Below are 70,584 nucleotides of genomic sequence, written 5' to 3' on the forward strand. Positions count from 1 at the left end.
AGCTTGCGAAGAAGATGCCGGATACGAAGAAGCACGGCGGGCCAACCCAACTAAACGGCCTCCTTTCCTTTTAGGAACCGCCTACAAAAATATTTAAAGTAAGTAAATAGGGACAAGTAAGTAATCGACATTATAAAAAAAATATATTAATAAAAAAAATTACCTTTTCAACCATCTCATTTATTTGCAATAGAGACAGGTTGGTTGAAGCTCCCATAGAGTCGCCGTCATCAGAGAGAGGCTGAGATTGAGATACTATTTCAGCTTCCACCAAATCAACTACACCTTTGATCACGGGGTCCTGAATTTGACCCGTCGTCTTGTTAGTGTGAGCCACCTTAATGAGTTGGAGACGATCAACGGGATTACCGTCATTTGCTTCGATCTAAAAAAACCGCCATTATTAGCCAAGGAATATATAAAATATTTATTTAAAAAATATAAAGATAAATAATAATAAAAAACTTACAAGTTCATCCTCCTTAGTAGACATAGAGCAAGCGCCGAGGTTGTGCACATACATACCTTTCCCGCCACGATCGCTCTTCCGGTTCCTGGAGTTCCTAGAAGACGTCTCTGCAGTTTCTTCCTTCTCCCAATGAGCTATCAACTGCTCCCACACCGTCCCGTTGATGAACCGTGGCTTCTTGTTCTTCTGCCAAACTGTCTTCCACGCGTTTATCTGCTTTGTATAAGAGTCCATGGCGTTTTCGTTGAATTTCTTACGGACTGTTTCCGTAAGATCGGAGTGCCAGTTGAACTCTTGCTACAAAACAAACACAATTTAATAAGTAAATATATTAAAAAAATGTAAAAACTTTAAAAAAATGAAGAGTTACTATATCGCAAACTGACGAAACCACAACTCTCGTTCGTCGGAAGGGATCACACTCCACTTTGAATATCCAAAACGGAGCATGGAGTACATCATCTGGTTGATGCTCATGCTAATGCCATTTTTCGACTTGGTGAACCTTTAAAAAAAATACAAGTTAGCAAGTTAATTAAAGGAAAAAAATATAATGGTACAAATAAAAAAAATACTAACCAAGTGCTATGGCCTCGTCGTGGGTTGGGTTGGAGAAACGGGAGATGCTCTCGACCTGGTTGTTGAACCAATAGATGAACCGGCATGACCCCCGGATCCTGTTGAGCAGCAGCGTGAGGGGCATCGGGAGCTGGAGCGGGAATATATGCGGGAACCGAGTCATGAGACGATCCCGATGCACGGGAACTGCTCACCGAACTACGTCGAAGACGGGCTGCGGGGTGGGGTTCATCCTCGGCCCTAAAAAAAAAAATTTAATACATCAAACATATTTTCAAATCATTTCTATTTTTAATGTTTTCATTTATATATTTACAAAAGGTTTTATAAACGTTTTAAAAAAACTATTAAACCTTTTATTATACATAGTTTATTACTAGAAACTTTAAAAAATAATAAAAAATTTAAATTTTTTATTATACATGATTTATATATATATATATATGTATACAAAATTATAAAAAATTTATAAATTTAGAAAAATGTTGTTAAAATTTATAAATGAAGAAAAATGTTGTTAAATATTTATATATATTTTTTTAAAAAACATTTTATTATACATAGTTTATTAGTGGAAACTTATAAAAAATTATAAAAAATTTTAAAATTTTTATTATACATGATTTATATATATATATATATATATGTATACAAAATTATAAAAAATTTATAAATATAGAAAAATGTTGTTAAATATTTTTAAAAAATTTTAAAAACGTTTTATTATATATATTTCATTACTGGAAACTTGAAAAACGTTTTTAAAAATAAAAAAAAAACGTTTTAAAAAATCAAAAAACTTTTTTAAAAATCAAAAAACGTTTTTAAAAATAAAAAAATGTTCCAAAAAAAACTAAAACAACAATCCAAACAACAATCCTAACTTATATATCCTAAACTATCCATTCAATCCTAAAATTTTCAATCAAACAACCTAAAATCCGAGATCTAACTTCCAAAACCCTAAACAATTGATATAAAAGAAGGTTTGGGATGATTCTTACATGATTTGGGGCTTGGGGAAGAGATATGAGGGTGAGGAGAGGATTCGCCGGGGAAGAGAGGTGGAGAAGGGCCGGAATCGCCGGAGAGATGGAGAAATCGCCGGAGAGTGTGCGTTTAGAGAGAGAGACGCCGCGGAGATAACGAAGAAGAAGGAAGAAGGAGGGTTATTATATCCGAGGATTCCGACAGACACGGGTTCGTCGGTATTCCGTCGGTATAATTAAAATATACCAAAAGCTGATTCGCGAAAATTTTCAAGCGGTTTGGTTCTCCCGGGCAAATTGAAATTCCGACGGAATGTGTCCGTCAGTATATTCCGACGGACACAGTCCGTCGGTATATACCGACGGAATTCCGACGACTTAGTGTTTAGGGTGTTGATTTCAAGTTTCTAAATGCAAAATCCAAATCTTTGATAATATATATAGTATTTGCATAAAGATTTAATAATAAAAATGTTTTATAACACGATTTTACACAACAACATTTTTTGTAGTGTAACCTTATATAAATATGATTGTATAAGTATATAATGTTAAGATGAGATGTTATGAAAACAATGATATGCATACATAAATATTTTAATGATTTGTTATATTTGAACGGTTGCGATCTAATACTGTACTAAACACTTATTTATGTGTTATTTTCATAGTTTTGGCATCTAAATTTATAGATTTTTATGATCGAAATTTTATAGAAACACATGTCGTCGGTATATTCCGACGAATTACCGACGACGTTTCCAAATTTCAATGAAACCCAGTGTCGTCGCTATGTCGTCGGTATATTGCGAGGGATTTCCGACGGACAAATAAAAAAAAAAAAAAAAAAAACTAATCAGAATCTTCTGAATCTTCATCAAACTCCCCAACCTCGGCTTCTGGCTCTGAATGTACGACAGCATCATGTCCAAACACAGTCAAATTCTCAACGAGTTGAACATTTTCCAAATCTTCAACTGTCTGGGCGTTGCTGGTAGACTCTGGTTGCAATGGTTCATCATCATCAGAAGTTCCATCCACTCGTCCTCTTGGGTTGATTTGCGTTACAGTAACCCATGGATCGTCTCTGTACGTCACCCGAGGGTAACTGATGTAGCACACCTATACATATCAATTATACAAGTATTAGTAAAATATATAACATTAATTAATTATATTGGTAAAAAATTATGAATAGATTGACATACCTGATCAGCTTGCGAACCAAGAATGAAGGGATCATAATATTGAAGTTTCCGCCGCGAATGAACTGATGTAACACCAAACGCATCAATCTTCACTCCTCTATCTGGGGTGGTGTCATACCAATCACAATAGAATACTACACAACGCAATCCAACCATTCCAGGAAATTGGATTTCCAATATTTCTTTTATGTTGCCGTAGTAGACATCGTCACCAGAAGAAGATGAAACACCAGCATCATATGTTGTCTTAGAATGACCTTTCCTTGTGAATGCATATCCTCGCGTACAAAATTTAGGATATGATTTGACCACATAGTTTGGTCCCTGCACAAATTCGCGTATCCAATCATCGAACACAAGACCTCTGGCCAAACCATCATTCACCTATAAATTAAAAACATATATGATTGAAAAGTTAATTAGTTTATATATATTAAATTTAAACTAATCATTTGCATAGGGTAATATGATATATGACTCACATAACTACGAAGCCACGCAGCAAATCCGTTATCTCTAAGTTGTCGAAGCTCATCTTCTGTTGCATGCCTGTGAGTCATACGCAACTCCGCCATATATACACTATATACAAAAATATTATCAATATGAAATAAATTTATTGAATATTAATCTAACAATAAATGAATAAATATTTTTACCTCTCATATTGTAGAACATCTTCACAGTTGGTGAGCAAATATGTTTGCAAATGAGCGTGCTCAGTGTCCGTAAGTCTCCGCTTCGTGAATTTTCCACTAAGTCGTCCTATTTCCTTGAACATGCTTGGGACAGTAACATGATATGTTGCTCTCTCCCCTCTATCATCATGCCGAGCAGGTCTTCGGTGTTTTGTATGCACTTCTGGTGGAAAATAATTTTCAGCAAAGATTGCAGTTTCTTCATTGATCACCTGTGCCACTATAGATCCTTCCACCCTGCTTTGATTTTTGACCATCTTCTTCAGATGATGCATATAACGCTCAAAAATATACATCCATCTGTACTGCACAGGACCACCAAGTTCCAATTCTCTTGCGAGATGAATAGCAAGATGTTCCATTACATCAAAGAATGATGGAGGAAATATCTTCTCAAGGTTGCACATGCTGACTGGTGCGTTTGTCTTCAAATTATTAATACCCTCTTCAGTCACTACTCTGCTGCATAAGTCGCGGAAGAAAACACTAATCCCTACATAGATAAAAGACATAATTTTCGTAAGTATTAAGTTTTTATAAGCATAATTGTTAAATATAAAAATAAATTAAATTGTAAAAATATAATATACCTGCAATTGCTTCATGAACATTACGTGGCAATAATGCTGAAAAAGCAAACGGAAGGAGGCGCTGCATAATTACATGACAATCATGACTCTTCAAGCCAGTAAACTTTCCTTCGCTTCTATCAACGCAGTTCCCCAAATTTGATGCATATCCGTCAGGAAATTTCACTTTATCTGTAATCCAATCAAAGAACTCTTCTTTTCTAGCACCATCCAGCCGATAAATGGGAAAAGGGGCCGTACCGTTCTCATCAACGTGAAGTTCAGAACGATCACAAATATCGACTAAATCCAACCTTGACTTCAAATTATCCTTCGTTTTACCTTGGATGTTAAGGACTGTGTTCATCAGATTATCGAAGAAGTTCTTCTCAATATGCATGACATCTAAATTATGCCGCAATAGATGACTCTCCCAATATGGCAGATCCCAGAAAATACTCTTTTTGTGCCAGTTATGTAGCTCTCCAACCGCATTGACTCGAATGTTTTCATGTCCACCTACATCTGGCGTCCTTTCTGCATCAAAATACCTAAACTGCTTCAACAAATCTTTCCCACTAACTTCCTCAGGTGGACCATCAAACACCTGCTTGTTCTTCGTAAACGAAGTCTTACTCCTGCGGTATGGATGATCAGGTGGTAGAAATCGTCTGTGACAGTCAAACCAACACGTTTTCCTTCCGTTCTTTAGTTGGAAAGCATCTGTGTCATCTTGACAATATGGACATGATAGCTTCCCATGTGTTGTCCATCCAGATAACATACCATATGCTGGAAAGTCACTTATTGTCCACATAAGTACTGCCCGCATCTGAAAGTTTTCTTTGCGCGAAACATCGTATGTCTCAAAACCATGCGCCCATAGTTGTTGCAACTCATATATTAGTGGTTGAAGAAACACATCTAGTGATCTTTTAGGATGATCTGGCCCGGGGACGAGAATTGAGAGAAACAAAAACTCTCGTCGCATGCACAAGCTCGGCCGTAAGTTGTACGGTGTCACAATAACTGGCCATAGAGAATACTGTCTTCCATGCTTTCCAAATGGGCTGAAACCATCAGTAGATAATCCAAGATAAACATTTCTTCTCTCTTCCGCAAATTCTGGATATGTTGACTGGAAATGTTTCCAAGCCTTTGCATCTGAAGGATGTCTAATCTCACCATTTGTGGAATGCTCTGCATGCCATCTCATTGCTTTTGCTGTGCGCTCACACTGATACAACCTCTTCAATCTTTCCGTCAAAGGCAAATACCACATTCTTTTGAATGGGATCGGAACTCTTCCCCTCGTCTCCTGATAACGAGGTTTCCCACAAAATTTGCATACATTTCGTGTCTCATCCGCTCTCCAGTAGATCATGCAGTTGTCAATACATACATCTATCACTTCATACGGTAGTTGAAGACCTGCAACAAGTTTCTGAACCTCGTAGTATGAACCCGGTGCAAGGTTATCCTCAGGTAGAATACCTTTGACAAAATCAGTAATCGCATCCATACATTCTTCAGCCAAATTATAGTCTGTCTTAATACCCATTAATCTAGTTGCAGATGATAAGACTGAATGACCATCTCTACAATTTTGATACAAAGGTTGTTTTCCTGCATCCAACATGTCAAAAAATCTCCTAGATTCGGGGTTTGGTTCTTCCCCTCTATAATGATCATGTACCATCTGCTCAGTACCTACACCATAATCTATATCCGTTCTAGATTCTTCTAACCTAATATCAGGCTGAAGTTCACTAACAGGCTGAGGTTCGCTAGTACTACCATATTCATAACCAGTTTCCCCATGAAGGTACCAAACTTTATAATTACGTGAAAACCCTTTCATATACAAATGAGTCCAAACATCAAATTCTTTTATAACCTTATTATTATTGCAAGAAGAGCAGAGACATCTTAACATACCACTTTTTGCATCCCGTTGCTGTTGAACAAGCCTCATGAATTCTCCAATCCCTTGAACGTATTCTTCCGTAAGCAAATTGGTGTTCGGATCCAAATGAGGTTTATCCATCCACGAACGATAATAAACTTCTGAAGACATGATTTTCACGGAATTGTTATGACTAAAGAGAATGAAGAGAGAATGAAGTGTGAATGAGTTGAATGAGGAGGGGTTGTATTTATAGGAAATTGCTTACGGACCTCCGACGACTTTCCGACGAAATTCCGACGGATGTAAAGCAGTCCGTCGGAATTCCGTCGGTATTGTCCAATCTCAAACGGCTATACAACGGTCATATATATTTGTCGGCAACAGTCACACGGTTCGTCGGAAATTCGTCGGAAAATACCGACGGAATTCCGACGACTTTACTGTTAATCGGAATGTCGTCGGAAATTCGTCGGAATATACCGACGAACTTCCGACGACTACAACGGTTACATTTTTAATCGGAATGTCGTCGAAAAGTCATCGGCATTTTCCGACGAACCTTGTTTCGTCGGAATTCCGTCGGAAATGGCCGACGGAATTCCGACGACTTCATTTTTTTGGATTTGGTCGGAAATTTGTCAGTAATCCGTCACAAATGTCCGACGACATTGGTGTCCGTCGGAACCTCCGTCGGAATTCGGCTTGTTTTCTTGTAGTGAAATGCTTCATAAAATTAATATAAATTCATATAAAGTCAGTGAAAGTTTGTTCCTATGGAATCGTTTGTCAATGATCCCAGCTATACCAAGTAGCAATATTTGACGACTCAAAAAAAAAAAAAAATATTTCACGACTCTTGGATGGAAGATTAATGAGAAGAAAGCTGATCGCTGCTGGATGAGAAAGTAAAAATATCACTTAAGCGTTTCGATAATAAAAGGAAGCGTTATATTCGCAACATGCTCCTCGTCAAACCGGCTAAGAGGTGTCACATAAATAGCTTGAACAAACGATGCAAACGTAGCTTTCTCTGCAAGCAAGTTATGAAGTTTGTTGACTACATTTGAACGTGGATTTTATAATACAAAGCCATGCAAAACTATCATTTCTGATTTTCCTTCCAAGTTCTCATGTTCCCATTCAACTTATGTTTTGTTTTAAGTTATGATTTCCTATTGCAAGTTTTTCCACATTATTTATGATTTATAATAACAAATACCTTCGTTCCAAAAATATTATTGTATGATGCTAACTTCTGATATCATCAATATGGATAATACTTTGATAGTCAATCTCATAATAAAAAAAAAGAAAAAAAAAAACATAGTACTCGCACCTTATCTATCTAATCTATTAAAACAGAAGTACAAATATCAATTATCCCTTAGTTTTTCAAATTATTTACAACCATATGCCTTTGAAGTAATAAATTTACCTGTCTTTTAGTATTCTTGTCTTTTACAATTTAATTAATGCATTTTCCTAAAATGAAGTACATCAAATTATGTATTACTTATTTAAAAAATATTTTCTATAATCTAGCAAACAATAAATTATACTTAATCAATGTCAAAAATGTAACAAGATTTTATTATTACGGGTTGGTTATCTTTTTTATTTTGGTATATTAACTATGTCTAAAACAACATAAAAGTGTTATAAAAATACATAATATAAAACAAAAAATTGTAAATAATATATTGAATTATTTGATTGTATAAACCAAATATAACAACAGATAACAATTTTGTTATACATAATTTTTGATCCATAAAAATATATTTGCACGAACACATGGGTTACATTTTTAAAATATAGTTTTTACGGTTGACCGATCAAAAAATAAAAAGAAAACTATTCATTATAAATTGTAAGAATATTGTGTTTAAAAATATATATTAAATAATTATTTAATATATATAAAATTTAAAAATATATATTACCATTTATATAAGATAAATATTTTTTTTTTCAAAACAAAAACGAATATCCGCGCGGATGCGCGGATCAAGCTATAGTTATAGTTAAAAAGACAAACGTTGTACATAAAAACATATAGTCCAAAACAAATAAATGTATGTCCTGAATAGGGAATTTGTGTGTTTGTATAATTTTTTTCTAAAACTAATTAAAGACACGAGAATAAAATTTTAAAATACATGAATTCTCATTAAAACGACCTTCAGCTATAGCACACATGAAACAATTTTAAAGTATTTAAAATAACTAAATTCAACTAATCTACAATTAACTAAATCAAATTTTTTTAAAAAACCAACGCATTAACATGGACTATGCATCACATGTTATATAATATTAAATTTACAAACCATAATACCATATAAATAAATAGCCAAATATTAAAAATCTCAGGAATAATAAAAACATATTACAATTTACAAATAAACATAGGGCCTTTTGCAAAATTAACTCAAAATTCAAAGTCAAATCTAAAACTAACCCATGTTTTTTTTTGATTTTTTTTTTGTCATATTCACCCCACAAGTTCATATAATTCACGAAAATGCCATCAAATTTTATTATTTTTTTCCGAAAATGACATTTTTACTCTCTCACCCTCATCATCTTCAAGTAATTACAAGATTGCCATTGTCATCAATACCCCAACCACCATGAACAACCAATTTGAAGCTCTTAATGCACCTAAAATCGATTTACACTCTCTCTTTCTCACTTGTTATGAACTAAAAACAACATATCTTTCACGTTGCCTCCATATTCATCCAAAAAACTCAAGCTTTTGATTCAATTTTTTTTAATGGTTGATAGAGCCATTCAAGCATACTATTCTTGGTGGATTACTTTCGTTTGAGATTCTGGGTGGTTGAAGAAGACTCTGTGTGCTAAGGAAGTCATCTCACTAGTTTAAGGTATGAAATTGGAATTTTTTTCCAGATCAGTTCGTGTAGAAAACTTACCCGTAAGTAGTCTGGCTGTAGAAGACATACGGGTAAGTCTTCTGGTCAAACGGACGACTTACTTGTAAGTCGTCATCTTTGTTTGTTAAAAAAAATCTAGAGAATACCCTAGACGACTTACTGATAAGGCGTCTAGGATAAACGGGTTAGTTTTGCATTTGACCAAATTGTGTCAGATATTTGACTTTTCCTGGATGACTTACCAGTAAGTCGTCTCCGGAAAAACAAAAATTTCAATATTTTATTAAAGTTGGACGACTTATCTGTAAGTCATCCAGTTAGTCGTCCAGTGTTTAGTTTATGTATTAAAAATTTGTGTTATGAACTTATCTGTGTCAACTTCTTTGTCAAATTGCACTACCAAACAAATTTCAGATGGTCTTGCCCTTTATATTATCTGAAATATAGTTACAAAAGGTCACTGCTCAGAAGACTTTCCAGACTACTTATAGTTAAGTCGTCCAACATTCTAGACGACTTAACTGTAAGTCTTCTGCGCATAATATAGTTACAAAATAGGGATCAAGTTCAAATATAAAATAGGGATCAAGTTCAAATACACACATCAGCCTAATCTATCGTACAAAATAATCTAACGAAGCCTATTTATCACCCCTCATACGCACCCAGGTTGGCATCATTGTCCTTGTTTTCGAACTCATGCGCGTCAGGAAGCTCTTGAAATATATCCACCGCCATCTTATCCCTCATAGTCTTCCCGTTGGCCGTAGCAAAGTCTTTTTTACTAAACTTTATCCCAAGAGCATAACATTCAATGTACTTTAGAGTGTACACGCCACAGTCACCAGCTCGGGCCGGAGGTATATTGGTCGGTCTCTCATATGTGAATGGCTTCAGGCTGTATTGGGCACGTTGTTCATCTGAGGAAGCGCACTCAACAAGCAGATAAGGGACCATGTAGAGAAAATGCTTCATTACCACATCGAGTTCTTCTGGGGAGATACTGGAACAAATGCTGTCCCAGACGACTATGTGCCTCTTAGAGATCGATATCCACATAGCAATCCAATGAGTGTCGTTGTAGTTCACTGGCGCATAGACATCATCAATATTTGTCCCCCAAACCTTTTTTGATTGGCAAAATGATGGTATAGTGCCTGCATAATAATTCAATAATGATACCACCAAGTTCTACTTGTCCGTGGTTTTTTATAGAGAGGTGTTCTATAATGACTGCAAACACAAAATGTTGAAAAGCAATCAGTTTTTGTAGACTAAAGCAAGTTATTATGGGAAAAGAAAATACTTACGGACAAGTTTTCAACCAATCAGCGAGCTCCTTCAACTTCTTCTTGTCAATTGGTGCAAAAGGATTATAGCCTGGATAAAGCTTTTTGTTTAAAATGATCACTTTGGCCGTGTTGTTTGCCGTATAAGGAGATTGCTGTGAGGCAACAAGTTTCCTTGTTCGATCACTCTTTGCACGGCAAAGTGCCAAAGCAGCATCCCTCTTTTCCATATATCTAGCATCCTCCTTCTGTAAATCCAAAACAGTGGATTGATTTTTGTCCAATAGAACAAGGCTCGGTTCTGGAGCTTTATCTTTCAAGGAACTAGCATCTGCGGGCACATCTGGACCTTTATCCTCCGGCAAGCTCTTCCTTCCCGCGTTCGTCCCATTAACACTTTCACTCTGCAATATACAAGATGGGTTTATACAATAATAACCAAAGATCCATTTCAAACAATAATAACCAATGACTTTGTCCAAAGATCCATTTCATACACAATAAACAAAGCACACATGTTCTGACATACAAGAAACAAAGCAAATACAACTTTTCAGTTTTTATTCTTAAGACTTTGTCTAGTCAATCTCTTGTTGGGAGAGGATTCGTTACTAACCCCGGGTTCGAGCGTCGGTTTAGGTGGAGGGGTAGTGTTTTGAGATGATGTCCCTTTCCGTTTTGTGGTGATACCAACCTTCTTCTCCACATCTTCCACCCTTTCCGACAGATACTTGATCTCCTTAAGGCACATCCCAAACCTTTCCCTCATGGCATCAACTATGTCCTTGAACATGGTTTTAATATCCTATTTGGTCAACCCACCAACAGTCGTATGAACCTCTTCACTAGCCTCTGCAGTTGCCTCTTCACTAGCCACTGCAGCTGCCTCTTCACTAGCCTCTTCACTAGCCTCTTTACGAGCTTTCTTCCGAGGTCTTGGACTGTCTTCCTTCACTACCTTTTTCTTCGCTGGACTCACAACCGCCGGCTTTGTATTGACCCAAGTACCGGTGACTTCCCAGCAATCCATGGTCCACTTCCACGGTTTCTTCACAAACATGAGTTTAATTATGTTCTCCGCGGGCGTGTCCTCAACATCAAACTCCCATTTTGAAAACATTTCACCAATGTCCTTCTGAATAAAGTTGATCACCCTAGTCTGCGGTAAATAGAAGATATGAACTTAGATATTTACGGATTAAGAAAGATGGAAAGAAAAGACTTCGCAGACGACTTATAATTAAGTCGGCTGGAAAGTCTTCCAGCTGGACGACTTAGTAGACGACTTATAATTAAGTCGTCTGGAAAGTCTTCCAGCTGGAAGACTTAGTACAAGTCTTATAATTAAGTAGTCTGGATAGTTTTCCCAGACGACTTAATTATAAGTCTTCAACTAAGTCATCCAGCTGGAAGACTTTCCAGACGACTTAATTATAAGTCTTCTACTAAGTCGTCTAGTTGGAAGACTTATCAGACGACTTAATTATAAGTTTTCTGCGAAGTCGTCCAGATTGCAGTAAATACCTGACTGATGATAGCCTCTTTAAATTGTATGCGTCCTTTGCGACCTCCAGTATCGGTGGAGACGGATTATTTGGGAGAGGATTACCATAATTAGCACCCAATTCCGGCAGAGCTGTGTACACCCAGACCTGGAGAGCTTGCGCAAACCCATTAATAGTGTAACAACCCGAAATATCTCTGCCCTTCACAGAGTTCATCAGCACCTTAAACGCGACTCTCCCCCATGGATAATTCTCAAACCGTTCTAGCTTCATCACTAGCCTTGCCAGACTAACCCGTGTAGGGGTTGAATATTTTCTCCCTTTAATGTATCCAGTGAAGATGGCAAGGTACGCGAGCCGCTTGCGATCATCCCGAGACCACCCTTCGCATCTCTCAAATGATGCTATTATCTCCTGAGTATATGGCCCAGCTTCGACATGAACTCCCAACATCTCCCAGAAAGAAGTAAACTCCTTTGTAATAACACAGTGAGGTCTCTCAAGGTCCTCGATGTACTCGCAGTTTAGACCAGTGAGGTTTTCAAACTCTAACAGTGAAAACCTCACAGGTTCTGGACCAACGAGACTCCACAGCTCATATTTCTTCTTTATGTCCAGCTGGAAACCGAGCATGTAGTGAACCAGCCTTGAAGCCCAATCAAATCCCAGCTCTTGGAACTTGATGAAAACTCTCAACTTCGACTCATTCAGCTCTTCATATTCGTCATCATGAAGAGCTTTCTTTAAAGCAGTATGCAACGTCCAACAAGTATGATACGAAATGCTATGCACTGGGGGGGGTTCTTCCCCTAATGTATGTATCCTACGGAGGAGTTCTGGTATATCCATTTTTTTTCCTGCAAAACAATCAAAGACAACCATCTCAAAACAATCAAAGACTTATAATTAAGTCAACCATCTCAAAACAATCAAAGACTTATAATTAAGTCGTCTGGCAAGTTTTCCAGCTGAAAGACTTATAATTAAGTCGTCTGGAATCCAGATGGAAGACTTTGCAGACGACTTAATTATAAGTCTTCCAAGACTTCCAGTAGAACATTTTAAAGCAGACCTGAAAATTCGGAGAAGATATAGTCGCCTTCGACATAGCGGTTATATATCTGCAAAAATAGACGTGAAAAAAAAAGAACGAGTGTATAAATTGATAGAGACAACGTTTTATGTTCATCTTTTCCTTAATCAATCACTCGATAGTAAGAGATATAACTTACCGGCGGCGGAGTTCAACAAGACGCCTCTGAGAGAATGCGCGCTAGGGTTTCCTCTCAGATCTTATATAGAGGAAGCGGCTGTGAGAACGACGGTGATAACGGCGGAGAGATAACCGGCGGTGAGAACGATGAATTAGAGAGAATCGGCGGAAATCGCCTTTGAAATCGCTTTTGAGAGAAACATCGTTAGGGTTTTCTGAATTTCGCCAAACAGTGAATAAAAAAAATACCTTATATATGTCCGGTAAATAATTCGGTTAGGTTTAAAAGTACATTGAAAAATAAAAGGTTCGGTCCGGTTTGGACGACTTACTCTTCCCAGACCCTAAATTTAACCCCTAAACTAAATTGACTAAATTAACTAACTAACCACGTTATAAAGCCGTAGTTATACTTAAATAGTGTTTACTATACACAGAAATAAACACACTTAGGTAACTTTTAAAGTTTTCAAAAAAACATTTATGCATTCCAAAATCTAACCCTAAGAACACATACAATACTACAACATATGTTGGCAAAACCTAAACCAAAGAATATCATGGCTCACTACTTTCACTCATCTATGTTGAAAACAATTAACTTTTGTTATATCTTAATTTATATCTCTTAAAACATATGTTAGTTAATTACATGATTTCAATTTTTTACTTATCAAAATAATTTTTACAAATTTTTTAAATTACTTCTAAGTAGAACTACTCCAGGCGACTTTCCAGTAAGAAACGTTAAAAAAATTCGGTTTTTTTGTTTGTTCACAAGGAGCTGGTTGTAATTTCAATAGCCTTTTATGTTACTTTTGCATTTGATTCAAGTTTGGGTTTACTTTTTCATTTGAGTATATTTGACAATTTTCCCATAAACATAACACAAATATACGGACATTAAGCGCGTAGCGCGGACCGAGCCTAGTTTAAATATATACAGACGTTTCGATATTTTACATTCACACGGTGTTGCTTGACCGTTGTTTCAAGCGGATTTATGAAAGCGCGTATTGGTCACGATCATGTGTTGAGGAAGGCCTGTCGCGATCAGGAAGTCATGTTTAGACTTTTTCTTCGACGTGTTATATTATATATGTCTAAGTCTTCGTTTCTATCTTATAATTTTGGATGAAGAAATACAAACCAAAGACTTTTCCTCCATTGAAAAGTAGCGAACCAATCAATTAGTAGTTAGTACCACTAACTTAGTAGTATATAAACAGATGGGTATGAATATATGATCTTATAAACCCTCACCTTCATTTCCAAAACCAATATCTAAAAGTTTTTCATTTTTTTCTTTCTTTCTAGTAAACCATGGGTCTATTTTCGTTTTGGAAACTTCTAAAGGAGGTTGTGGGTATGTTAAACGAATCCCGCAAACTCTTTCTAAAGAACAAGAAGCTGATGTTCTCTGTCTCTGTATTTTATCTCTTGCTCAATGGTTTACTTTACTTATTCAACGTCCTTACCATTACACCCGAGATAACAAACTTGACCCAAGATTTAAATTTGTTACCTACGATGGATCCTAGTAGCCCGGAATACATGGCCCAACTTATGAAGGTCTTTGCAGATTTTCGCCTATTTGTCGTGTCTTCAGACATCTTTAACGCTGTCTCCTTCATCATCAACCTTTTATCCGTTCTAGTCATCGTCCAGGCTTCGGCTCTTACTTATAAACATGAGAACGTCAAGTTCAAAGATTTTGTGGTTCTGATTCTTAAATCTTGGAAGGGACCTCTTGTGACCTCTTTCTACATTTCTCTCTTTAGTCTTGGCTACTGTTTGTTCTTCGTTATAATCCTCTTTCCTATTCTTTTGTCATCTTTGAGTATTGCTTCCTTGTTTTCCTTAGTAGCCAAGGTTTTCGTTTTACTTGTTCTATTCTTATTGTTTGCGTCTTATTTAGCTATTGTCTGGTACCTATCTATGGTCATATCAGTACTGGAGGAAACTTATGGGATACAAGCTTTGGGGGAAGCTGCAAAGATTGTTAAAGGGATGAAGCCAAAACTATTCCTCTTGAATATTTTCTACGGTTTATTGATCTTTGGTTTAGCTCAGATCGTGACTCTAGTGAGTCTAGTGGTTGATAGGAGCCAGTCGTTTGTGGTTACCTTAGCCATCGGTTTGGTTCTAGTGGTGTCAGCATTTGTGGGGATGTTTCTACTTATGACTTACACCGTTGCATATTTCCAATGTAAGAGCCCCCACGGCCAAGACGTTGAGTCGCTGCGGGATGTTGAGTATACGACGCTACCCACTACTTCGCTTATAGGAGCATTGCCTTGAAATCGTTAAAAGAGACGGACATGGATGGATTGTTTGTTTCGTTTTGTTTTGGGATTTGGTATATACTGTTATAAATAATCAAACGTTTGGTTGATAATAATAATAATAAAAGGCTCTAGCAGTATTTGCTTCTTTTATACCGCTTATGCTGCATATGATATCCATCAGAAACTGTTGTCCCAAAAAAAAAAACAAAATCCATCAGACACTCATAATCCCAATGTTACAATAAAAAAATTTCTTAAACTGTAGAACAAATAAAAATCATAGCGATTTTTTATGACAACAATATATAGCAATAATAACAATGGAAAAAATACAGCTCTTATAAAATTTTAGCTAGCCAAATCAATGGAACTTGATATACCTAGTACCATTGTTGATGGGACAATCCAGACCCTCCATAATACAAAAACACAAATCACAGTAAGACGTAGAACAAATGAACAAATCACATATGTGTTAACTTAAAGTAGATGTTTTTTTTTTGTTGACTTGTTGGGACTTGACGTCACTTCTTGAAAATAAGACTCAAATTTCGAGTGAGACGAGTAAATATAACTATAACAGAGAACAATTTTTTTAATGAGATTTTCAGTTAAACAAGAAAATTTTCTGCTGCTTGTTAAATTAACTTAGCTTTAGTTTATCTTATAATTTTCCCCATTAATCTTGACAGATTGATTAGAGCATCATTATTGCTGAGTCATTAATAATTGGTCCTTAAAAATTTTTTTTTATCCGATTTTAAAAAAAAAAATTTAAAATTAAAAATGATCCAATCGTGGGCCGCCACGTTTCAATGGGGTCCACGAACAGTACATGGACCAAACCAAAATGTTTCTTAGTTAGAGACTTTTTCCCTCGATTCTGGTGTTTTTGTGGACCCTTCCTCTTAAAGACCAAACTAAAAACCGCAATAACTTTGTCCTTAGCTCTTTGTTAGTTATATTAAAATTTTGTAATTTTCCCTAGTCCTTACAGTTAGTTGGTTTGGCATATCCCCATCATATATTAAAGATTAGCATACAAATATAACAACGATTTAGAAGAATGATAAATAAAAATTTCATCGTTCCCATTTGAAGAACATTAATTGTAAAAGACTCTCTTGAGTATCTCATCTTTTGGGACAAATGACTCTCTTGAGTAGCTCATAACTAGAATAATAATACTTTATCGTAAAATAACTATGTTTTTATTTTTAATTAAAGAGAAAATTTGGTCTAATGAAAATTACAAATATATTAAAAGTATCTGAAATGTTACCTCTTTCCTTTCAATACACACACTTTCGTTTTTATTTTTATTTTAAAATATTTTAATAGCTTGATACCATTAAAACAATTCACGGATGGCGATGCCTTTTACCTAATTTCCAATTGGTAATAAGAAGAAAAAAAAAAGATTTTTTTTAGACGACCTGGATAAGGATATTCAGTTCCCATCTTCAGAATAGGACTTTAAATCATGAGAATTAGATAGATATGGGGAGTAATTGGTCGGAAAAAAAAGGGGATAGATACGTAGAGTGATAATGGCTTCATAACTATACATGTGTATGTTTCACTAATCTTGCAGGATTTGCTAAAATAAATGAATTAAAAATGTAAACCACTAAATAATTATATGTTTTGATAACTAGATGAACTAAACCAAAGTGAAAATTTTATCCTCAAATTATTTGCAATCGATAGTCCTGATAAACAGAATTAAAAGCAAGATTTTTTTTTCATTTGATCATTTATTCATCATCATAGATAGGGGTGGGCACTGTTAGTACTGTAGCTTCCAGTATTTGTTATTTGTTTTGTACAGACATCTGAATTTCTTATTTTGTTTTGTTTCGAAAAAATGCGGATATTCGGTTTTCAGATATCCGAAAAATTTATAGATTTTTGCGAATATTTACAGATATTTACGAATATATCATCCATTTTGTTTGATACAAATAAATCTAAAAAACTATACAAATTTATTTTCAAAAATATCTTTTACATAATGTAAAACAAACAGTAAAAACTATATGTTCCATAGAATTTAAAATTAATTAATCTTTTTATAAAACATAAATTTTAAGAAAAATTGTAGTTTATAAAGATTTTATATTTTATTAATTTAATACTTTTATAATTAATTTTATAAATGAATTTATTAAAATTATATGTTAAATAATAAATATATAAAATTATACTTTACAACTCTCAATTTAATTGTAAATATACTTATATTTGTATTAAAAACAGAGCAGATCAGATATCTGGCTTTGAAATTTTTAGTATCTTTAAGTTGTTTCATTTTTAACGGATATTGATTTTTAATATTTGTTTTGTTTCGAAGACTTACGGATATCCAGATTTTTCTATTCGAATTGAATCAAATTTAACGGATAGAATGTCCATCTTAATCATAGATAGGTTCTGCTTGTCCTTATTGTTGTTTTTGTAAATATTTGTGCAGTAATAAGAAAATGAGCCACGTATTAGGTAAATTACAAGGCTTTCCTTTTTCATTTTTTTTTGTCAAATCCATCATTATTGGTACCTCTTAGGCTTGGGCATTTTAATCTAGACCCGAAAATCTCAACCGGAACCGATCTAAAAATACCCGATCCGAAACTGAACCAAAAATTTACAAGTACATTTTAGATCCAAAATTCTTTTACCCGAAATAACTGGAAACGAAAGGAATCGACCTGCATAGACCTGGACCCGAAAAAAAACTGATCCGAATAGACCTTTGGTCCAATAAGAATCGATTTGTACCCAACTTAAAAACATGTATATCCAAAACTATGATTTTTTGTTTGTATTTTATATATATTATTTTATGATTTAGTTGAAATATCATTTTTGAACAATATTTTTTATTATTTTGTAATATTCTTAAGAAATATAGAGCTTTAAAAGGTAAAATTTAGAGTTTAAAATTGTTTTATTTTAATTATTAATAGTTTAATTTAAAGTATTTTGTAAAATTTTAGATATATATGACAAATGTCGACTAAATTTGATAGAGTTTGGGTATTTCATGTCTTTTTCAGATCCTAAATATCCAAACCCGATCTAGATCCGATACGGACCCAAAAATTACAGATATGTTATATGTATTTTAATTATAGACCCGAACCGACTCGGACCTAGAAGAACCGATCCGAACCCGAACCAAAAATTTACAAATACCAATTGAGTCCAAATGTCTAGGAACCGGCCTGAACTCGATCCGAAGACCCGAACGCCAAGGCCTATTACCTCGTCCTAGTTTGTGTTGTAGCTTACCTCTTCAACAGAATTATGTATTGTTGAACTCTGAATAAAGTCTGTTGCATAAACAGATTCAAATTCAATGAAAAAGCGAAGAAGGTTTGAAACATAGTCGTATTAAATTATGGGGTAACATTACATTTGAAATATCTACAAGGACCATAAACGAATTTTAATAAAAATGTTATAATCTTGCTGTCTCTCTAGGGTTTAACATCTTCCCCCCCCCCCCCCCCCCCCCCCCCGAAGCGCTGAGAGAGAGAATTGAAACGTCGGCAGCGATGGCGAGCACCAAAGTTCAGAGGATTATGACCCAACCTATCGTACGTTACCCCCTTTTGATATTGATTTACTTTCTCTCTGTTCCTTGACTGAGTTTCGCTTTGTTTTCCGGCGGCGGATCCAGAACTTGATTTTTAGGTTTCTTCAAAGTGTAAGCTCCTTCTCGACTTTTGCTTTGCTTAGAGAACCATTGATTTGCGTGGTTCTGATTCGTGCTCCCTTAAATGATGCAGAAAGCTAGGATCCAGATTTGGCTTTTTGAGCAGAAAGATCTGAGGATTGAAGGAAGGATTACTGTAAGTTTTCACTTAGCATGTTGATTATGTTAGTAATGGAGCTTCATAAGCATGAATTAATGAGATTCATTGAGTTGGCTCTCCAGAGAGTTTTGAATACATCTGCACTGTGACTAGCTCCTTAAGTATTTGTTGATATTGTTTGGTTTGGTTATTTCAGAGAAGTGTGAGATGATGGTTCATTGTGTCACTCTTATTACCTAATTATGTAGTTGCTTGCTTTCACTCAGATACACTATAAAGACTGTATCTTTTCTTAGACTATGTGCTCATTCAGAGAAACTTAACATGTATGGTTGTCATTCTCACTCGCTTAAAACTTGGAGTTGTGTTCCTTGTTACACTTCCGAATGCCTTTAGGTTTGTGATTGTATCATTCTCATTGGTTTGAAATATTTTGAAATCATTTTCTTTATTGCTCTACTTTTATTATTCTGAGTTATAGAGATTCAAGCTTTTCATTAATTGATTCTGAGCTACTTCAGAGAAACTCGAGATAAATGATGTTGTCATTCTCCTTGCTTTAAGTCTTAAACATACTTGACGTTGGATGGTTCCTTGTTTCAATTTTGTATCGCTTTACTTTTCTTTCCCACAAGTCTATCTTAATTCGGAAAAAATTGAGATCGTGACATTACCATTGATTCCTTGTTTCAATTTCTCTCATTTTTACAGGGTTTTGACGAGTACATGAACCTTGTGTTGGATGAAGCTGAAGAAGTGAGCATCAAGAAGAACACCAGGAAACCACTTGGTGAGGACTCTCACTCTTTGACAACAAGTCTCTGATTTGATTTGTTTGCTTTTGGTTCAGTAACTCGAATGTGTAAATGCCTATTTGCAGGGAGGATTCTACTCAAAGGAGACAACATAACTCTGATGATGAACACGTAAGTTAACACAGTCTCTACTTTGTCCTTTCTCTTTTTTCATGTACCAACAACTTGTTCTAGAAACTGAACACACAATCATATCCATTTTTTTGTTGACAGGGGAAAGTAATGTCTGTTCTCCACAAACTCTCTCTAGATGATTAGTGGATTCGACTGTCTCCAAAGCTTTTGCTAAATATATGTTGAGTTGAGTTCTTCTTCAGTTAACTGATAATGCCTTCTTCTCTTCATGATCGTGTAATAATATTGCAATGTAGTGACAAGTTTGAAAAATTATGGAACTTGGTTGAATCTTATGGATGGTATTGTCCCTTTTGGTTTGATGTAATGTGGAGTCCTCGTAGGTTTTCAAAAACAAAAGTGGAGTTTTTATATTACAATTTGATAAAAACGATATTTGTTGCAACTTTTTTTCAGATGAAAAATTTAACCAGTTTGATTTAGATTAAAATGCTGTCTTGATTTGTATAATTTTATGTTTGGTAACCGCCTAGAACCCAAAACTATAAATAACAGAGAAAATTATAATATTACAATCAGTATAAATGCTGTCTGTACTTTAAATTAAATTGATGCCAGTACCGTAAACCTTAACAAGACTAAAGTTAGCTACACCAATCAGAATAATATGTGAAAAAAATAAGTGATGGTTATCGTTTAAAGGTGTTGTGTAAAGTTAACATAGAAATAAAGAAATCTATGAACCTAATCGTTTACCATTGCAATTAGATCTTTAAATTCGTGTAATCTACATAATAAAACCACATCGAATCTTATCTCCGGTGATATAGTGATGTGTTATGTACTTTTGCACTATTTTATAATCGTGTACAAAAATCAAATAATTAATCTTTAATACAAACTCCAAAGTCCCATTAAACTTTATATTCTCAACTTTAGAATATAGCATGTGCTAAAAATACATACAGTACAGTAGCCGCCGGGCCAACAATGTCTACCATTAAACAAACAACAAAGTGGTGGCAAATACAAGCCTACGGTGGTCTCGCCCGCACCAGATAATTAATCTTAAATTTACTAAAACCAGTCAATAGCACTCGACTAATCACAGACCAAGACAAGTGGTTGAAGAAATTAATCAATCACAGACCAAGACGTGGTCGAAGGAATTAATTACGACAGAACACAGCTTCGGATCTTTTCTCTCTCTATCCAAAACCAAACACCATTTCATCAGAGGTAATTTTTTTCTCTCTCCTTCTAATCGAATTTCAGTTTCTCTCTTGACGTTTGTGAAGAAACTCAAGTGAAAATCTGGGGTTTGATTTGCTGTGGTGATTATTTGATTTGGAGGGGAGATTCGAGAGCTTTGTGATTCCTTATCATTGGTTTTGAGATTGGTGAAGTGTCTTTGCTTGTCTCAGTCTTACAGATCGATAACTGTGGGAGATTTTAGCTGAGGAGAAAAATGCATACGAGGTATATGGAGAGGACTAATAGTATGAGAGAAAAGAGAAAACTTGAGGAAGATGATAATAGCAATCACCAGCAGCAGCAGCAGCAGCCTGAGCGTAAAAGGCCAGCTCTTGCAAGGTAATCTATGTTCATACTTGTATCAGTTACAAACCCTCTACTTTGTTTTGTTTCTAAATTCAGATTCTACAATTGATTGAAAAAGGTAGTGTGCCTTTATAACCGTGTATGTTTGTTTCAGTGTGATTGTGGAAGCCCTGAAGATGGATAGTTTACAGAGGCTTTGCTCCTCTTTGGAACCAATTCTTCGCCGAGTGGTAAGCCTTTTCTCATGTCTTTTGGGTGCTTTGTGGTGTCTATTGAGCCTCTCTTGTCAAACAGGTAAGCGAAGAGGTGGAGCGAGCATTGGCGAAACTAGGCCCTGCTAGAGTTAGTGAGAGGTAACATTTCTAGGGAGAATGGTATATGATTGAATGGTTTGGAAAGTAATGATTTGAGTTTATACAGGTCTTCTCCTAAACGTATCGAAGGCATTGGTGGAAGGAACTTGCAGCTACAGTTCAGGTCTAGATTATCTGTTCCTTTGTTCACCGGAGGGAAGATAGAAGGAGAGCAAGGCGCTGCCATCCACGTTGTACTTCTAGATTCCACAACGGGACGTGTACTGACGACAGGACCCGAAGCTTCCGCAAAGCTCGATGTTGTTGTGCTCGACGGTGATTTCAACAGCGAAGACGACGAAGGCTGGAGCGAAGAAGAGTTCGAAAGTCATCTGGTGAAAGAGCGTCAAGGGAAGAGGCCTCTTTTGACCGGTGACGTGCTGGTGACGTTGAAAGAAGGCGTGGGGACGTTAGGTGAACTTATCTTTACGGATAACTCGAGTTGGATAAGGTGCAGAAAGTTCAGGCTGGGGTTGAAGGTGTCTTCTGGTTACTGCGAGGGGATGCGTGTGCGCGAGGCGAAGACGGAAGCTTTTACAGTCAAGGACCATCGTGGAGAGTGTAAGTTCTTTCTTTCACATTGAGGCAAAACACCATTCTTGTTTTTTGGCCTAATGGTTTATTCATCTACAGTGTACAAGAAACATTACCCACCTGCGTTGGATGATGAGGTTTGGAGGTTGGAGAAGATTGGAAAAGACGGAGCTTTCCATAAGAAACTGAACAAAGCAGGGATCTACAATGTTAAAGAGTTCCTGCGTCTTATGGTCAAGGATGCTCAGAAGCTAAGGACTGTAAGTCAAGTATCATATCAAAGATGTTTTAAGTATTTATCATGATGATGATTGTTACTATCTTTTTCAGATTCTTGGGAGTGGGATGTCAAATAGGATGTGGGAGACACTTGCAGAGCATTCCAAGACATGCGTCTTGAGTGAAATGCTTTATGTTTACTATCCTGAGGACTCGGTTGGTGTTGTTTTCAACAATATTTATGAGTTCAGTGGTCTTATCTCAGGGAAGCAGTATTATCCTGCTGATTCTCTTTCTGACAACCAAAAGGTTTGTGTTGAGTCTTCTTAGTCTTTTATATATGAGCACTTGTTCTTTTCTAACATGTTGTTGATATATATAACTTAGGTTTATGTGGATGGATTGGTGAGGAAAGCATATGAAAACTGGGATCAGGTTATTGAGTATGACAGCAAGTCACTTATGAACTTCAATCAAGTTAACAAAGTGGATGCTTTAGATTACTCTTTGCCAGTTTCTGGTCCAAGCCAACCCTCTACCTCTTATTCTGGTGAAGGTAGAGATCCATTAGCTACTAATCTTCTTTTTTTTTTTGACCAGAGGTCATTAGCTCAACTGAAAAGGACCACTGACCATTGTGTCAGACGTCCCCATTTCGAGTGACCACTGGGACAAAACTAATAGGGCTTCGGCCCGAACCTTTATTCAAAAAATAAAAATTTTTTTTTTTTTGTGTTCTAAATGGTGACCAAGGGAATGAGTGAGAATAGCGAATTCCTTATCATTCCTTACGATTCCTTAACATTTAAGGAATAATAGAATACAATTATTCTTTATCAAATTAGGAAATGAATTGTTTTTCCTCTTATTTTATTCCTTTCATTCCTTTCCTTCTTATTTCTCCAATTCCTTTAATGGTTACCCGTTAGAGCCTTGGTGTCAAACCAAACTAACAGTGTCATTCATTTGTTTTTCTTTCAGCATCAGTGTACAGCCAGAGTCAGGGTACAAGCTTCCCGGCTCAGTCTCAGCTAGCTGATACTACTTCTTACATGCACTTTGGAAACAGTTCATACGCACCACCGCAAGACCAGCTGATTAACAACACTCATGAATCACAAAGCATGATCAATAGCAATGGCGGTGGAAGTCTGGCGCTGGGTGCACCAACAGGATCCCAAAGCCAACACTTGGTTCAGCCTCCTCCTGAGGTTAACCTTTTTAATGACTGGTCAAACACGGGGAACAGAGGAGGAGGTGATGGGTTTTTATCAGAGGAGGAGATAAGGGCAAGAAGTAATGAAATGCTCGAGAACGATGATATGCAGCAGCTGTTGAGACTCTTTAGCATGAGCGGTGGTGGTGGTGGCGGCCCGCAAACTCCTATCAACATGGGGGAAGACGGGTTTGGGTTCAACTCTTTTGGTCAGTCTTCGATGGGTGGTTATGGAGAAGACCGTTCGCAGTCGGGTAAGCCTGTTGTTGGATGGCTAAAGATCAAAGCAGCTATGAGATGGGGCTTCTTCATCAGAAGGAAAGCTGCTCAGAGACGTGCGCGGATTGTTGAACTCGATGACGACGAATAAGGTTCCAGGAAAAGAAGGATAATCTGAGGGTTTCTTTCTGATGGTTGTTGATATAACAGTTTCCCAGAAGAAGTACAGTCTTTTGTGTTGGTTTCTTCTTCTTGTGGAGCTTCTTCATTTGTACAGTAGTAAGATATTCTTCTCTCTTCCTTGCTTGTGCTTATATGTAATCTCTACGTGACCGACCAGTTTTCAAGATACTTAAAACATGTTGTAATTCTGTTGTTGATTCTCTCTGTTGTGTGTTATTGTGCTACTTGCTTGTCATATTATTTTCAATGAACTCGAGGATCCCAGGAACAGTGATAAAACAAAGCTGTTTTAGGCCATGTTTTAAGATTTTTGACTTAACGATGCGATATTTCTCTCCTCCCACCCCCCCACTTCCCTTTGGTAATCTTCGGTCGTCTCCCGCCGCCGGAGGGTTCTCTCTTTACCCTTTCTTCTTTTCCGTTCTTTACCCTGTGTTTCGCTCCTTTCTCTCTAGCCGAGATGCGTTCAACCCTTGAAGAAGAGCCTCGCCGGTGACGGAGTCGCGACTGGACCCGGTGGTTGTGGTTTGGTTCTCTGGTGTTGAAGTGAGGTTAGAGAGGACGTGGTTGAGCCGGGGTCGGCGTTTTAGAATGAAGTATTTTATTATAAAAAGATATATCTTTCAACTAAAGAATGAAGTTTTTTTTTTTTTTTCACTGAATTTTATTAAATGGGAGAAAGCCCAACAGAGGCGAAGCCTAAAATTTTATAAAAGAGACCAACAGAAGCCCAACAAACGGGTCCAGATTACATAACGTTTGAGGTCCAAGCCCACAAGCATAAACCGTCGAGGAGGAAAGGACACATCACCGTCCACATGTAAAGCCGCCGAGCGACCATGCCCACGCGTCAGAATGAAGCTCCACTTTCCCCCGCCGGAAACCCAGAGGCGGAGCGCCGGAACCTCGCCGTCAGCGAAGATGAACCGACGAAGAAAGGCTCAACCTGAGCGATCTTCGTTGAAACTCAAAACGCCCACCAGATCTACGCTTCATCATGAGAATACAATCATCTTCAATCGATCTAAAACCTTCGACTTTCCTTCAAGAAGACCTGTCATCTTTAATGATACCAATAAGCTCGAAGATGAAACAACCCAGCTCGGGGAAGGAAAGAGCAGTCGAAAAGTGAAGAAAGAGAGTTGATTGAGACATGGGATAACTAGAAGCGAAGATACATCAAACCGGGAATAACCTAGAGGAGAGCCGCCGACAACACTAGACAAAGGTGTGACGCGGAGTCAAAAGCCAGCCGCCATCGCCAAAGAAGAAGGCAAAGACGCCGGAACCAAAAGCCAGCCGACCATCGTGAGTTACGATGCGACGCCGGAAACAGAGCCGGCCGACAACCGAAGGAAAAGGTGCGTCGCCGGAAACAAAAACCGATCTGGAAAACTCTCTTGTCTCTACTCCTTGTGAAAGATTGGGAACAAGGAAAATAGAGAGAATCTTCTCTCTAAAAGAGAGGAGAGAGAGCCCCAACTAAAGAATGAAGTTAGTGAATAAAGATGTTTTGATACTTCCATACGTAAAAATAAATATATAATATACATATGCATGCAGTTATCGGATTGCATATTAATTTTTAAAAATTTCAAAAGTTGTGATTTTAGTTATTTTTAATGTATATTAAATTTAATACTTGATTTAATTTATAAATTACATATATCTAGATTTTTTAAGATCTATATGGATAACTGATTGAACCAAATATTTCATCTATCCGTAGTACCTTTGAAGTTTTATTTTCAAACCGCAAATATCCAAATTTCCGAAGGTATTCACTAGGTCTGGGACGGATCCGGATCTGTGAATTTAATATCCGGATCCGGATTCGTGGTTTCCGGATATCCGGATTTCGGATATCCGTCCCGATATTTTATTACCCGCGGATATCCGGATCCAGATCCAATAAAATAATTAAAAATAATATTTTTTTTAAAAAATACTGTTTTTTCTAATATAATACATAAATTAAATATTTATAAATATATTTATATATGTCTATAATATTGTAAAAGCTAAAATATAATACTATAAGATTAATCATGTATAAATATTAATATATCAAATATAAATATTAATGAAATTTAAAAATTTAATGTGTTTTGAAAATACGGATTCGGATATCCGGACCTAAAAATTAAGATATCCGGATTTGGATTCGGTTTGGACGGGTCCAAGATTTTACTATCCGGATTCGGATCCAAGCATCCCGGATATCTTATTTTCGGAACGGATCATGAGCGAATTTCGGATCGAATCCAGATCTCGGATAATAAATCTGAGGCCTAGTATTCACGAGTGAAATTTATTTTCTGTGGAATAATTAGACCAAATATATCTGGTATTAAATTTCATTTTCTTTCGAGTAAAAAAAGAAAAGAATACAATGGACATGCAAACTAAATGTTGGGCCCCATACTATAAGTAGTCTCTTTCTTCTCTTCTCCGGTCTCTCCTCCGCTTCAGCTGAATCTTCCCAAGGACGACCGTTTTGATTCTATTGTATGTGGAATAACATCTCTTGTTCTCTTCTTCGCTTCTTCTTGCACGAACGATCTCACTCTCGCTAATCTCATTTTCTTTCTTTCTTTTGCAGGTTTTGAGTAGTCTGGTTGGTACCTCCTGTTCTATCTCTGTTGTCATGGACTCTTCTCTCGACGGTACCTCTTCTTTAGGTTTCTTACTTCTTACAAGAAAAGAAAAAAAAAAGAACTTGGCAAGATTTGTCGTAATGTGTGCTTGGTGGGTTTAAAGATGATTGATGTTTCTGCGTTAGTTTTAACTCGAATGGAATTGAAAGTTTGAAACTTTTTTGGTTTTTAACTCTTGAAGATGAACGTAGTGATGGATGCTTTTAATAATTTGATGAATGTCACCATAAAGGATGAAACTTTCTTTGTATATATGTACATGTTCTTGGAACTTAGTAATGAATGTGGTTTCTTATCATGAAGAAACAATGTTCAGTCTTTTATAATACATTGTTCTTCTTGGAGCTTAGTTTGTGGTTAAAAATGTAAAATTTACATCCTTTTTCTTCATCTTGTATGAGCTCTGCAGGTGACTCCATGAAAGGCAGAAAAATGAGTGTTGATGAAAAGAGAAAGCTTGTTCATGAACTCTCAAAAGATTCTGATTTAGCCTTTGAAGCCTTGCAGGTGTGGACCCATGAGGAGATTCGACAGGTCTTATGCGCAGAGTTGGGTAAAGAAAGAAAGTACAAGAACCTGACGAAAGCTCAGCTCATCAACAGCCTCTTGAAAACTGTATCAGAGAAAAAAGCTCCAACGCCTCCTATTAAAGGAAACTCTGGAGGAGATCAAGAAGACAGGAAGAGAGACTCATCAACAACAACAAAAACAACTAAGAGAAACTCAAAAAGACAAAGGAAGAACGCTACTCCTACTCGCTATGTGAGCGCTGAATCGGTTAATAAAGCTAAAGGCGGTAGTATCTACTGTAAGAACTTGGCTTGTCAAGCTGTGCTGAGACAAGAAGACTTGTTCTGTCAAAGGTGTTCTTGTTGTATCTGCCATAAGTATGATGACAATAAAGATCCTAGTCTCTGGTTAACTTGCGGTTCCGATCCTCCGTTCCCCGGTGAGTCTTGTGGCTTGTCTTGCCATCTGGATTGTGCTTTCAAGACTGAGAAATCAGGTCTCAAGCCAAGTAGTGACGTTGATGGATGCTTCTCCTGTGTCTCTTGTGGCAAAACAAACAGCTTGCTTGAGTAAAAATCTCAACCAATCAATCTTGAATTCAGTTTGGACAGATCTTTATTTTATTTTTTTCTTTCTTTCTTAGGTGTTGGAAGAAGCAAATGTTGATTGCAAAGGAAACCAGAAGCGTTGACGTGCTTTGTCAACGTCTTGTATTGGCTCAGAAGCTTCTCAAGGGCACGGAGAAGTACAGAAAACTATCTGAGACCGTGGAGGAAGCTGTGAAGAGTTTGGAAACTGAGTTGTGTGGTGGTCCCCTTACTGATCTCCCATCGGCAATGTGTAGAGGAAACGTAAACAGGCTTGGCTCAGCGCCACAAGTGAAGGATCTTTGCTCTTCTGCTTTGAAATCCCTCCAAGATACACCGCTTGATGAAACCAAAGTCTTGACCAGAACCCTTCAAGAAGAAGAGGAAGCAGCTTTTGTGAGTAGCTTAAGCACTAAAGAAGAAGAAACTGTTCCAGAGAAGCTGGTCAATGTTAAGAGTTCAATAAGCTGCGGTTTTGGGCTGGAGGATTGTGTGAAGATTATGAGACAGCTTGAGTGTTCAGGTCATGTTGATAAGAGTTTCAGACAGGAGTTTCTGACTTGGTATAGCTTAAGAGCCAGTGCTCAGGAGATGAACGTTGTGAAGACATTCATTGATGCTTTCAAGGACGATTCAGTAGCTTTAGCTGAGCAGCTCGTTGACACGTTCTCTGATTGCATATCAAGAAAGCGGTGACAAGGATTCAGCTCGTCTGATTGGAGGATATTTATTTAGAAAGGGTTCAACTTTTGTTAGAACAAATTATCATGTAAACAACAGAATTTGATGAATGGGTTGTTTTGCTCTTTTTGGACAAAGTAGATCGCATTGCACTTGAAGATGTGAATTAAAACACTAGAGAGAATCTGTGGGGGCGCTCGAGGAGTTTTACAAGTTCTGATCACATAGTGTGTGTAAGTGAACCCTACGTCTCGGCCATATGGGAAACCACCAAATTCACTACATGACTTTTAAAAAGAGCGAGAGAGCGGTCCACATAACTAGGCACGAGCATTTTACCCGGACCTACAATACCGACCTTAATAGACCGATAAAAACTGGTTCATACCTGATCTACTAATATGAATATCTAAAACTATGATTTTATTTATTTCATTTTATATATTTTAGTTTATAATTTAGTTGATTATTAGCAATCTTCATTATTATTTTGTAACATTTCTAAGTGATTTGAAACTTTATATTTCAAATTTAGAATTTAAAAATGTTTAGTTTCAATTATTAATAGTTTATTTTTGACTATTTTACAAAATTTAAAATAAATTTGAAAGATTTCGGCCATTTTTTATGCAATTCGGATATTTTGATCTTTTGGATCCTAAATATTCAAACTTGATCTAAACTTACTATAGACCCGAAAATTATAAGTATTTTACATATATTTTAATTATAGAGTTAGACGGATAGGATCCGACGGAATCCTAACCAGGGGAAGACGTAGTAAGAGACGTATGGGGTCACGTGCCCCCGTCTCATTCTTCATTTTCTTTAAGCAATTACGGTTAATCAAGGCCAGTGCCCCCATCTAGTTGTAAAATATAGTGAAAAAAATTTATGTTCCCCCGGTTAAATGACGTTCTAGATCCGCCACTGATCCTAACCATTTTTTTTTAAAGTACCTAGTTGCGTCCAAATATATAAGACAACCTTAGTCGACCCAAAGATCCGAACGTCCAAAACCAAAGTAATGTATCCATTGCAAGCTCTTAAACCTTTTTGTATCTTTATCTAATTCCCAATACGTTTTAAAAAGATCGAGAAATGTAACCATTCAAAGATAATTTGTTTTTGGAAAAGAAAAAAAATAATGTGCGGTGAGCGTTGATCAAACACGCGACCTTCAGATCTTCAGTCTGACGCTCTCCCAACTTAGCTACCCCGGCTTGATGTTATCATATCCAACAAGTTCTTTCTCTGTTTATTAATACGGCGTTTGAGCGGATGTACAACAAAGAGAACGTTTACACTAGCTGAACAGCTTGTCAAGAAGATCCTTAAAAATGTGATAGTTATGAATGTGGCAGTAGAAGATGGAAAGAATTCGGATGATATATGCTTCTTGAGAGCAGAGTTCTTATCAACCATGTTTTTGAATGTGATGAAGGATTTATTTGTGATGGTAAGAGCATCATATAAACTTAAGCTTCGCTATTGAGTATCTAAATCTTCTGTCTGAAATTGCTTACATGATATATATATATATATATATATATATATATAACTGGCTTATTGAAGATTGGCTTCTTGTTTGTTTGACTCTTGAAAAGAAGCTCCTATAGTCAAGGCACTTCTGGATCTGTTGATCAATGTAAATGCATTCCCAACACAGTCTGAGTCAGAGTTGCAAGGAAATTCAAGACTCACATTCCCAATACTATATTGCTATCTTCTATATAAATAAAATTGTTACTTCTCTTTAAGAGAGTGACACCTAATTTTTTATAAACACTCTTTAATTGGCATCTCATCATAAGTTTAAGAGATTATATTCATAAATATCTAAAATAGTTATTGATTTATCAGGTATCCAAAATTTATAAGTCCGGTATAATAACTATTTTAACCTTTCTAAAACACTCAGAAGTATATGAATTACTTAAACTTCAGTAAAAAGAAAGTTATTGAATTTTGTTAACTTCGGATATTTCGTTTTGAACGAGGTAAGATCACTTGTTACCCATACAAGTACCTAACCTAAATCTCACTGAATCAAGACATGGTCGACTTTTTAGGATTCAGATTCAGATTGAGCGGTTTTTCTTATGGTCAGATTCGGGCCAAGTATTTTTTGTCTAGCATTGCTTTTTCCTATAAACCAGTGGTGACAGACAACGTAAGATCCTTGTTTTGGTTCCAACTTAGTAAATACTTACTTGCTAGACTGTTTTGAAATGATACATCATATAGATATATATATATATATATATATATTATAAACTCACAACACCAAATGAAGAACTACAATAGCTTCTCAAATATACCAAAAGAGATCTCCAAAGTTAAATAAATTCAATGATCGAAGATGGACTTTCATAAAGACTCAAGCGTATGGTTGCTTATACGCTTTGTACTTTCCCTGGCATTTCCTCTGCTTTCACGCACTTCACTTCCTGCGTTTATGTGCAAAAGAAGATAAAAGATGAATCTTAACCACACAATATGCTTTTGAGTAACCATATGCAATAATTCAATGACTAAAGTAGAGTAAGCCCGAAACCAATCAAAGACACGTTTGACTACCAATTGCATAATACATAGCAAGAATCCAAAGGAAACAACAAACGCTAATCTATGAAAGGGTAAAAAAAACACTTACAGATCCTTTGCCTTGGTAATACTCGTCCAAAGCCCACTGGTACTTAGATTGGTTTAACCCAAACCATCTCACCAAATGATCATCCACGCTAGAGTGTGCTGTGGCAACCATTAAACAAACACGAATGTCAAAGTTTTAATTCTTTTAATCCTCAATTCTACTTTCTAAATATATAATCTATAGATCAGTTTATTGATCAATCAATCAGACCTCAAGATCCGAAAATGAAGAAACTTTTATTTGTCGCGATCCTTACCATTTTGAACCTTTGTGGCGGCGTTTTTGAGGAAACCCAAAACTGAGCCGTCTTGTTCAGAGGACGAAGCCACCGATTTAAACTGCTGCGGCGGGGGAAGAACCGGCGGTTGAACGATGGCCTTCTGGGACACGGCGGCAGGAGATTCAGGTGGTTTTGGAGTCGCCGGAGGAGTCATGAAAACAGTGTAAGGCCCGATCTTTCCGATGACAGGCGGAGGTGTTGTTGGGTCTTTGTTGATTGGCATCTTGAGGTGAGGTTGAGAGAAGATGGAAGCAAATTATGCAGACAAGAATCTGAGAAAGAAGAAGAAGAAGAAGCTGTACTAGCTAGTTGTGCAAGATGCAGACAGTGAAAGCGAAGATGGTTCGTTCTCTCTCTGTGCTTCCAGTATAAATGTACTTTTCAGTTCTCACACTTACCAAAGAGTCAAAAGACCAATAAAAAAAAAGTCTTTTTCTTTTAAAACCGAAAAACATACCAAAGATTAAACCCAAAGTTCAAGGATCTTTTTCAGTCAATGTATGTGAACGTTCGCTTTTTGATTAGTTTGATTAATTATCTATTAAAAATAAAAAGAATATATTTTAATAATTTATAGAAATGTGAAATTCGTAAAAACATAGTATATATTCCTTTCATCATTCATGAACAAAGTTGCTTATTTTATTTCAAGTAAAATGTAAATTTTATTACAAAAACTCACAAATCTACAAAGAAAAAAAAAACAAATATATAATTGATTTAGGATTCTAAATTCTCACGAACTCGAACAGCTAGCCGTTGGATGGACTGATCATCAAAGTAAGCATCAAGGGTTTTAATCTTCGATACAAACTCCATAGCTTCACTATACCTCCCTCCTCTGCAATAACCATCCACAACCATTTTATAAGTCAACTCATTTGGTCTGCACTTATTCTTCGCCATACACTCAATCACATCCTCTATCTCCCCAAACATCCCCATCGCCGTGTAGCCCGAAACAAACGTGTTGTAAGTGAAGATACACGGTCTGATCCCACGCTCCGACATCTCCGACAGCATCCTAACCGCTTCTTGCATCAGCCCTTTCCTGCAGAACCCCTTGATCACCGTGTTGTAAGAGACGAGGTCCGGTCTTAGCTTCGATTTCTCTAGACTCTTGAGGATTTCTTCGGCTTTCCAACACTCTCCACGTCTTACGTACATGTCCATGAGGCTGTTGTAGGTCACGAGATCGGGGTTTAGCTCGTGGTCGCGGATGGACTGCAGGATCTCGTGCGCTTGGTCGTACATGTTGTTCCTTGTGAAGATGGAAAGCATCGAGTTGAAAATCACCATGTCGGGTTTGTATCCGTGCTTTTTAAACAGCGCGAAGGCTCTCTCCATCCCAGCAAGCGCTCTGCATTTGAAGTTTGCGAGAAGCAGAGTTCTCAGAAGCATCCAGCTCGGGAAGATCTGCCCCTCGACTATCTCCTTCTCGATCCTCTCTATCCCTAGCACGTTCCCTCCCTTGGCGTAGCACTGAAGCATCAACGAGTAAGACGTCTCCGTCGGTTTGAAACCTTTGCTTTTCATGTCGGAGATCACACCCTCTCCCGATCTCCAGTCCCCTTGTCTTGCCAATGCGTTAAGCAACGCGTTGTAAGTCGTGACGCAAGCGTTGAAACCTGCTCTCGTCATCTCACCGAACATTTTCGACGCATCGACCTCCGAACCACACCTCCCGTAGGCGCTGATCAGCGTATTGAACGTGTCCCTATCAGGCTCGAAACCGCAGCTCTTCATCTCGCGGAACACTCGGTTCACGTACTTATCCATACCCTTTTTCCCACACAGAGCGAGCATCGTGTTCCAAGTGATGCGATTCGGGGAACATCCGTTAGACTTCATGTCGCATAACATCTTCACCATCTCGTTAGATCTCGATTTCTTCCCCAGCATACTAAGCACCACGTTGTAGGTGCAAGTGTTCGGAACACACCCAGCTCTCTTCATACTGTAAAACAGCTTCAAAGCCTCCTCCTCCTTCCCCGACTTCCCATACGCATCTATCACAGTCGTATAAGTGATCGCGTTCGGCATCACACCTTTCCCCGTCATCATCTCGATGACCCCGGCAGCTTCCTTGGTGAAACCAGCTCTAACATAAGCCGCAACAAGCTCATTGTACGTCACGGAATCCGCGGGACAATTGTTCTCCTCCATCTCTTTCAAAATCTTTAACGCTTCCGTGTAAACCCCCGCTTTACCGTAAACTTGCAACAGCGCGTTGTAAGTCACAGTCCCAGGCTCGTATCCGCTTGACTTAATCTCAGCGAAAAACTCTTTCGCCTCTCTTAACAAACCCTCTCTCGCACAGGCGGACAACACAGTGCTGCAAGTGAACTCATCGAACTTCATCCCTTTGCTTCTAATCTCGTCTAAAACTAGTACAATCTTCCCCCAAGACCTTCCCATTCTCCCGAAAACATCGAGGATCACATTGTAAGTCACCAGAGTAGGCGAAGGGCCCATCTCTTTCATCCTCTCGAAGAGATTGACCGCTCTTTCGTACTTCCCTGTACGCGAATAAGCGTAGAGAATGGTCGTGTAAGCGCGGACATCTAACGTGTATTCTTGCAGAGGAATTTTATCGAGCAGCTTAGCTGCAACGGAGTACTGAGACTCTCTACCTAAGATCCTAACTACAATCTCTATAACATAATGATCTAGCTTCAAAGCTCCTGAATTCGAAGCCGAAACTAGCCATTCGAATAACAAAACCGCTCTCTCCCAGTTCCCGGAATCGTCCAGAGCCTTGACGAGACTGAACACATCGGTCCTAATCAGCTCGGACTTCGCGGAATCGAAGAAGCTGCTCAATTCAGACAAAGGGTGGTCCAAAATGGAGTTGAGTAACGCAGTTTCCTTCTTACACAGTAGCTTCAAAGACCCGTTGATACCCAGAACGGGGCTCGAGATGGGTTTCGCCGATTTGACCTCGAGAGAAGGGAAACGAGCTGCGGCGGGTGAATTGGCATGTCGGGGAGAGGAAGAGAGGTGGACGAGGTGGTGGAGAAGGGAATCGAGAGGGAAGGAAGGAGGAGAAGGAGAAGGAGGAGGTAAGTGGAGTGTGGCGGAGCTGAATTTGACGGAGTGGTTGGAGGACTGAGGTGGTGGAGGTCTCTTGGATTGAATAGGGTATGGAGGTTTGAGAGGGGAGAGTGCGGCGTCCATTGAGGAAGGACGTTATCCGATAATTGCTAAATGGTGGAAGAAGGAAGAATAGATAAAGTGAGCTAGCGCCTTTGGTTGTAAGTTTGATTGGCCGTAAGAAACTCGTCCCCTATCGAGAAAACAAGATTCATTGGCCTTTCGTTCCAACCCGTTTTTCAGATTTTAACCCGACCCGGTTCATCCCCAATTTCGGACTAACGGAACGGGAAATATCAAATATGGAACTTCTAAAGTCCGGTCTGGTATTAAACCGGCTGATTAGACCATTTAGGATCCGGAACCGGTGATTAACCAGTTTACCCGGCTGAACTGCCTGGCCGTTTTGTGTGGTCGGTTTGATACTTGTCGCCATTGACTTTTTTTAACACCAACATAAATCAATTCAAGCTTAGCTACGTGGTAGAAACAGAGTAGCCATTACAGAAAGTCTTTTAGCTATCGAGGAGTCAGCTGCAGAGTTCAGATTTCTTGAAATAAAGACAAAAGAAAAGACAGAGATAGAAAGAAACATGATAGAGACTCGGTGTCCCGGACGATTCCAAAGATCTCAACCGAAGAAAGCTTTTGAGTTACTTTACTTGCTTTGACAAACACTTGACAATCTGATTTTATACAGATTTTTGAGATGCCGAAGTATTTTGCACTGATCAGAGCTGATCGAATTGCTAAAGTGTTAGGAGTGAATCCAATCACTCCTTTGATACCTTTGAACACAAGTTGCTTTGATACCAATCAATGTTCCTCCTCGAAGCTAAGAGAGTTTGTGAAAAACAAACTAATAAAACATAACACAAGTTACTTCAATTTTCTTCTCTGACTTTTTCTTTTGGCTTTTCTCGTTTAAATAAAGAAACTAGAACCATAAGTTCCAACAGTTACGGAAGCAAATTACGTAAAGGGAAACATGGACATCCTGAGTTACTCTCCCCTTGGAAAAAAGACACGTGCACGAGACCATAACTAATACATGCAACAATAATAAATAAATATAATAATCTGTTAAACCACATACGGTTTTTTTGCCGGTTCAATAATTACCAACTCATCATAAAGCCTCTGCTTGGAGGGAGGAGGCGACCTGCATTTCCAGAGATGATCAGCGAGGCACTCCGGAATATAATGAAAAATATTTATTAAATAATCACTAATTTTTTTAAAAAACTAACAATTCAAATTTTATTTATTAAAATTAATGAATCAACCTAAAATCTTGGAATATGACGAATAAGCTTCTAAAAATTAATAAAACATGACAAATAATCAAAATAAATTAAAATTATTGAGAATATGGCAAGTAAGCAATCTCACTTATATAAATAATTTCAAATATTAAATTAATCAGAAGATATAATTTTACCTTTTTTTATTACAACTCAACTTAGATAATGGTTTGGTAGTTGCAAAATCTTTTATTTATTCTATCACCAAACCACACATGTAAAAAGTATCATCATCATAATAACCTAATAAAGTTTTATTTATACTTTCAAATAACGTAAAAGATAAATCTACAAATTAAACTACAATTACCAATTATCAGTGAAGCCTATGAAATCAAACCCCTCTTCATTAAATAATAGTATAGATGATTGAACATTTTTCCTTGTTTCCGTGATTCCTAACAATAATTAAAAACATATTTCTATTTAACTAAAAAGTTATAAACTAAAAGTAGTAAATTATATATGTCTTGTAAAAACTGGATTTTTTTTTTAATTTACAACGACAAGATGATTCACTCACATAAAAAAAAGCTTCTTTTCAAAAATATTAAATAAAAACATTAAACGATTTAATATTACTAAAGTAAACATAAGATAAACATAACTATACAATTATTGCTCAAATTTGATAATACTCGTTAATAATAATTATCCTGAATATAATTAAATATTTATTAAATAATCACTGAAATTGTATAAAACCTAACAATTCAAAATTTGATTTATAAAAATTAATGACTCAACCTAAAATCATGGAATGTGACGAATAAACTTCTAAAAATTAATAAAACATGACAAATAATTAAAATAACTTAAAATCACTGAGAACATGGCAAGTAAGAAATTTTAATTATTTAAATAATTTTAAATATTAAATTAATTAGAAGATATAATTTACTTTTTTTTATTACAACACAACTTAGATAACGGTTTGGTACTTGCAAAATATTTTATTTATTCTATCACCAAACCACACATGTAAAGAGTATCATCATCATAATAACCTAATAAAGTTTAATTAATATTTTAAAATAACGTAAAAGATAAATCTACAAATTAAACCACAATTACCAATTATCAGTGAAGCATGTGAAATCAAACCCCTCTTCATCAAATAATAGTATAGATGATTGAACACTTTTCCTTGTTTTGGTAATTCCTACAAACATTAGTTTAATTGTATTTTATATGAATTTTCTCTTCATCGAAGTTCATAGTGACTACCTATTAACAAAATATACAATAATTAAAAATATATTTTTATTTAAACAAAAATTTATAAACTAAAAATAATAAAATATATATGTCTAGTGAAACTGATTTTTTTTTTTAATTTACAAGGACAAGATATTGTATTCTTTGGACTCATAGTTTTTGATTGAAGATGATTCGCTGACATAAAGAGAAGAAAGCTACTTTAAAAAAAAAACATTAAACGATTTAGCATTACTAAAGTAAATATAAGATAAACATAACTATAAAAAGTATTTCTAAAATTTGATAATACTCGTTAATAATAATTCTCCTGAATATGATAAAAATATTTATTAAATAATAACTAAAATTGTTTAGAAACTAACAATTCAAAAAAAAAATATACTATTAAAGAAGGATACAATTCGGGCTTTTTCCACTAATTGCCCCTACCTTTCTATTTAAAGTCTAAATTGTGTCTTTCATTAAGGGTAATTTGGAAATTTGCGAACATTTAATTACCTACAATATTTTATTATTTTCTTGCTATTTATTTTCCTATTAATAGTTTTAAAAATAAAAAATCTTACTATAAATCGTGGTAAGCAAAATTTTAGGGGCCTAACAAGATTTATATTCTTGAGTATATAGGAAATAATTTATACAAAAAATCTCTATATCTATTTACACATTAAATATATTTAAGATCATTATATCTACAAAGTGTAAACGTCCCACATTGAAACTCTGTGAAATTCATCAGCAAAAATGATTACTATAATTTCATGCATTCAATATTTAAATATTTATAGTAAAATCTTCGAACCAAAATTTGGATGCAATCCAATCACAAGATATTATCTTTTTCTTTACTAACAAGATATTCCAAAAATAGTCTTACCTTATAAGCATAAGATTTTTCAGAGAATTTATTTGAGAATACTCTATTTCAAAGCTTATCGTGAAAGTTAGATCATTTAGAAACGTTTACCGATCTACTATATATATGACATTTACAGCAGAAAAACGAAGTCACTGAATTTTCTGATGCTAACTTTTTGATGCTTTCAACTTAGTATTTTTTTATATTTTAGAATGTAAATATTTTATATATATATATATATATATACATATATTTTTGGTTTGCTGATACTGTTTTTTTTTAATGTGCTGATGAACTATCATAAAGATTCTTCATTTCAATCCACATATGATTTGATTATTTTTCATTTTTTTCTCATTTTTTACTTCTCATTTTTTTCAGTCATGTTATTTAACATGTCATCTTTTGTAATGTACACTGCGATAAATATTTGTAAGTTTAAAACGTTGAGAATATTATGATAAGTATTCACGTCAACATTGTTATGAACATAATGACGATTTAACTTATTTTACTTATGTAAAATGAAAGTTCAATAATATATATAACTGAACTTAAAAAATATATGACACATTTATATGAGACTCGCAAAGGAAAAAATATCCGCTTTTTGAAAATGCGGATCAAATCTAGTTATTTATTAAAACTAATGATTTAATCTAAAATTATGGAATATGGCAAATAAGCTTCTAAAGTTAATTAAACATTACAAATAAGCAAAATAACCTAAAAACATGGAAAAAAATGGCACGTAAGAAAAATCACTAATAATAAAATAGATTTCAGTTGAGAGTGCGCATATCATATATGTCCACAGATAATAACAATATTAATCATGATTTTTTTTTATTTTATGATATAACTCAATATTAAATTGTGTGATTACATTGAAGTAACCGACTATTAGAGAAATGAGCTCAAATATATCCGAAACAAGTTTTTGTTTCCAAACTAGTTTTAAAAGGTCAAAATGATCAAAATAAGTTTTATTAAAAAGATAAATGACAATTATAAATCTTATTGTAAGTTTTATTAAAGGTCAAAATGATCAAAATAAATTTTATCAAATTTAGAAAGATATCATACAGATTTAGGAAGAAATTCTTAAATATACATACAATTTACATTCAAGATTACACATTTATAAACCATTCCTCAATTCAGGAAATTATTTTACAAATTCAGAAAGATATCCTACATGCTAAGGAAGGTTTTCCTAGGATTGTTTTAAAAGGAGTTATTGGAAATATATAATTTAGAAAAAGAAAATTTGAAAAACATATTTTGACTTTGTTATTTTTAATTTTTTTTTATAATTTTGATATATTGTGATTATCTAAAATTGTAAACGATGATATAATTGTCATTACCCATTTAATGAAACATATTTTGATCACTTTAATTTTGGAGCTATCTAAAATACACTAAAGTGGAAAAAAAATATTTAGGAGATTTTCTCCAACTATTATTATTTAGTGATTTTATGAAGACCCATAAGTAATCAATTTTACAGCTAATTATTAATAAATGCGTAATTTAAAAACCATCATGATAATAATTTTGTTTCTCTTCATATTTTAAACCAATCATTAAATTATATATACGGGTTTTTTAATAAAAATATATATAATCATCAAATTTTGGAAACATTGAAGTATTATAAATAATTTAAAAATCTCTTTATACACTATATTCATTGATTATACAAAATTATTTATTTACTTGATTAGTATTTAATTATGCATCTGTTTTTCTTAATTGAAAAATATTCTTTTTAAATAATAACACAATATATATTAGTTTTTAATGTGTTTTTAATCTTAATTTTTTTTTTATAATTTTAATTTATAATCAGTTATCTAATCTAATAAATAAATCTAGTTATTCATTAAGGTATCAATGATATTAACTTTTCCATTGGATTTCGAAATCAAAACAAGTGATTAATTTTAAAATTCTTGAATCTTAACCACAAAGAAATACACAATAATATCTGATTCTAATTATACAGCCAAAACACGTGTCCAGGTGAGAAAGGATGCCATAAAAAATCAAGAACCAATTGATGAACACCAAATAATAAAGAGAAGAAACAAATAAAACAAATCAAATTTGGTTTGAGTGCCGAAAAAAGAATGAAATAATACATTAACAAAATGGGTAAAATAGAGAATCTAGCACGGGGTCCACATGAGCTAAAACGGTGGAGAAGTCCGTCGTTTGAATGTCGAATAAAAAGGAGGAGACGTTTTTCCCTCTGCAATAGAACCTCTCTCTCTCGGGTGTCTGTGTTATCAAGTGTTGAAACGACAGAGAGGGACGCCGTTTCGTGGAGAACGGAAAGAGATGTCAGGTCTCGAGAATATCAAGAACGAGAATGTTGATCTGGTATTTTATTCATTCCTATCTTCTGGCTTAATCAATTGTTATCATGCACACAAAACTGTTGGATGATTTCATTGAACGTGAGTATAGATCTGTTTTGTTACCGTTTTGCATGATTGCTCTTGCAGTTAAAATGTTTCTTTCACGATTAATTCCTAATGAAAATTAGCCCTTGCCTCCAAATGTTAAAAAACTAATATACATAGACGGTATAGCCCCAAATATTTATGGTTCCTTAAAAATATTGGATGGGATTCTGAAACAGTTCCTTAAATCCCCACCCCTTAAATCTCAGATTTGTCTACCTATTTATTTCAAAGATAAAACATGAACTTCATAACTTTTAGGGTATTTAGCCAAGAACAGAGGGGATTATAGTTCATAACAACTTTTGCACTTGAAACAGAGGCGGAGCTAAGCTACGTCACAATAAATTGCTTTCATATAGTATTAATTAAATTTTATTTTGCTTCTGAGAGACACTTCTTTTTTTTTTTTCTGAAAATCTTGTTGTAAGATAATTTTTTACTGTTAAATCAGCTTCTAATATTAGGGATGTCAATCAAATCTGCAATATTTAAGTCCAGTCAGTCCGGTCTAAAAATATTTTGAGCCTATACTTTAAGGACATGTCGGCTCTAATAAAATTAAAGGGCTTTTAAAAATGAGTTTCCTAAATAATTTATTATTATGTTGTATCTATCATTTTATTTTAAAATATTTAAGTTCTTATAAAAAAAACATTTTCACATTTTCATGTTCAAAAATGTTTTATAACAATAATGTTTTATACGCATTAAACCATAATTTAAGTAAACTATATTTAACAAGATTTATATAATCATATGTAAATTAAAATTAAATATATAAGAAAACAATATTTATGTCAAAAGGTCGTCAAATGTTCCATATTTTGTATTTTTATAATATTTTTTACATAAACAAGAAGCACATTTATCGGAATTAGCGTGTGTCTCTTGTATTGATTGAACGTTTAAGTATTTTCACATCCATATTTGCTTTGCTAGAGTTTGTATCAAGAAATATGCCAATACCAAAACATCTTCGGTCACATAAATGATCCTAGTTAAACTAAAATGTAAAGATTATAGTTTTTTGTGCTGGTCCTATCCCAAGTAGATTAAACCCAAAACATCAATGAATAATCCAAAAAACTCATTTTTGGGTGTATATAATTAAACCCAAACTCGATACTTTATAGGACATAACAGGTTTGTGTTTAAACTCTAATTAACATGTCTACCTAATATATATATATATTTTTTGAAATTGAATTTCATTCACCGGAAAGATACAAGGTAGAATACATAAGTACACGAAAAAATCTCCGGAAACATAACCTAATATTCTATCGTCCATCCATAAAAATACGTCCCAAAATACAAATAATTTTTAATTACACTATAAACTCTATAAACTAATATTCGATAAACTAATAACACAATAAACTAATAACACAATAAATTAATAAATTAATAAATTAATAAATTTATTCAGCGCGGAGCTGGACTAGTTTAAAATATGACACAAATCGATAAAATAATAAGATAATAATTTTTAGAAAATCCTAGATAAAGATATAGTCCCATTAAAATTTTAAATTAATAATATACATATAATTTATATAAGTACAAACAAAAACAACATTGTTTATTTTATATTCACAATAGAATTCATATCTGTTTTTTTTCTTAACACTTCAATATATTTTTTATAATATTTAGTAAATTTATATCTAAAACAACATTTAAATTCTATAAAACATATTTCATATACACCAACAAATATAATAAAACAATAGGAAATTTAATTTTCTAAAATTTAATTAATGTATATACGGTAAAATAAAAAATGTAAATTAATAACTCTGTAATAAAATATCATAGTCTGAATATTATTAATTATATATTTTTACTGTATAAAAGGATATAATTTTATTTTTAGGATTTGTTGTACCTTTAGGTACGTTGTTTTTCACATCTTTATCTTTTAGGAAAACATTGTTCAATAGACACTAACTTGAGTCTATATGAAAGTGGAGCTATCAGTTTTGTTTGCAGAATCCGTAAGACTCTGTTTAAATTCCTTTAAATTGCGGAGAGAAAAAAAAGACACTAACTTGAGTCAACACCACCAAGTCGCCGAGTTTGATCGCTTCGAGATTGCATGAAACTGAAAAGTTATTTTTAAAATATTTTCCCTTTGGTTTGGTTTGAAAACATTACACCAATCCTATAAAAGTTCTTTCAAGATTTGTGTGAAGCTAAAAACGTTTTTTTTTTTTGTTTAATATAAAAAATACCCTTTTGTTTGGTTTGAAACATTACAACAATCGTGTGTATGAATTTTTTTTGTAACTGATGTGTATGAATTACTGATCGAAACTTTGGTTGGGTTCTCAGGAAAAAATTCCAATTGAGGAAGTTTTCCAGCTGTTAAAATGTACAAGTGAAGGGTTAACGACGCAGGAAGGGGATGACAGGATCCAGTTATTTGGCCCCAACAAGCTCGAAGAGAAGAAGGTTTGAGTTTGACTTAAAGAGCTTTGGTTTTGTAGAATGTTGGTGCGAGTTTCTGAAAACTCACAAGTTTGATCTTCCCATTTAAAACTTAAACAGGAAAGCAAGATTCTCAAGTTTCTGGGGTTCATGTGGAATCCGCTTTCATGGGTTATGGAAGCTGCGGCTATCATGGCCATTGCTTTGGCCAATGGTGATGGCAGACCTCCTGATTGGCAAGATTTTGTTGGTATCATCTGTCTGCTTGTTATCAACTCCACTATCAGTTTCATTGAAGAAAACAATGCTGGTAATGCTGCAGCTGCTCTCATGGCTGGTCTTCAGGCCCGGGTTTAACCCCATACATGTGATACATTAGTATGGGGCCTATTATTTATTTAAACATTTTAGGGCCTAATTATTCAATGTTGTTATTTGTTAACATATCAATATGTTATGTGTTAATGTGTTCGATAAGTTAATAAGGTGATGAACCAGCTCTAAATAAAAGACAACTAAATTTTATATAGTCTTTCGTGTTATTTAATATGAGTGGATTAAAAGGAATATAATAATTTAACATAATTGTCTTCATTGTTATCGATTAAAAGAGATAGATCAAAGATCAAAGCATTTGATTATGAAAGTTTGATAGATGATTTTGTAGGAAAAAATGTAAAAAACCAATATTTAAGAATTGATAAAAAAATTTACTAGTTTTAAAGATATTGTAATTTTTAATCATAAATTTGACTTTTTTTATCGACAAATTTTTTTATGTATTATCTAAAGGCCTCATTTTTATATTTCGTATTGGACCATAAATATCTCAGGACCGGCACTGCTGGTCTTGCTCCTAAAACCAAGGTAATGTGTCGTATCATGTTGTGTTTCTGAAACCTTTTTTTTTCTTTGAGAACTAATCTTTATTCAGGGTATCAATGATATTAACCGATTTAACTTTTAACTTCGGAGTTCAAATGCAAAAAATTAGTTCACAAATAATAATATAAATCTAAAAATTGTAAAGTATTTTTGTTTTCTGTATTAAATTTGGCTGTTATTTTTTTTGAAACTTTTCTTGAGCTTAACCTGTTTTGTTTGCTTTCTTTTTGTTTTTCTTCTCAGGTTCTTAGGGATGGAAAATGGAGTGAACAAGAAGCTGCTATACTTGTCCCAGGTGATATTGTTAGCATTAAACTTGGAGACATCATCCCAGCCGATGCCCGTCTTCTCGAAGGTGATCCTTTAAAGGTTGATCAGTCTGCTCTAACCGGAGAGTCTCTCCCTGTGACCAAGCACCCTGGTCAAGAAGTTTACTCTGGTTCAACTTGCAAGCAAGGAGAAATCGAAGCAGTTGTTATAGCTACAGGAGTCCGCACCTTCTTTGGCAAAGCTGCTCACCTTGTGGACAGCACTAACCAAGTTGGCCACTTCCAGAAAGTTCTCTCGTCCATTGGAACCTTCTGTATCTGCTCAATCGCTACCGGTATGGTGATCGAAATAATCGTCATGTACGGTATTCAAAAAAGGAAGTACAGAGATGGAATTGACAACCTCCTGGTCCTCTTGATTGGTGGTATCCCCATCGCTATGCCGACGGTGCTGTCCGTGACTATGGCTATTGGCTCTCACAGGCTGTCTCAGCAAGGTGCCATCACCAAACGTATGACTGCCATAGAAGAACTGGCGGGGATGGATGTCCTGTGCAGTGACAAAACCGGGACGCTAACACTCAATAAACTGAGTGTGGACAAGGACTTGGTCGAGGTTTTCTGCAGGGGAGTTGAGAAAGGTCAAGTCTTATTATTTGCAGCCATGGCTTCTAGGATTGAGAACCAGGATGCTATTGATGCAGCCATGGTTAATATGCTTGGTGATCCAAGGGAGGCCCGAGCTGGGATCAAGGAGGTTCACTTCCTTCCATTCAACCCTGTGGACAAGAGAACTGCTTTGACTTACATCGACTCTGATGGTAACTGGCATAGAGTCAGCAAAGGTGCTCCTGAGCAGATCCTCGATCTTGCTAATGCCAGGCCTGCCCTTAGGCAGAAGGCACTCGCTACTATTAACAACTACGCAGAGCGCGGTCTTAGGTCATTGGCAGTTGCTCGTCAGGTACTTATTTACATTACACCAGAGATCTCTTCTTTTTTCTTTTTTTGCATTAACTCAGTTCTTGTTCCTTTTTTTTTAGTTGGTCCCTGAGAAAACAAAAGAAAGCTCAGGTGGACCATGGGAGTTTGTTGGCTTGTTGCCTCTCTTTGACCCTCCAAGACATGACAGTGCTGAAACCATTCGTAGGGCTTTGAACCTTGGTGTTAACGTTAAGATGATTACTGGTAACTATACTTAAATTCATCATATTATTATTATTGCATCAAAAAAAAACATGGCTATTTAAGATGTTTTCACTTAACTACATTGCCAGGTGATCAACTTGCTATTGGTAAGGAAACTGGTCGCAGGCTTGGGATGGGAACCAATATGTATCCATCTGCGGCTCTTCTCGGTACCGACAGGGACTCAAACATGGCCTCCGTTCCTATTGAGGAGTTGATTGAGAAGGCTGATGGGTTTGCTGGCGTCTTTCCAGGTTATTTAGTCTTAAACCAAATCATATGTTCATTAGAAATGTTATATTGATCCAAGCTTTGCTTATTGCAGAGCACAAATATGAGATTGTGAAAAAGCTGCAAGAGATGAAACACATTGTTGGAATGACTGGTGATGGTGTCAATGATGCTCCTGCTTTGAAGAAAGCTGACATTGGTATTGCTGTGGCCGATGCTACTGATGCTGCTCGTGGTGCTTCTGATATTGTTCTCACCGAACCTGGTTTGAGTGTTATCATCAGTGCAGTGCTCACTAGCAGAGCTATCTTCCAGAGAATGAAGAACTATACAGTGCACATTCTATTAATTTTGTTTTTTAGTCTTATTCTTATATTATGACCACTATTCTGTAGGAAACTAATAACTATTTTTCTCATGCATGTGACAGATTTATGCAGTCTCAATCACAATCCGTATTGTTGTAAGTAACCACAAACCAAACATCTATCACTTGTTTCTTTTATTGTATACTGATCATATTGTAACTTTTTGCAGTTTGGTTTCATGCTCATTGCTCTGATATGGGAATTTGACTTCTCAGCCTTCATGGTTCTGATTATTGCCATCCTTAATGATGGTGAGAAAATGACTATACAACCTCTTAATATTATAGCTAGTTCTTATGGTAATAATGTGTTGCTGTCTTTTAGGTACTATCATGACAATTTCAAAGGATAGAGTCAAGCCATCTCCAACACCTGATAGCTGGAAGCTCAATGAAATCTTTGCCACTGGAATTGTGTTGGGAGGCTACCAAGCCGTTATGAGTGTGATTTTCTTCTGGGTGATTCACAAGACTGACTTCTGCTCGGTATGTGTAAGGAACTGTATAGATAAATATTGTGTAAGAAACTATTATTTACCTTTTACTTGCAGGACAAGTTTGGTGTGAGGTCAATCAGGGACAATAACGATGAACTAATGTCTGCTGTGTACCTACAAGTTAGTATCATCAGTCAAGCGCTTATATTCGTCACGAGGTCAAGGAGCTGGTCATTCGTTGAACGTCCTGGGGCGCTTCTGATGATTGCATTCGTCATTGCACAACTGGTAATTAAGAACATCATATATATTTTCAAGAATTCTAGAAAAGAAACTCATCTCACTCTTCCTTCCTTCCTTCCAAATGCAGGTTGCTACTTTGATTGCAGTGTATGCAGACTGGACTTTTGCAAAGGTGAAGGGTATAGGTTGGGGATGGGCTGCTGTGATTTGGGTTTACAGTATTTTAACATACATCCCACAAGACATTTTGAAGTTTGCCATTAGATACATCTTGAGTGGAAAGGCTTGGATCAGCATGTTTGACAAAAGGGTACGTATACACAACTAACTCTCTTTTACATCTTGATGGTAAACATAATAATACTCATTGCTTCTGCTGTTACTTTGTGAGCAGACCGCTTTGACGACCAGGAGAGATTACGGTGCTGGAGAAAGACAAGCTGAGTGGGCAAGAGAACAAAGGACGCAGCACGGTCTGCAGACAAGGCAAGAGGTCAACGTCTTCCCAGAGAACGGGGGTTACAGAGAGCTGTCTCAGATCGTTGAGCAAGCTAAGAAAAGGGCTGAGATAGCTAGGTAAGTGTACTTTGATTAAATCGATCTCAACGGAAGAAACTGGAATTTTCTTGATTTTTATTAATTGGTGAATGCTTTGTTGTGACAGGCTTAGGGAGATTCACACATTTAAGGGACATGTTGAATCAGTCGCAAAGCTAAAGGGCTTGGACATTGATACATCAGGACATCACTACACTCTGTAGTTGCCATATCTATTCCCAAAAACTCTCTTTTTTCTATTGTTAGTCATTGTTCCTAAACTTCTAAAATAGAGCTTTGCATTTGCAAGAAACAAGGCTTTTGACTTGGACTACATCCTTTTCAATGGCCTAATGTGAACCTGTTACTCTCTCGTTTTCGTTTTCTGTTTTTTTAATAAATTCCATCTTTGATATATTTTATTTGAATCATGTTATTCAGTGCCATTCTAAAATGTTACTAGTATATATTTATGCTTATGTAGAAAGATCAGGATGTCTAACTTGTGACATGCATTGAGATTGTCGTGAGGTTGGACAAGTCACAATAACTTCAAGTATGAAGACACGTGTAAAAGATATGGATGATGACTTCAAATCATATCACTTGCTCTTTGTAACGTGATAGGAAGCTCTAGCATGGCATTGTTCCTTGAAGTGTCATTTCGCTTTATTTTTACTCCTGTTGTGGACCTGTGGTGTCAAATTACAAAGAGAAAGTGATATCATCATCGTCATCATGATCATAGAATCTTGTTTCTAGAATTTTGGAAGAACATGTAGAATCCTCAACAGGGGGAAGATAATAGCTTCTGTAGCAAGAAATGTTTCCACGCAATTTTTTTTTGGCAGAAAAGCCAAAGCCATGTCTACGTTATGTTTCACGGGTTTTTCGCAACTTTTGTGGTTGATTTATGAACCGAGGTTCATGTTGATCGTACCGAGAGTTGGAACCAAATGACTCGTGATGGACAACGAAATCCACTCATAAATTAATGTTAGGGTTTGAACTTTGAACAAATGTATCAGATCTCTTAGAAACACAAAGAGTTATAAGAACAATTTTTCTTATTAGCTTTGGAAACTACTCAAAACTAAAGCTCTCAATATGTTTCACTTAGATCATATGGAACACCTCTCCATTAGACCTATATTTATATGAAATACAATTCCCTTTAACATGTGGGATATGGAAAACACAAACCTAACCTAAATAGAAATTTCATTTTCCTATTTCTAGGTTTCCTTATTGTGTTTATCTTAACATATTAAACATCTAATAATATGTTAAGTTTCCACAAGCTTGGAATTATCCAACATTCACCCTCTTAATTCCAACTTGAATTAGGGAGATCAATTTCTTGAACTCCGATTAAGCTCCTCATTTGCTTGAACTTAATCATCAAGTAATCCTCCTTCACCACACCATGGTGTGCGAATCCACCCATTGAATTCACATCTTTCTCAAGGTTAGACGGGATGCTCTCCTCGCTTACGTACCGCCTCTTCTTAGAATTGGCCCAGTTCTTGTAGAACCTTCTCCTGACCTCTTCACTTAAGTTGCGATGAGTCTTGTGGCTGAAGCTCACTGCGACGATAACTCTGGTCACGTCCGCCATCTTGCGTACGTGAGCTCTGGTAAGGATGTCGGCCTTCTGCTCAACACCCAACAGTTTTATCTCTGGTTCGTCTTCAGCTTTTGAGAACCTTGACTCCATTTGTACGTGCGTTGTGTTACACGCTTCCACCTTTGTGTCACACACTCCTATGTGAGTCGTGTTACACGCTTCCATCCGTGTGTCACATACCCGTGTATATTTAACACCAGCCGATCTATCCACATGCTCATACGTCTTGTTTCTTGTGATAGAATCCACCTCGGCTGCCATAGCTTCAAATCTATTCTCTTCACCGAATAGATTGAACTCATGTGAGGCAAACTCTCCTTCTCTATTGGTGCATCCTAGATTGAACATAGCTGAGGTAACCTCTCCTCCTCTATCGGTGCAACCTAGATTGAACATAGCTGAGGCAAGCTCTCCTCCTCTATCGGTGTGAAATATTTTGAACCAATAGAATGCCTCACGATTATCTGCTGGCGTTGGTGGTGCGATTCGCCCACATAAATCTCCATGCAGTAACTCCTTCATCTTCATCGACAAAACCTGGAAGTTTATCAATGACAACATCAAACAATGGATGGATGCAGATCCAAAGTCTTTGATGCGAGGCGCAGCTGTAGTCACGTCGGCCATCTGCTTTTGTGATCTCTCCTCCTGTCGCCATGATTTAAGCTTCATCTTAAGCTTAGATTCGAGTCTCCAACTTGAGGCTCTTTAATGATGGTAACGGTCCAACCTGGCTCTGATACCAATTCAGATCTCTTAGAAACACAAAGAGTTATAAGAACAACTTTTCTTATTAGCTTTAGAAACTACTCAAAACTAAAGCTCTCAATATGTTTCACTTAGATCATATGGAACACCTCTCCATTAGACCTATATTTATATGAAAGACAATTCCCTTTAACATGTGGGATATGAAAAACACAAACCTAACCTAAATAGAAACTTCCTTTTCCTATTTCTAGGTTTCCTTATTGTGTTTATCTTAACATATTAAACATCTAATAATATGTTAAGTTTCCACAAGCTTGGAGTTTATCCAACAATGTATTGAACAAATAATGAATAAAACGACAATTTTGATATGATTTGAGGTAAAAAAGTATAACTTATTGATTATGAATGTTGGTACAATGTCAATGAATATAGTATATGATCGATCTAAATACAATGTATTTTTACTCGTGTTGTGGACCTGTGGTGTCAATTTTTTTTTTTTTGCTAAATTGTAAATATCATTCATACGAATGAAGGTTTGGTTACAGATTGAACCAGAATCTGCTTAATAGCTATTTTGTTCTTAGAAACCGCAAAAAGTTAAAAAAACTCCTAAGAAACACTTGAATTAAAATCAAGACAACCACGAGTGGGAGATCCTGACGTTAATAATAACTGAGAACAAGCAATAACATATACTTTCAATTCCAAGCACTTCTTGAGCTCTCAGTTACAAGAACAAACAAGAGTAAAGCTACGGGAAACTCGCACGAACACTCACCCGAAAGTGGCTCCAAGTGCAGGCTTCGACGGAGGCGGCAGGCAACGACTCCGGTACACCTCAGGAGGAGGATGCCGAGCAAAGAACCCTAGCTTCCTCGGCGTTAAGACAGAATGTAGACGTGACATTTCCTTGCTGAAAATAAAGAACCAATACAAGTCAAGCGCAGGCGGAACAACATGCTCTTCATCCGGCCACGCGACACAACATAGCATAAGAGACATCAAGGGTAGACACAGTGCTTCGCTGGAACTAGGAAATCGAGGATTGAAGCACAGAAAGAGATCAAAGATCCTCTTCTCTTTCCACATTTGGTGATATGGGTGCATGCCACATCCTCCACCGGCTTGGGTAATCGCGTCTGAACAGTTGATGGACCCTTGTGAGGCCTAGGCTAGAGGAGTCTTCGTCTGACGCGCTGCACATCTCATCTTTTTGTCCGGCTGGCCACTTTTACTCTATGAATTTGATTACCCTTATATGAGTTATGTCTCTAGCCGCACGTTGCTGAGAATATAGTTTTTGGTAAGCAGCTCTTCCATTCTCCAAATTTCTACAACATCTTATCCATTTTTTTTCACAGCTCTAGTTTAATTCTGGTAGATAAGAAATATACATTTGATGTATAAAGCTTTTTCATTAGAAAAATATTAAAGAGTTTATCACATTCATTTCCTCCTTCGACATATTTTCATAGTTTTCCCATCTTATATATTATTCGAGAAACATTACAACATTTGAGTTATGACATGTGTCATCACTATAATAATTCTTAGAATCCTTAGAAAAATAGATTGATACATCTAAAATATACTTATATTTTTATTAAACTAATGATTATATTAATTATTAATTTAAAATAAAATATTCTTATTTTTTTCTTTAAATAAAAGTTACATAATTACCTAATGTGATTAAAATATATATGACAAATTAATAATTTTGAATAATATATATTTAATAACAATTTGTGTATCTTCTATTATTTCTGTTTAATTTTAAATTGTTAAAATAAATTAAACAGTTACATTAATCATATAATAAAGTTTAGTTTTTTCGTATATGTTATATTTTCAATTATTAAAAAAAACTATAAATTGATAAAACTTTTAAAAGTCCCACATTTAAAAATTTTAATTATTAATGGTGTAAAATTTTTGTTATAAAAAGATAAAAATGATCATAAAATCCTATGAGTATGAAGTCTTATTTAATATAATATATATATATATATATATATATATTTACATTAAAATATATATTTTAATATTACGTTTCAATATCATTCAAATTAAAATATATACCATATAAACTCACACAAATATTTTAAATTTGAAATTTGCATTTAACAAGTATTGAAAACTTAATATTTTAATTCATAATTTGCATTAAATTTTTTAAACGATTATAAATTACAAAAACTAATAAAAGTCACATATTGTAAAAACATTTATCAACGGTTTTAATTTTTTTGTTATAACAAATACAAATAATCATAAAACCATATGAATACCAAGATCTATTTAAAAAATAGTCATATTAAATATATTTTATATATCTATATAATATCATTTAAATTTAATTATATACCATATAAAATAGATAAAAGTGATTATTTATATTTATTTACCATTAAATTATTGTAAATATTTACGTGTTTATGCCAATTTAATTATCTATATAATAGTTATTGACTTTTCAATTATTTAATATATATTGATTATTTTGTAATATGTAAAAAAATGAAAATAAATAATTGTAAGTAAAAATAATTTGTATACACAACGATAATTCCGTGCAAAATACGGATATTGATCTACTTTAATTTTTAAAATTAAGATTATACAGATATGTTTCCCGGACTTCAGCATTATTCATGTTCCACGGGCGCAGAACCAGATTTCAGATTTTTTAGCTAAGACTGTGAGATCCTTCCATAGGGAGTTACTTTTTATTGGTTGTTCTATTCCGGTTTGGTTACCCAATCTACCTCAAGTTTGAGTAATAGAATGAGCCTTTCAACATCAAAAAAAAAAAAAAAAATTGAGATCATACATTTTCAGTCATATTTTTGTTTCTTACCAAATATTCATATCTGTAACCGTAGATAGCATTCCATTTGCTTACCAACCGGATTGACTTTATACACTGCACTACACGTGTTTGTTTGGTCTGATTCGTTTCTGGGTAATTCATTGCTTTGCATAATAATCTTGGTACAACATTTGATAGCAAATTAGCAATATTAACAAATGCATAGTGATTGGTTGAATTGTAATTGTAGAAATTTTACAATAAAATTTATTTTGTAGATTTTTTTTGATATAATTGTATTTAATGTATCTGTAAAAATTAAATGAGAAAAATAATTTTTACAACAATATTTTTTACTTTAGAAAATAAAGCTCATCGGTTATTTTTTTTCTAATTTTTGGTTTTAGATTTAAAAAACTAAATAAATCATGATTATTAATTTTTATTATTGTATATAAAAACTAAAAACAATTGTTACATCCTAACCAATCCCCAAACATGTGCGTTAACTTAAGACTCAATAGACTCGTAATTTAGACACCGCCACCACAAAAATTTATAAGTGTACTGTTTTTGAATAGGGATGTCAACTCTTTTTTTCTTGTCATCGGCGAACACACAGACTCATGACGACTCTGCGAACCAATTTGATAGCTCTAAAATTCATATGGACGAAAAGGGTCGGTTGTTTCCTAGCACTGCGTGCAAGGCTATCCGTCCTTGAATTCACCGTTCTTGGTATATGGAGGAGCTCGGAAGAGTAAAAACTGTCTTTTAGTTCCGAAACCATCTTCACCAATTAAGAATAATTTGTTGCAAACGTGACCTGATACTGACGTGAATTCTTCATGCATTAAATTGCTCAAATAAGCGCTTCTACTTCCGAATGAAGGGGTGAGAGACTAACTCGAGTATTTTGTGCCCCCAATAATCCGTCGAAACCTTCTAGAAGCTATACCAACCTTGTCGCGAATGTAAATTCTTATCTTTCCACGATCCATCTGTAAAACACCATTTGATCTGATAGAAGGTAAGGTTGTAACCTCATTTATCCTACTTTGGGTAATCCTTTGTATAATTGTAGTTTGTGCCTCAGCTCAAAGCAATGATTTCGTTTCTGCCAGCTTGAGAGTATCTCTAGGATCAAAATCTATGTTGTTAAAAAATTTGTTATTTCTCCCTTTCGAGATATACTCTAAGATACATGCAAATTGATGATCCTCCATCTACAAAGTAACTTTCCAAAACTTATGGTTCATATTTGTGAAGAGCGATTGTGTTGGGAAAATATCTAGATTCGATGAGATCCATGATAGTGTCCAAACTTAAATTGCCGGTGGTCATTCAAAGAACACATGGTTCACTGATTCCTTTAGTTCTCCACAACGAGCACAGCATGTATCGTCTTGAATAGGAATGTCAACTCATCAATTATATATTCGTTCCATTGACGAACCTCCATTGGTAATTTTAAGAATTTGCCATGCGGTAGTTAGGCATTTTAACATTTCTTAAAAATAGATGCATACGCAAATTGGAGATTAAATTTTTCTTAAAATCTCTATAATAATATTTAAGAAATCAGTTTCCTACGTGTTGTTGTTGTGCTCACACTAATTTTTACGACGGTTGATTATAGATTACCCTTAATAAAGTAAAAATATTATATCTAATTACTATTATTAAATTTTTATTTCTTTTAATTTAATTTTCTTTTTATTTATAATCTTTCCAAATATAAAAGTAAACATTAAGTTATGAAATATAAAACTTAAAACGAAAAGTGTATCATAGATAATTTGATTTCATAAAAAAAGAAAATTCACAATAAAAGTTTTACTAAAGGAAAATTTTTTAATTTTAAAAACGAAAATATATCACATATAATAATATATTTAACAAGTCAATTTCTTACATGTTGCGCTCACCTTAATATTTACGACGGTTAATTATAGAGATACCTTTAACAACCTAAAAATATTATATCTAATTTCTATTATTAAATTTTTATTTTTAATTTAATTTTCCTTTTATTTTTTATATTTCGAAATAATATAGATAATAAAAGTAAACATTAATTAATCTATAATAATTATTTAACGAAAATGTATCATAGATAATTTGATTTCATAAAAAAAAAGGAAAGTTCACAATAAAAAAATTAACTAAAGAAAAAAATTTATAATTTAAAAAACGAAAATATACCACATACATAATTTTGATTACATAAAAAAGGAAAGTTTACAAAAAATAATATTAACACTACATATATATTTCTTTTAAAACATAATATTAAATAACATAATATATATTTTAAAAGTAATAACAATATTTTCTTTATATCAAGCTATATTCTCAGATGATCAAAACTAACTTAGATAACATAACATAAACTGAAATTTATTTAATGAACTAAAATTAATTATTTTAAAACACATATATATTAAAATTTTGGTTTATATGACAAAAGTTATGAATATGTTGATTAAAGTTTGGTATAAATATAATATAACTTTGTAATCCTTTTGTTTATGTGTCTTGTTCAACATTATTATACAATTTTTATAATATACTTTGTTATCCTTTATTAATCAATTAAAACATCTAATTTTTGTAGCATTTGATAAATAAAAAAAATTTCAACTGATCAAAACATTATAAAAATTGAATCTAAGTGTTTATAGTTTGCATATATATTTTGGCATTATTAGATTCATCTAAGATATTATCAAAATGTAGAGAAATTTTGACAAATCAACTATTATTGTTGAAAAGGACAATAAGAAATTGTCAAAACAACTATATGGAAGTAGTTTAATGGTGAATAGACTTTGAGAAGATAAATGATCTGGATTCGAATCAATTTCACCTCATTAAATTTAGGTGGGTTTATTCTTGTGGACTACATCTCCTATTACAAAACTAATGTGATTTTTTTTCATATATCTAAGATATCTCGTAAGTTATTCCATTTTTTTGTCAAATGCTCATATTTAGCAGATTCAATCTCGGTTCAGTTCAGCGGTGGCACATGCATTTGTGTGTGTTTTTACTAATGCATGTGTGCGGTTGTTTCCTTTTCCTTTTTCGGACAACCACGTGGTGTAGTTTTATATAATGATTTCTCATTGATTCTCTATAGTTGCCTAAATCTATTGAACTTTGTTGTGAGTTTACATTTTCACTTGGCCAATACATCATTTAAAATTTTCTCATAAATTAATTTGATAACCCATTTTTCTAAAGTCATTCAATTTTTATAAAACTCATTTGACTTTGAAAACTGTTCCAGCAATAAACTCTCTATTACAACAAAAATTAAGCAACAACTCCAACTTATAATTTTCATTCTTCAGCTGAGATGACTATGTCTTCACGTCTTATTATCAAAGGTTTGTAGTTGTTTCTAACAGTCTTAATTATATCTGTTATCGTTTTGTTTTTTTTTTTTTGTTTTTTGTTTTTTGTTTTTTGTTTTTTGTTTTTTGCATATAGGAAAAACAATTTTAACCAAAAATCCCTAGTTTATGGTATCCATGATAAGTGTGTGAACTTTAACCAAAGAAACAAACGACAGCAAGTTGTAGAAGTTATCATATTAACTAACATTGTCAAACGGCCAAAGCGTCGAGAGTCGAGACTTTGCAAACTAATTTTTATTGTTCGGTTAAAATGTGATCTATTTCGTTACAAAAATTGTGTTCTATTTATACAATTAAATGTAATAAATTAATAGTTATATGAGATTTTACAATTTTGTATTATTTATATTGTATTTGAAGTGAATTTAAATTATAAATAAGCATAAAATTGAAACAAAATATGAGTTCAAGTCTCTAATTATTAATTACCCAGCTACATTAAGCTTTTGTTTTCATAGTTTTTTTTATTTTTATGGGGTCAAACTATAAAATTTGGTGGGGTCATAATATTTTTTATGAAAGAAAAACTTATATTTTATAAATTAGGTGGGGTCAGCTGACCCCCTCCAACATCTATACTTATCAGTCTTGAATTGAAACAAAATTACTAAATACTCTTCAAAAACACCATAGAGGTTTTTCTTGACAAAATGACTTGTATTTTTCTCATTACAACTCACGTGCAAGTTGACTATTAAAGATACTTTAAAAATAAATTAATTAACATCCGTAATTAACTGACTATCTCTTCTATTGGATAGACTAGAAATAGAATTTTAATTCTGTCTGTCTCCTCCTATGTATGGGTTATATATATAGACTTTTCTCTTTTCTTCAATGTTGCCACATTTCAGATTTCTAGTAATTGGTTTTCAGAAATGGCGGAGGGAATGTTCAAGGTATTGCTGTGGGTTTTAGCCGCAATGGTGTTTGCAATGGCCGAAGGGGCTCGTGGACAGCGCGTGCCTTGCTATTTCGTTTTCGGAGACTCAGTTTTCGACAACGGTAACAACAATGACTTGAACACCTCCGCTAAAGTTAACTATTCACCTTATGGTATGGATTTAGCTAGAGGTCCCACGGGCCGATTCAGCAATGGCCGTAATATTCCCGACTTTATCGGTTAGTCCCTGGCTTGTTTTATTTCTTTGCCCAAATGTTTTCGATGAAATTACTAATAGATACTATTAACTAGAAAAGACAAACGTATCATAACGTATTCTTTGCCTAACTGGAAGTTTAGAATGTAGGCATTTCTCTTTTAGCTGATATTTTCAATGGAACATAAAAAGAAATGCAAACATTAGAACTAGATATATAGTGTTATGCAGACCAGTCACAGATGCAAATTAAGAGACTATTTAAGTAGATAAATAAATTTTTGCTTATCACACGTCCACATAGGTGGTTTAGAGTTTCTCAAAATATATAAATAAATAAAAGGGAAGTAAAAGGATGAGAGGTAAAAGGATGAGAGGTGAGAAAATCTCTCCATTGAGAGACTATATCACACAAAACGATCTCTCCGTGAGAGACTATATATAACACTTCTGGAAAAAAACCATTTGCTTAGTTTTTAGACAGTCAATGTTTAAAAATCTATAAACATCACTTTTTGTTTTGTTTAGAAACTCTGCTGAGTCTCTGGCGATAAATATCATTGATTAATAGCAACTCCAATATTGGAGATACTTACTTGAGGATCTGAACAAATATCATTACTTTTGAATATGCTTAGTTTTAATTTTAGACAAAACTAATGATTTAAGAGGGTGACAAGTGTCTCTATGGTTTTTTAAGATCATCTCCAACCCACTGTAATATTTATCTTTATAATAATATTTAGGGATAAAATTACTCTAAATCATCTTTATTTTTTTTTTAAATAGAAACTGTTATTTTTTCTATTTATAAAGGAAGAAATAGTCTTTTGTATATTTTATTTTATATTTGGAGATTGTTATTTAAAAATACATAGAGCATATTTCATCTTTATTACAAAGTTTTTTTTATTTTAGAGATAAAGATAGCAAAATACATTAAAGATAGTTTAAAAGATTCTTGTGACCTCTCAAATGACAGAGAGGGTCTCAAAATTTCTTACCTCTCATACTTTTTGAGTTTATATTGTTTTATTGTTTACATATCTTATCTAATTACTGACGATGGGCATGGCCTAATGATGCCCTAATGTATATAAGAATCAATTTCCCAAAAGGAAAAAACAAATTTTGTGAAGGGTTTCTTGTGAATCTGTACCTTTTTTAAAAGTTTATTGTGTTTATCATTCATAAGTATTGTATATGGTTTCTTGTCTAATATGCGTTTGAATTATGTTGTTTTTAGCTGAACTAATGAGATTCAGTGATTACATTCCACCTTTCACCGGAGCATCGCCGGAACAAGCTCACACCGGTTTAAATTACGCTTCTGGCGGCGCGGGAATTCTCGAAGATACTAGCTACCATCTGGTAAGAACATACTTTAGAAGCAAAAGAGATCAAAATAAAGATATTTCTTTATTTTTCCTCGGGTATTTCATTTTTACTAATACTAATATATGGTTAAGTAACTTTCCTAAACGTACTACTATATTTAGTAATACTGATTCAAAAAACGCGCAGTGATCATTTGTTCTCATTTGGTAGCTCGAATGTTTGGTTAATATGAAACTAATTAGTAAATTGAGATTTTGTAACTGAAAGTTTGAGGTTTCAAACCTAACTTAGAAAAAGACAATTTAAAATGTTGTGATTCCCTGTCCAATGAATATACACAAATAATTTTGTAAATGTTTTAGGTGACTATAAATAATTTTTTTATTTTATTTCTTTTAAAGCAAATAATCATTTGGTTCGATTGATTTGCTTTTTCTTTTCTTTTTTCTGGCAGGGATCCTAAATATGACTCGCTTATTTGACATTTTTTTGTGTTTAAACACTTAAATTAATTACTTACGCATTATGATATTTCTTACGATAGGGTGATAGAATCAGTTTTAGAACGCAAATCAAGAACCACCGGACGGCGATTATGACTGCAAAAGTGCCCCCGGAGAAGCTGAAGCAATGTCTATACACTATTAATATAGGAAGCAATGATTATCTTAACAACTACTTCATGCAGGGTGATAAGTACAATACACAACGCAAGTACACTTACGATCAATTTGCTGATTCCCTCATTCGACATTATCGCTCTTTTCTGAAGGTAATATACCCAAGGTTTTGAAAAGAAAATTAATAAAGGAATCATAAACCTTCATATTTCATTGAAATAACTTTGACATTATAAATAGTTGATTAATTTCCATATAAAACATCATGCAGAGTATTGGATATATCTCTATAAATTTTACTCCTATTTAATTATCTATCTTTAAACAGATTAATTTAGAGACATTTTTTTGTATAAGTTGTTGTATGTCCAAGGAGCAAGGAAGGTGGCTCTGTTTGGGGTCAGTAAGATAGGGTGCACCCCGCGGATGATTTCCTCCCATGGTGGTGGTATGGGCTGTGCCGCTGAAGTGAACAAAGCAGTTGAACCTTTCAACATGAACCTTAAAGCTCTGGTCAGAGAGTTCAACACTAACTTCGCCGATGCTAAGTTCACTTTTGTCGATATGTACACCGGGCAAACTCCATTTGCGTATGCTGCCTTAGGTAAGTAATACTAAATATATTGAACTGAAATTTTTGACCCAAGATGAAATCATTTTACCGGATAAAAAACATATAGTATAATACTAAAATACACTGTTTTCATTAAGGTGTTCTAAGGAATACCAGAGTTAAGTTTCCCAAAATACACAAGGAAAACTTTTGGAAAGGTTTATGATCAACTCCTTCCTAATGGCTTTACTAATCCAGTTGTATGATCAGCTATTAAGCTTTTTGAAGATGATTCCTAAATACATAAAAAAACTTCATTAACTTTTCATAATCGTGTTCCTAGAATACTTGATATCTTAAAATCAAATATTTTCTATCGTTTTCATTTTCTTCTGAAATATAAATTTAAATCTTCATTTTGTCACAACTCTAAAAGATTTGATCAGTTGGATCATTTATTTTCCATAGTAGTACAATTGCAGTATAATCACGATAAAATTTATAATATTAGATTGTGATCCTATAATTTGATTTGATCATGCATATACTTTTAACAAAAAAGTAAAAATAATTATGCGTATTTTTACATTCTTGTAGGGTTTGCTGTAACACAAAAGAGTTGTTGTACGGTAGAATCAGGGGAAGAACTATGTGCTGCGGATAAACCGGTTTGTGCGTTTCGAGACCGGTACGTGTACTGGGACAATGTCCACAGCACTGAGAGGGCCAACATGTTTGTGGCAAAGGCTGCTTTTGCCGGAATCGTTGCTTTTCCTTACAGCATTGCCTTGCTTGGAATAGTGTAGGGATAATATACTCGAAACCATTCATTTTCTTTTGTTGGATATTTTATATATATGATCTTTGTTATTAATCTAATTGTTTTACTGAGCAAGGAAACTTTGTTTCATTAATTTCAACCGGTGATTTTTTTTGCACCAAATTCTTATATTAAAAATTAACCACACAACAGGCTTATAAGGTTACAACGGTAGGTAACCTGGACTACTAAACGATAAAAAGAAACTACTCAATTTTTGTTTACCAATATGGATCATTTATTTTGGAGAGTGTCCTCCGAAATGGAGGATCATTAATTTGCTTGGATTCTCTGGTATATATGGAAAGGTAGAAACAATAAAGTTTTTAGCAATTTGGATATGGATCCCAGAGATACTCTCAAATTGGCAGAAACGGAATCGTTACTTTGGGCGGAAGCACAAAACTCTCAGACTCAGAGTACGGACCGCACCCAAGTTCCAGTACCTTTGGCAATACCGAGTATACCAGGTAGATGGTGTTTTACGGACGGATCTTGGAAAACAGAGGATAAATATTCAGGGCAATTAGGATGGTACAGTACCCTGGAAGGTTACGATGGACTAATGGGAGCAAGGAATACGAGAGCGAGTCAGTCGCCACTACACACAGAGATAGAGGCTCTCATATGGGCAATGGAATGCATGAGGAATCTTCGACAGTCTTGTGTTACTTTTGCAACGGATTGTGCTCAATTGGTGAAGATGGTTTCGGAACCAGAAGAGTGGCCAGCCTTTGCAAATTATTTGGAAGACATAAAGTTCTTGAAGAGAAGTTTCAACAGCTCAGAGATCATTCATATACCACAGACACAGAACTCAAAGGCGGATAGTCTAGCACGCAGTGCAAGGAAACAACCGTCGTTTGTCGTTCATATGGATGCAGAGTTACCGGGATAGTTCGCAGAGTCTATATGAATCTGTTTTGCTGCCGACAAAAAAAAAAAAAAAAAAAAAAAAAAAAAGAAACTACAACAACAATAATACGGATAGAGGTGTTAAAGGGCTGAAGATACCCATAGAAATGCTTTAGTTGAAACTGATGTTCCCAGTACTGATATTGGGATATGAGCCGACAAAAGAGGACTCTAATGAACGGGTTCGAAGACGGTTGGTATCTCCTTTGCTTCAATGATTAGATTCTCTCCGTTGATCAAATATTAGTTTATCAACAAAAAATATATGTCCGTCACTCAAATGTTGGAAAATGATCCGCAGTTTAGTAACGAAAAATCAAATGATCTATTCCTCAGGTTGTAGAATGATAAGGCCCTTCAAACTAATTTAGCAAAATGAAACTAACTATAATGTGCCAACGGTATTATAATTTGTAATCATTTTTCTGCTATTCTGTTCAAACTATATCCACGAGTTGAAGCCTATATATGCTCAATAAATAATACTATTAGCAAGGCTTGAAAAGGTATCATTTTGGCAAATTATAATTGGTCTAATTGAATTTTAGCAATATATTTTTTGTCTGAGTTTAAGCTATCGCACAAACATACTTTCCGTCATTAAATCTTCTGATGGATTGCTACAATGATAGTCTTAAACAGCTATATATGGATTTGACAAATAACCCGTTCTTAGTCAAATGCATTAAGATCATTCCAACTGTTGATATAGACAAACTCATCTTTAAATTCAATATATACCACATAGTAAGCAAAAATATAAAGTTTAAATATATATGTGTAAATTTGTTATTACAAATCAAGAATCACACCAACAGTAGTAGAATCCCTACTTGAATCCTTATTCAAATGGAAATGAAAATGCATATATATATGAATATTTGTGTGTATATATAGAACCCTAGATATCTTCATATAAGTGTTTCTTGAAGGCCTCCATGTGAGCTACCTGTAGACACGTGGCGAGAATCAGTGATCCGTCATCATTTTTATCGGGTAGTAGCAGAGAGCCCCCGTCGCCGTCATGCGTGCATGGTCCCATGTGGACCTCCTTGCCCCACCCGAAATCAAGGCCGTACATTGGTAGAGTTAACCAGCTCACAAGTCCAAGATTAGGGTTTCCGTAGAATGGACCTTCCGTGCTGCCCAACGCATGTATATCTTGAAACGTCTTCAGATCCTCATGGTTTTTAAGATACTCTATCCCAGTCATTACGTATTCGTTTGTCACACTCTTTATGGCTTCACTGATTTTTTCGGCCGCGAAACCCAACCCATTCGATATGAGTTCACCTATATGCATAAGAAAATTATCGAAATATAGAATTCGCATGGTATGATATTTTTTTTGCCAAATTCATGGTATGATATCCCTAAATGCTTATTAGTGTGAAAATAGTTAATTACATTAAACTCCCAGAATCGGGGAAAAATAAGATTGGTCTAAATGTGCATGAGATGCTACCAAGAGATCTTCCATCTAAATTTGAATTCCTACTGTAAATGTTCAAGAAGAATTTTCTTTCTAATGCTAGCTTACATGTCCGATTGATGATATTTTTAAAAGATTGCGATTAGATTGGTTGAGATGGTAATGTTTTATTGTTTAGGCCAACTCCGATGATACATTGATACTAAAAAAAAAAACAAATTAGTGTAATTTTATCTCTCACGAAATTCTATAGATAACGTCGTATCACTAAATTTGATATTTTGTGAATCTACACCAAACTTGGTGAAAGTATTCATCTCACCAAACAATTAAATAATATATTTTATGTTTATTTAATATTATAGTTAAATTAATGTTATTAATTAGTTTAAATTTTTTAAAAACATATATTTATATTTTTCATATTATTTTCTCAACAGTGAATATTAAAATATTATATTATATTTATTAATTAAGATTTTTAAATTATTATATTAAATGGTTAAAATTTGTAACTAAAAATAAGTATATTATGTTTTTTTATATTTTCCTTTTTCAATAATATGATATAAATACCAAACTATATGTTAAATAATTAAAATATCAAGCTATATGTTAAATAATTAAAATTTGTTACTAAAAAAAAATCTCAGCAAAAACAAAAAACAAAATAGCAACAGAAAAAATAGATTAAACAACTTTTAAAATTTGACAAAACGTACCTGAGGTGCTTCTTGCGACCGCATTAATAGTGGCATTGCCAAAGTAGCCGCGTGGTAGAGGTGGCTGCACCCGACTACGAGTATCTACACAGATTCCCAAAGACGTGGGTTGTTCTGGGGAGTGCCCACGTGCTTTAGACGCGCACCTCCACACATGTCCCGCGACCGTCTCGTACCTTGTAAACCCTCTAGCTGGGTCAGCGTATTCACTTGTATTCACTCTGCTTCTAAGCTTCTCAATCAGAGTTTTGCTAAGTTTTAGTATCTCTACAGTTGTTTTCTTCTTTCTTTCTTCTACATTGTCCGTTTCTCCGATCAGTAACGGCGGCTGTTCAAACCCTTTGCGTTCGCACTGAGGTGGCGAGGCAAACGGCGGAAGCGGTTGACCAGTCCAGAGGATTTTGCGGTCGAGAAATGGAGTGGTTTCAAGAGGTTCCCCGCGAGCGATTCTACCCCATTCAGACAAGAAGTGAAACGCGCTTTGTCCATCGACCACCGCGTGTGAAATGCTGACGCCGAGGCTTATTCCGCCGCATTTAAATCTGGTGACCTGAGCTAAGAAGAGAGGGATCGTTTCAATAGGGTGTTTGTAGTTTACTTGCGGAACAAGTTTCTCAAATTCTGGCGTTGGAGAGAAATCGTCGAAATCTGAAAGTTTTGCCTCGGACTCGGCTTCCATGAATGACACTCCCTCCGCGTTACAATCGAGCTCTAACCGCCCCCGAGGGAGCCACTTAAGACGGCCGGCCATAGGGTAGAAGTGAAAAAGCGCACGGCTCAACGAGTTTCTTAGGGTTTCGACTACATTGCCCTGGAACAATTCAGATGGCTTGTTATAGAAGTAAACGGTAGGAACGTGAGTTATTGTACCAACTAGATCCCATTCGGCTAATGGAAAACAACCGGCCCATGTAGGTTCAGAGGGTACGATGGTGTAAATATTTCTTAGGATGATAGGAGCCATATCATAAACCAGTTTTCTTTTTGAGTTTCGTCGACGTAAAGCACTATTTATATAATATATTGAATCGTATGAGTTTATCATTATTTTATAGCACTTTTTAAAAATGTAGTTCTCGTGATTTAGTTTGTTTCCTTGTAAACGGCTTATCTTGTGGAAGTGATAATAAGGTTTACTTGTTGGTGTGTGTGCTCATGCTTATTGTCCTTTTCTTAATTTAACTCACCCAATCGATTAATATTCCAATATATTTTTAAAAGACCTGTCTACCTAAACCAATATATTACATTTACAATGAAGAATCTAATATTTCTTAGTTATTCATATGGCTGATGTAACAAACATGTCTGACCATGAGTCGAACCAGAATGACGTGGTTAATACCTTCCACAGAAGTGAAGATGGGAATCGTATATCATTCTGGTTCGACTCATAGTCACACTTGGGGCGTCTCTTAATAGGACCTAAAAATTGTATCCACATGGGAATAAGGACAAAGCATCGGCTAACTAATCTCTGTTTAATACAATAGAGAGAATACGTTGAGGCACAATAAGCAAAGAGAACTGTGGGTGAAGAGGAAATACATCTATAACTATTATTAGATGTAGACTTAAATCGAAGTCAAATTAAACTTCAGGTGGATCTATTGGTATATGATAGTTTCGAAGGGGAAATAAGTCGTTTTCTCAAAAGGTTTTGCTTTCTGAAACCAAACCAGCGTTTTAGTTTAGTTGATCTATCTCCTATACTCTCTTCGTCATAACCTAATATCAAAACAGCGTCAATGAAGGACGAATTTGGATCCACTGAGAGCATGAGTAACAACACACAAATCACATAAGCCAATAGAACTCTTGACGTGATGCAGCACACGCATTTAAATGGGCCACATGAGTTTGGTATGGTTTCATGTGTTAAGAAAGTATTTATGTATTTTAACAATTGTATCAGTTTTAAGGATAAGTACAAAAACTTTTAGATTAGAATGTAGAGATACTAGTATGATCTCGTTAGCTTAGTATAAATAACGAGTATGATCTCGTTAGCTTATTGAATATAAACTCTAGAGCTTTTCAGTTCACCTTCGGCATTCTTGGGAATCAACAATTATCAAGAATCTGTTTGAACGGCCATTCTTCATAATCAACGATTACCGAGTTCTCCTCCAACAGATATTCTTTTTGGAATAAACGAGCTTCGGGTCTATCAGCTTGAAGCTGCGCCAGTTTGGTACGTTTCTTTTTCGGAATACTTTCTCCTCAAGAGAATTTTCACAAAATAATTGTACCTTCAGGTCTCTCACAGCAGATCAACACATAGGAATCCATAAATGAGTGGGCAGAGTTGCGGCTTCAACTAGTTGTGTCAGCAAGAGAAGAGTCTATTATTGATTCGCAAGTCATTGTACAAGATGACAGCACAGCAAACAAACACTCACAAAAGGATGGTTTTGTCGAATCACTTACACGAGACCAACTTCATCACATGCAGGGGCATAAAGAAACAAAGAGAATTCAAAAGCAGATATCAAATGATGAGACATACCCAGAATTGTATGACAATATTGAAAGCGGCGGGTTACACATTGATTCACATGAGTTACACACCGACTCACGCACTTGAATTGAATCGATTCACAATGTCTAAGAGGGAAGAAGATAGAAGATCTCTGAAACAAAATCGAAATTTATGGTGTACCTATCTTTGGCGTCTATGATGATGATTCCATTTATGTCATTCACAATGATAAAGATCAGATTTCAAAGGATTACTTCAAAGTCAACGTTCCACTCGTGAAAGATGACTATGTGGACTTTCGTTTCACTCCGCCTTCACTGTAAAGTAAACGAGAGCTTTAGGTAAACTGTGTGTGTATTCATTAGGAGGAGATCTCCTTATATACATACGTACAACTCAAGATATGTTTCCCAACAATATTGGTACTTATGTATAATATCTACATAATATTCTCCATAAACATAGGACTTATCTAGACGTATCTCAACACTCCCCCTTAAGTTGGAGAGTTTAAGTCACAAACTCCCAACTTGGAGAATATGTAATCAAAGCTATACCGCCCCAACCCTTTAGTAAGTATGTCCGCCAATTGCTCAGTAGTCCGTACATGGCGTGTGTTAATCAGACGACTCTTCACAGCATCACGAACCGCATGACAGTCTGACTCAATATGTTTTGTTCGTTCGTGAAACACTGGGTTAGCAGCGATGTATATTGCTGACTTGCTATCGCAATACATATCCATTGGCCCATTCTGATAAACACCAAAATCTGCAAGTAAACGTTTCATCCATTTTAACTCCTTGAGAGCATCTGACATGGCTCTGTACTCGGCCTCCGCCGAAGAATGCGACACCGTGTCTTGTTTCTTTGTCTTCCATGCAACTGGAGAACCGCCAATCTGAACTACAAACGCAGACAAAGACCGACGAGTGCGAGGACACGAGTTCCAATCAGAATCACACCAAATTTGTACTCGGAGCGAGCTCTCCGAAGTTAACATGATACCTTGACCAGGCGTGCCTTTGAGATAACGAAGGACCCTTACCACAGCATCCCAGTGACCCTTACGTGGTTGATGCATCACTTGTGATAACACATGCACTGCATAGCAAAGCTCTGGTCGTGTGATGCATAAGTAGACTAGACGACCCACTATACGTCTAAACCGAACCGGTTCTTCATAAAAGGGACTTTTATCAGACAGCAACGTGTGGTTCTGCTCCATCGGAATAGAAAGAGGCTTACACCCGAGAAGCCCAGCGTCTGCAATGATATCGAGGGCATATTTTCGTGTTGAGAGAAAGAAACCGCCTGTCCCTCTTGAAACCTCAATACCAAGGAAATACTTGGCTTTGCCAAGATCTTTCATTCGAAAACAGTTGCTGAGATATTCCTTAAACTTGACCAACATGCCTAAGTTGTTGCAGCATATGATCAAATCATCCACATATATAAGAACTCGCAAACTGTCCTCCCCTCTAATGTATGTGAAGAGAGAGTAGTCTTCATAAGACTGTATAAAACCAAACTTCAACAACGCCTGACTTAGCTTCGCGAACCAACATCTGGGAGCCTGCTTGAGACCGTACAGCGACTTGCGGAGCTTACACACCAGTGTCGGATCATCAGTTTTATATCCTGGTGGCAGTCTCATGTACACTTCCTCCTCTAAATCACCATGAAGGAAAGCGTTGCACACATCCATCTGATGAACCTCCCATCCTTTGACTGCTGCAATTTTAAATAAAGTGCGTACTGTTGTAAGCTTAGCAACAGGAGCAAAGGTCTCACCGTAGTCCACCCCTTCAACTTGTCTGTTTCCGCACACCACCAGACGTGCCTTAGGTCTTTCTACTGTTCCATCAGCGTTGAATTTCAGTTTATAGACCCACATACTGATAAGAGCTGTTTTGCCCGGAGGGAGATGTGTAAGATCCCAAGTGTGCTGTCCTTCGAGAGATGTAATCTCACATGACATAGCATTACGCCAGATCTCATCCTCCATAGCTTCTTTGAAACTTTTAGGCTCAACTCCAGCAGATACTGCTGCTAAGAAAACACGATGATACGCAGAGAACATGTCATCTGTTATATAATGCTCAATGGGATAGGGAGTACCTGGACTCGTTTGTGAGGTCTGGGAGCCGATGAGGTCTGGAGGTGTATGTTTATCGAGAGTAGATGTCAATGCCTTTGCATTGTACGTGACATAGTCTTTAAGTCCACTACAAGAAAACATCAAGGATTCTGAGGGAAAAAATCGTCGGAATTTCGTCGGAATTTCGTTATTCCGACGCAATTCCGACGAAACACGTCGTCGGAAATAATTCCTCGGAATTTCTTTTTTCCTCTGAAATCCCTCGGAATTTTCCGACGGAATTCCGAGGAAATAAATTTCCGAGGAAATTCCGAGGATCCCTTGTTTGTCGGAAAAGTCCTCAGAATATACCGAGGTAGAACTTCGTCGGGATAATTCCTCGGAATATACCGACGGACTTTTTCCTCGGTTTATTCCGAGGAACTGTTCCCTCGGTATATTCCGAGGGATACGTTCCTCGGAATTTTCCGAGGGAGTTGTCCCTCGGAAAATTCCGAGGGAAATTTCCCTCGCTATATTTTAAAAAAAAAACGGATCGATCGATGCGTTTTTGTTCAAAAACGCATCGATCGATGTAGTGAAAAATATAATTAATTTCCTCGAAATGTAAAAAATATTAATTTTTTTGAAAAAATAAAATTTCTGAAATTTAAATTCGAAAATATGAAATTAAAAGTAAAATTGAAATCATACTAATTAATATTCAAAGTTTCACAAATAAAAATAAAACATTCCGAGATTGGGGAAAAAAAAACTACGGGTCTGGCACGTCCGGGAACACCTCGTTCGGGTACATCCTCTGCATCATCTCCATCATTTGCTGGTTCAGCCTCCTCTGTGCCTCATAGCCCGCCTGTTGAGCCGCCATCTGGGTCTCCAACAAAGATATTCGATCATCTTTGTCCTTCAACTGAGCCGTAAGTACTTCTGGATCAACAAAGGGCGGTGGTGCAGAAGAAGGAGGAACCGACCGGGTGCGACGACCCAAACCGAACAAACGTCCCTTCTTCTTTGGAACCGACTGAATAGAAAAAAGCCAAATTTAGAAATTTAAACCAAGAAATAAATGAATTGAACTTAAAAAAAAAAGAACTTACGGATTCAACGATTTCGTTGATTCGAAACCGGGACAAGTTGGTCGAAGCCGTCGAAGCGTCATCCTCGGTTTGAAGCTGAGACACTTCGTCTACCACCTGAGTTTGGACCAGGTCGACCACGTCCCTCACAAGACCGTCATCAATCTGGCCGGTCTTCTTGTTGGTATACGCCCTCCTCATTAGGGCGAGATCATCGACCGGCTCGCCATCATTTTCTTCCGCCTTGAAAAAAAACATAAAATTAAAGAAACATTAGAAATTAGAAGAAATGCACAATAAATTTAAATTCTGAAACTCAAATAATTGAAGAAAAAGCGGTTGAACTTACCATGCGATCTCCGAGAGTGGCAATAGATTGAGCACCCAAGTTATGCTTGTAGATGCCCTTCCCTTTACGGTCGCTCCTGCGGTTGGTGGAGTTGGTGGAAGAAGTTTCTTTCGTCTCCTCCTTATCCCAATGCGCACACAACTCCTTCCAGACCGTATCGTTCATCGACTTTGGGACCTTTTAATTAAAAAAAAAAAGAAAAAGTTTAATAAATTAAAAAATTGTTTAATAAATTAAATCGAACCTTATTGATTTCCCACTTCTTCTTCCACTCGTGGATCTGCTTCCCATAGTTGTCCATTACTTTATGGACGAAGTGGTGATAGATAAAGAGCGTCTCATCGGAATTCCAGTTGAACTCTTGCTGAAAAAAAAACACAATTAGTAGAAAATTTATATTAAAGATTAAAAATATAAGTAAAAAATTAGAATACTTACCGCAAACTGACGAAACCACAGAACCTGCTTGTCGGTTGGGAAGTGAGTGAAAGTCGGATGTCCACTGTCGAGGGCCGAGTACATCATACGGTTGATCCATGCGCTGATCCCGTTCCCGGATCGGTTGAACCTTATTAAAAGAACAAACGGTTAATAATGAATCCAAATTTAAAGAAAAAAAAATGTTTAATTACCATGTTTGACCCCGTCCATGTGGATACGGAGTGAGATACGGAAGATGGTCACGACCGGGCTGTTGAACCAACTCCGCAACCCTCATCACTCCCGGAGGACCCGGAGGAACAGGAGCGGATGCAGCAGCGGGAGCGAGAGGAGCATGAGCGGGTGCAGCAGAGGGAGATGTATGGTTGGAGCTGTGGGGCGAAGGGGAATCCTGAAAATGGCTGGAATCCCGAGACTGGCTCCCCGTACCACCACGACCACGACGCTGTCGAGGCCGGGTCTGATCATCATGAGACCTGTAAATTAAAAAAATATATTTAATAAATACAGAAATATATAAATTAATTTTTTTTATTAAAA

At 35.3% G+C, this 70,584-nt stretch overlaps 9 protein-coding genes across 9 annotated transcripts; 6 read left to right on the forward strand and 3 right to left on the reverse strand.

The window, feature by feature from the left end:
- The first annotated feature begins 14,557 nt into the window (after positions 1-14,557).
- LOC106430944 lies at positions 14,558-15,761 on the forward strand. Its single transcript, XM_013871743.3, has one exon. The coding sequence runs from the start codon at positions 14,652-14,654 to the stop codon at positions 15,627-15,629; it is 978 nt and encodes a 325-aa protein (XP_013727197.1). The 5' UTR covers positions 14,558-14,651; the 3' UTR covers positions 15,630-15,761.
- Positions 15,762-19,116: 3,355 nt separating this feature from the next.
- On the forward strand, positions 19,117-20,806 carry LOC106375940 (small nuclear ribonucleoprotein E). Its single transcript, XM_013815969.3, has 6 exons — positions 19,117-19,215; positions 19,299-19,325; positions 19,408-19,470; positions 20,146-20,224; positions 20,315-20,360; positions 20,463-20,806. Exons 1-6 carry the CDS (start codon positions 19,174-19,176, stop codon positions 20,470-20,472), a joined length of 267 nt encoding a protein of 88 aa, XP_013671423.2. The 5' UTR covers positions 19,117-19,173; the 3' UTR covers positions 20,473-20,806.
- A 525-nt stretch (positions 20,807-21,331) lies between these two features.
- LOC106430980 (calmodulin-binding protein 60 C) lies at positions 21,332-24,905 on the forward strand. Its single transcript, XM_013871776.3, has 9 exons — positions 21,332-21,563; positions 21,749-21,917; positions 22,039-22,114; positions 22,179-22,237; positions 22,305-22,798; positions 22,871-23,031; positions 23,102-23,299; positions 23,378-23,546; positions 23,972-24,905. The coding sequence occupies exons 2-9, from the start codon at positions 21,793-21,795 to the stop codon at positions 24,574-24,576; spliced, it is 1,887 nt and encodes a 628-aa protein (XP_013727230.1). The 5' UTR covers positions 21,332-21,563; positions 21,749-21,792; the 3' UTR covers positions 24,577-24,905.
- Positions 24,906-26,998: 2,093 nt separating this feature from the next.
- Positions 26,999-29,183, forward strand: LOC106430967 (VIN3-like protein 2). The gene is made up of 4 exons (XM_013871764.3): positions 26,999-27,116; positions 27,211-27,274; positions 27,675-28,344; positions 28,419-29,183. The coding sequence occupies exons 2-4, from the start codon at positions 27,256-27,258 to the stop codon at positions 29,056-29,058; spliced, it is 1,329 nt and encodes a 442-aa protein (XP_013727218.1). The 5' UTR covers positions 26,999-27,116; positions 27,211-27,255; the 3' UTR covers positions 29,059-29,183.
- A 2,022-nt stretch (positions 29,184-31,205) lies between these two features.
- LOC106430963 lies at positions 31,206-32,381 on the reverse strand. The gene is made up of 3 exons (XM_013871761.3): positions 31,956-32,381; positions 31,700-31,797; positions 31,206-31,493 (listed from the first exon to the last, which is right to left on the reverse strand). The coding sequence occupies exons 1-3, from the start codon at positions 32,200-32,202 to the stop codon at positions 31,440-31,442; spliced, it is 399 nt and encodes a 132-aa protein (XP_013727215.1). The 5' UTR covers positions 32,203-32,381; the 3' UTR covers positions 31,206-31,439.
- Positions 32,382-32,566: 185 nt separating this feature from the next.
- Positions 32,567-35,337, reverse strand: LOC106430978 (pentatricopeptide repeat-containing protein At2g18940, chloroplastic). The gene has a single exon (XM_013871773.3). It carries the CDS (start codon positions 35,154-35,156, stop codon positions 32,700-32,702), a length of 2,457 nt encoding a protein of 818 aa, XP_013727227.1. The 5' UTR covers positions 35,157-35,337; the 3' UTR covers positions 32,567-32,699.
- A 4,997-nt stretch (positions 35,338-40,334) lies between these two features.
- Positions 40,335-48,347, forward strand: LOC106430961 (ATPase 1, plasma membrane-type-like). The gene is made up of 15 exons (XM_048750603.1): positions 40,335-40,844; positions 43,265-43,384; positions 43,481-43,697; positions 44,208-44,227; positions 44,489-45,478; positions 45,558-45,702; positions 45,792-45,956; positions 46,028-46,266; positions 46,364-46,396; positions 46,471-46,552; positions 46,626-46,786; positions 46,852-47,025; positions 47,108-47,290; positions 47,375-47,556; positions 47,645-48,347. Exons 1-15 carry the CDS (start codon positions 40,803-40,805, stop codon positions 47,739-47,741), a joined length of 2,850 nt encoding a protein of 949 aa, XP_048606560.1. The 5' UTR covers positions 40,335-40,802; the 3' UTR covers positions 47,742-48,347.
- An 8,572-nt stretch (positions 48,348-56,919) lies between these two features.
- On the forward strand, positions 56,920-60,601 carry LOC106430972 (GDSL esterase/lipase At2g19050-like). Its single transcript, XM_013871769.3, has 5 exons — positions 56,920-57,217; positions 58,442-58,566; positions 59,078-59,305; positions 59,511-59,757; positions 60,304-60,601. The coding sequence occupies exons 1-5, from the start codon at positions 56,974-56,976 to the stop codon at positions 60,510-60,512; spliced, it is 1,053 nt and encodes a 350-aa protein (XP_013727223.1). The 5' UTR covers positions 56,920-56,973; the 3' UTR covers positions 60,513-60,601.
- A 1,588-nt stretch (positions 60,602-62,189) lies between these two features.
- On the reverse strand, positions 62,190-64,619 carry LOC106430971 (spermidine hydroxycinnamoyl transferase). Its single transcript, XM_013871768.3, has 2 exons — positions 63,596-64,619; positions 62,190-62,734 (listed from the first exon to the last, which is right to left on the reverse strand). The coding sequence occupies exons 1-2, from the start codon at positions 64,557-64,559 to the stop codon at positions 62,343-62,345; spliced, it is 1,356 nt and encodes a 451-aa protein (XP_013727222.2). The 5' UTR covers positions 64,560-64,619; the 3' UTR covers positions 62,190-62,342.
- Positions 64,620-70,584: the final 5,965 nt, after the last annotated feature.

The sequence above is a fragment of the Brassica napus genome, chromosome C3 (genome assembly GCF_020379485.1).
Source record: "Brassica napus cultivar Da-Ae chromosome C3, Da-Ae, whole genome shotgun sequence".
Lineage (NCBI taxonomy): Eukaryota > Viridiplantae > Streptophyta > Magnoliopsida > Brassicales > Brassicaceae > Brassica > Brassica napus.

What these genes read in the sequence shown, in the direction of transcription:
- LOC106430944 (XM_013871743.3), top strand. Translation starts at nt 14,652, where the DNA reads ATGGGTCTATTTTCGTTTTGGAAACTTCTAAAGGAGGTTGTGGGTATG.
- LOC106375940 (XM_013815969.3), top strand. Translation starts at nt 19,174, where the DNA reads ATGGCGAGCACCAAAGTTCAGAGGATTATGACCCAACCTATC. An exon ending in GGATTATGACCCAACCTATC is followed by an intron (nt 19,216 to 19,298) that starts GTACGTTACCCC and finishes CGGCGGATCCAG; the next exon opens with AACTTGATTTTTAGGTTTCT. An exon ending in GAACACCAGGAAACCACTTG is followed by an intron (nt 20,225 to 20,314) that starts GTGAGGACTCTC and finishes GCCTATTTGCAG; the next exon opens with GGAGGATTCTACTCAAAGGA.
- LOC106430980 (XM_013871776.3), top strand. Translation starts at nt 21,793, where the DNA reads ATGCATACGAGGTATATGGAGAGGACTAATAGTATGAGAGAAAAGAGA. An exon ending in AACCAATTCTTCGCCGAGTG is followed by an intron (nt 22,115 to 22,178) that starts GTAAGCCTTTTC and finishes CTTGTCAAACAG; the next exon opens with GTAAGCGAAGAGGTGGAGCG. An exon ending in CCTGCTAGAGTTAGTGAGAG is followed by an intron (nt 22,238 to 22,304) that starts GTAACATTTCTA and finishes GAGTTTATACAG; the next exon opens with GTCTTCTCCTAAACGTATCG.
- LOC106430967 (XM_013871764.3), top strand. An exon ending in AAAACAAACAGCTTGCTTGA is followed by an intron (nt 28,345 to 28,418) that starts GTAAAAATCTCA and finishes TTTCTTTCTTAG; the next exon opens with GTGTTGGAAGAAGCAAATGT.
- LOC106430963 (XM_013871761.3), bottom strand. Translation starts at nt 32,202, where the DNA reads ATGCCAATCAACAAAGACCCAACAACACCTCCGCCTGTCATCGGAAAG. An exon ending in CGCCACAAAGGTTCAAAATG is followed by an intron (nt 31,798 to 31,955) that starts GTAAGGATCGCG and finishes TGGTTGCCACAG; the next exon opens with CACACTCTAGCGTGGATGAT. An exon ending in ATTACCAAGGCAAAGGATCT is followed by an intron (nt 31,494 to 31,699) that starts GTAAGTGTTTTT and finishes ACATAAACGCAG; the next exon opens with GAAGTGAAGTGCGTGAAAGC.
- LOC106430978 (XM_013871773.3), bottom strand. Translation starts at nt 35,156, where the DNA reads ATGGACGCCGCACTCTCCCCTCTCAAACCTCCATACCCTATTCAATCC.
- LOC106430961 (XM_048750603.1), top strand. Translation starts at nt 40,803, where the DNA reads ATGTCAGGTCTCGAGAATATCAAGAACGAGAATGTTGATCTG. An exon ending in AGAACGAGAATGTTGATCTG is followed by an intron (nt 40,845 to 43,264) that starts GTATTTTATTCA and finishes TTGGGTTCTCAG; the next exon opens with GAAAAAATTCCAATTGAGGA. An exon ending in GTCTTGCTCCTAAAACCAAG is followed by an intron (nt 44,228 to 44,488) that starts GTAATGTGTCGT and finishes TTTTCTTCTCAG; the next exon opens with GTTCTTAGGGATGGAAAATG.
- LOC106430972 (XM_013871769.3), top strand. Translation starts at nt 56,974, where the DNA reads ATGGCGGAGGGAATGTTCAAGGTATTGCTGTGGGTTTTAGCCGCAATG. An exon ending in TAATATTCCCGACTTTATCG is followed by an intron (nt 57,218 to 58,441) that starts GTTAGTCCCTGG and finishes TGTTGTTTTTAG; the next exon opens with CTGAACTAATGAGATTCAGT. An exon ending in AAGATACTAGCTACCATCTG is followed by an intron (nt 58,567 to 59,077) that starts GTAAGAACATAC and finishes TTCTTACGATAG; the next exon opens with GGTGATAGAATCAGTTTTAG.
- LOC106430971 (XM_013871768.3), bottom strand. Translation starts at nt 64,559, where the DNA reads ATGGCTCCTATCATCCTAAGAAATATTTACACCATCGTACCCTCTGAA. An exon ending in GGTCGCAAGAAGCACCTCAG is followed by an intron (nt 62,735 to 63,595) that starts GTACGTTTTGTC and finishes TTATGCATATAG; the next exon opens with GTGAACTCATATCGAATGGG.